The 72,089-nt window shown below is 41.8% G+C and overlaps 1 protein-coding gene across 1 annotated transcript; it reads left to right on the top strand.

The window, feature by feature from the left end:
- Positions 1 to 15,527: 15,527 nt before the first annotated feature.
- Rgs5 (regulator of G protein signaling 5) lies at positions 15,528 to 57,255 on the top strand. Its single transcript, XM_036202817.1, has 5 exons — positions 15,528 to 15,673; positions 36,688 to 36,798; positions 44,417 to 44,478; positions 54,546 to 54,712; positions 56,264 to 57,255. The coding sequence occupies exons 1-5, from the start codon at positions 15,630 to 15,632 to the stop codon at positions 56,423 to 56,425; spliced, it is 546 nt and encodes a 181-aa protein (XP_036058710.1). The 5' UTR covers positions 15,528 to 15,629; the 3' UTR covers positions 56,426 to 57,255.
- The last annotated feature ends 14,834 nt before the right edge of the window (positions 57,256 to 72,089 follow it).

Raw genomic sequence — 72,089 nt, 5'->3', positions numbered from 1 at the left:
TGGCTTTGTTGGAGTAGGTGTGTCACTGTGGAGGCAGGCTTTGAAGTTTCCTATGCTCAAGATACTGTCCAGTGACACAGTCCACTTCCTGTTGCCTTCTGATCAAGCTCTAGCCAGCACCATGCATCTGCCATGATGATAATGGACTGAACCTCTGAAATGGTAAGCAAAACTGTAAGGAAATTAAATGTTTTCCTTATAAGAGTGCAGTCATCATGGAGTCTCTTCACAGCAATAGAAACCCTAACTGAGAAACATGGTATAAGAAAGGAAATGAACTCCCTTCCTCCAGCCTCTTCATACAGCCTTGTACTAATATCATACTTGAGAGTTATACCTCATGACTTAGTTACTTCTTGGAGTCCCACTTGTTCAATTTATAACATTGAATAGTTAGTTTTGACACAAAATTTTAGGGGTCCATTTAGAACATAACCTATATGTTTATGCAAGTATTTAAAATATGATCCCAGGAACTGAGGATGTAGTTCAGTGATAGAGCACTTGCCTTGTACTGGGAAGCCCTGTGTTCAACCCCCAGAACTGCAAATAAATTAAAAAAAAAGATCAGTAAAGCATTACATTAAGTTTTTAATATGGATCAGGTGTAATGGAAATGGGAAAAGAATGAAAAGATGTATCCTTAAACATCTTATCTTCCCTCCTCAGTCTCTAGACAAATGCTTTCATTTTGTCAGTTGCCTCTTTATTGAACTGAAAAGTCTGGAAGCAAATATTATAACTTGTTGACAATATATACTTCTGAGAAGGAGAACTATAAATTGAGCATGTAGATCAATTATAACTTGAATGTAGTTTAAAATTTGTATCGGTGTGAAAGAAACAAACGAAGCAGTATATGAGGGGAAGGTATTGCCTCATTTGTTTTGTGGACTCTTCACTGGCCTCAGGGTAAAACTCTGCAGGAACTAGGGAGGGTAGGGCAATCATCAACCAGTGGCTGGTGACAGGTTCTTGTCACAATCACAGAACACTGCAGATCAGGTTATAAAATGTACTAAATAAGGGTATTATTAATGATAATTAAAGGAGAGGCTTAGTTTGGTTACAAAAATGAATTAAGGCCTGAGAGATACTCAGTGGTTAAGAACGCTGGCTAATCTTATGGACAGCTCAGGTTCAGTTCCCAGCACCCATCAGATGGCTCACAGCCACTTTGTGACTCTGGTTCTAGAGTGTCCAACACTCTCTTCTGGCCTCCATGGGCATCTGCATGCATGTGGTAGATATAAATATACACATACCAAGATTGTAAAACATCAGAAGCAGGGTTGGGGATTTAGCTCAGTGGTAGAGCGCTTGCCTAGCAAGCACAAGGCCCGAGGTTTGATCCTCAGCTCAAAAAAAAAAAAAAAAAAAAAACAAAAAAACCCAAAACCAAAAAACAAACAAACCCCCCCAAAAAACCAAAAACCAAAAAACAAACATCAGAAATGACATTCAAAAAAGAAGAAAAAGAAGGAGGAGGAGGAGGAGGAGGAGGAGGAGGAGGAGGAGGAGGAGGAGGAGGAGGAGGAGAAGAAGAAGAAGGAGAAGGAGAAGGAGAAGGAGAAGGAGAAGGAGAAGGAGAAGGAGAAGAAGAAGGAGAAGGGAGTCAAGATCATGATGGGGAAACCCACAGAGACAGCTGACGGGTCCTAGCTGGAGCTCACTGACTCTAGACTGACAGCTCGGGAACCTGCATGGGACTGAACTAGGCCTGCTGAATGTGGGTGACAGTTGTGTGGCTTGATCTGTTTGTGGGGTACCTGGCAGCAGGACCAGGACTTATCCCAAGTGCATGAACTGACTTTTTGGAGCACATTTCCTGTGGTGGGATACCTTGCTCAGCCTTGATACAATGAGGAGGGGCTAGGCTCTCCTTCAACTTGGTGTGCCAGGCTTTGTTGACTACTATGGGAGGCCTTACTCACTCTGAGGAGTGGATGGGGATAGAGTGGGAGGGAGGTGAGGAGGCAGGAGAAGGGGAGGGAGGGGGAACTGGAGTTGGTATGTAAAATGAAAAAAATTTTAATAAATAAATATATCTAAAAAATAAAATAACAAAAGAAAGAAAAAATAATCTATTTCCAATGAAAGCAAAAAAAAAATACACATACACCTACACATATACATATACCTACACATATACATATACCTACACATATATATACACCTACACATATACATACACATATACATACACCTACACATATACATACACCTACACATATATATACACCTACACATATACATACACCTACACACATATATACACCTACACATATAATACACATATACATACACCTACACACATATATACACCTACACATATAATACACATATACATACACCAACACATATATATACACCTACACATATACATATACATAAACATACACCTACACATATACATAAACATATACATACACCTACACATATACATACACCTACACACACACACATACACACACTCAGGCACACAAATACACATAAAATTAAAAAAATAAATATTTTTTCAAAAAGAAAATGAATTAAAAATGGATCTGAACAGTCTGCAGACAAACTCTCAGCAAATGAAGACTTGGTTCCTCCCACTTCTTCCCTCTCCAGGTTGGCACCTGCTGTCTGTGGTATTCACTTGCATTGTGGCGTGTACACCCTGTGACTTCCTCTAAGACAGACACCTGTTTGGAGAATCTCTCAGTTCCTCCTTCTGTCTCAGTGTTGCCTTTTTTTTTTTTTAACCAGTCCCTCCATTGTCTATGAAGAAATTCAGCTCTTTCAGAAAGTCAGTCTGTCTCTCTCCTTTGCTATTTAAAAACTACCATCTGTCTGTCTGTCTGTCTGTCTATCTATCTATCTATCTATCTATCTATCTATCTATCTATCTATCTATCTATCTATCTTGGTGCGGATGTGCCTACAGGAGTTTACATGCATCTCACACACACAGAAGCCCGTAGAAGCCCGGGGAGGGTGTTCAATCCCCCTGAACTGTAGCTACATGATTGTGAGCCAGCTGGAAGCTAAATGTGGAGTCTTCTACAGGAACAACACGTGTTCTTAGCCACTGCCCCACTTCTCCAAGTCTGTCCTTTATCGTTTTAACTCTACACCTTTTCTGCATGTTTACTATTTTTAAGGCATTCTTAGAAGGCAAAAGTAGACACAAATAGCTCACTTTAATTTTAAAATACTTCAAATCAATTTACTATGAGTAAGTTCTCTTTTCTGAGTGTGATTAAGATACATGGAATTTCTCACTAAATCATTTCTTGTGCTGGACAGTGGAGTTGGCAGCTGTGAGTATAATGCTTCCAGCACATCTCTAGAGAGTTTCCATCTTCCATAACTAAAACTCTCCACTTATTGAGTAGCAAGTGCTCAGTCCTCCTTCCCAGACCCTCACAGCACCTTCCTACTGATACAATAATACATGGCTAGGTCTTGGGATCAAGGAGTGCCCCGTTTCTTCTCTACAATTAATGAACATTGTATTACATTTCACATTTGGGCTTCCAATCTATCTTCTAGTAAATTTGATTTTTGAACTTTGGAAAAACAGAAACCTAATTTTTAGCCCTAACTAAGAGAGAAACCTGCCATCGTTCGGCATTACATCCCTCACTCCGCAGCACACATTCTTACTACCTCAAGGTCCTTTGCCCATCAAAAAGCAAGCCAAACAATTGACAAAGAATCGCCTACATATGCCTCCTATTCAGTGTTAAACTCAGTGGTTGACAGTGGTCTCACGTTGCTGCAAAACAAGCAAACATGGGGTAGTTGACTTGCAATTGTTTATTCAGCTGTGAATGGAAGACCTTGGGAAGTCTGTTTCATTCAAGCAGTATTTATAAACATCTGTGAGCCTGAGAGTGTCCCAGTGTGCCCGGAAATAGAGGGATGAAAGTGACCCTGGTAGAATTCCTTTCTGACATGCACAGTATTGCGTGCATATACTGGAGAGAGAGAGAGAGAGGGAGAGAGGGAGAGAGAGAGAGAGAGAGAGAGAGAGAGAGAGAGAGAGAGGGAGAGAGGGAGAGAGGGAGAGAGAGGGAGAGACGGGGGGGGGGGGAGAGAGAGAGAGAGAGAGAGAGAGAGAGGGAGAGAGAGGGAGAGAGAGGGGGGGAGGGAGAGAGAGAGAGCTAATAGTTGTGACTTTTAAAAAGCCATTCTAATTATGACCCACAGAAAGAAAGAAACTGTACCTGTGAACAAACATCCCCAGAAAGAAACTGCCTTCAAACTGAAGTCCTGTACAGGACTAACTAACTGACAGGGGAATGGTTGAAATGTTGCTGGGCCATTATATATTGGCAAATTATAACTTACCACAGACTATCTTTAGTCTCCTAACTTGCCATTCTTTATCTACCTTTGCATTAGACTTAATATCCTGTGACTAACAGATAAAAATAACTTTTGGAATGTAAAACACAACCCTGGATTCCACCACTCTAGGGCTGAGAATGTTGATAAATAGCATCTAAGCCTATGACAGTGTTCTGTCCATTATTTTCTATGACCCACCTACCCAATGCACCCACTCATGTGTTTGAAAAGTGTCTTGATTTATGGCTTTTTGTTGTTGGTATTCTTCTATTACTATACGAAAACTTCATGAAATTGCAATCTTATTTCTACATGGTATTTGGGGAGATAAAAGTCTATGTTTCCAGGTCACTCATATTTGCCTCTAGAATAAATCATCTCATCTCCCATTTGAGGTGAGAACTGTGTTTTGTGTCAACAGAACCTAGTGACCCTGTGCACACATACATGATGATAATTTAAACACATTTTTTAAAGAAAAAAATGTTTCACTTGCTGTAATATATACAATGCATTTGAGTGTTTGTTTTCTTCATTTAATTTAAAATATTAAATCAGAATACAAACTTTATAAGTGAATAAAACTCTTGGAGAGTGTCAGGCTCAAAGTAAACTCCAGTTCCCCAAACTCCAAAAGGCAGTCTGAATATCCAGAAATGAGCTCAGCCTGGACTACAGGGGGATTTCTGGTGGTTAGATGAAAGCCAGCATTCCTCAGGAACTGGTGAAGCCAGTTCCCCTCTACCAAAAGGAGTCAGTTCCCTCACCTCTGGCAGAAGGGACATAAGGCTACCTATGACACCAGGCTTCTTCACTATCACAGTACCTGTTAGACATTTCAAAATCCATGCTAGAATTCTGGCCCTTTTCACCTTCTCCCCTACCATAAACTCACTCCAGCTCACAGCCTTTCCTTCCCCAGCTGCCCATTCTCCATATAACTCTGCTATTCACACTGTTTCTCTCTCTCTCTCTCTCTCTCTCTCTCTCTCTCTCTCTCTCTCTCCCTCCCTCCTTCCCTCCATCTCTCCCTCCCCCTCTTGCCTTCTTCCCCTCCTTCTCCTTCTCTCTCACTCTCTGCTCTGCTCCTGCTTCTCTTATTGTATTTTCTCTATTCTCTGTCCCCTCTCTCTCAAAGACAGCCCTGGCCATGTTCAGTCTACTTTCTCTCCCTGTTCTGGACGCTTCTGGATGCCTCTAGCTGCTCTCTCACCCAGATCTACAATAAAAATCCTTCTCTGTAGCCACACCATGGAACAGTCATGTCGTCAGTTTATACACAGAGGTTTGAATGAGGAAGAAATTCTTTAATGCAAATAATTTCAAGGGAAAATGGGGTCATGAGAATAAAGCTTAACACTAGATTCAGAGGTTTTCTTGGGGATTGTGAAAGGGTGCTCATTCTCGGATTTTGCTTATGCCTTCTTTAGGCATCTGCATTTACATAGAGTTACACATAAAATTAAGGCATCGACATTTACATATATTTACATATTAATTCATGTACATCTTGACCCTCAAGAACACAGAGCACAGCTAAGGTAAGTTTTGATCTACATACTCCTCGAGTGACAAAAGGCAGGAGAAGGTTGGAGGGGGAGGAAGAACAGGCCCAGTGGAGCATAGACAGGAGAGGGTCTGTAGAGGGTAAATCCAAGGAATCACCTACCCTAGTCGTCAAAGTAACAGCAGCACAGAGTTGGAAGCATTTGGGGGAAATGTCTGGTGGAGAGAATTATCCCTTCTCTTTCCACTTGCATCATGCTGAGTCCCTGTCGAGATTTTGACGTGTTGTTTTCCACACATTTCAAAATGCTTTTAGTTACAAATGAATTCATAAATAGAACCCATATGTGATTTGATTTATGTAGATGGTCGTTTTGTTTCCTCTATCCATGAGCTCCAGAAAAATTTTCCCTGATGTGGTAACTGACCTGTCTGGCAGGAAGGAAGGAATATATTCTAAGGAGACACATGTGTTCCCTTCTTTGGCTACCAGATGGTTGAAATGGACTCCAATAAATTAAAATCTCCCCAGGTATCTATCTGCTGCTGGCAGCGGAAATGGCTGGAGCCCTGGAGCCATCCAGAGCAGGATCTTGTCTCCAGTAGACAGCTTATCAGATGATCTTGCAGTGGACAACTTGACAGGAGAGACTTGGAGCTGAGATAGTCACAGGCAGGGGAACCATACAAGGCCCGAGGATCTAGTTAAGTCTATCTCCTGCTTCCTGTTTAAGCCCTGCTCTCCTATCAGGAGCCCCCTCCTTGTGAGACTTTTATAAAAATGTGTTACTACCTATTCCACCCCACCCTCCTCCGCCTTTTATTTCTTTTTTTTCCCCATTCACTAAAATGAAGGATTTAGATACAAACTGAACTTAAGAAAGAAAAAAGAAAAAAAAAAAAAACAAACAAGAATTCGCCGACACTGAATGTTCCCTCTGGTAGACTTATTTGTAAATGTTAACTCTAAGCTTTTCTTTCTTTCTTTCTTTTTTCAAGGCAGGATTTCTCTGCCTATAGTCCTAGATGTCCTGGAACTCACTATAGACTAGGCTGGCCTCGATCTCACAGAGATCTGCCTGCCTCTACCTCCCAAGTGCTGGGATTCAAGATGTGAGCCACCCCAGCCCAGTTTAAGCTTACTTCTTAATGATTGGGTTCAGAGCTTTTAAATGTTAATTTTGGAGAGTGAGGCTGAGTTTTGATTACAGGGTTTAGGAGACAGAGTTAAAACATAATTTTATTAAATGCTCATAAAATTTCTGCTTTTGGTAGGTAAACTAAACTCTATAATTAAAAGATCAATTTTAGGATTGATCTGTATGTCAGGATAATTTTGGCTTGGTCCATTTCTAATTTGTGTGTGTTTTGTCAGTGTTGACATGGACTAACTATTTGACTTTGAGATAATTGTTGGGAAACTACATGTTATGCTATAAACAATGTAAAATTATACACTTTGATGTCTAAATATGTTGCTGGGGAATCAGCATCCCACTTTCATGGATTCTTAGTCTTGCTGATGTGGGAAATTAGAAAGCAGACTCACAAGGAAGCTTGAGGAGCATATTTTACTTTGAGAGAACAGCAGAGTGGGTAGCCTTAGGAATGGAGGTCTGTGGGGGATTGAGGCTAAATCAAAATGCCCAGTGTCAAGACAGGCATGCTTGGCGTTTGGTGTCTGAAGAAGAGACGGGAAGGGGAGAGGCAGGAAGTTTCCTTTCTGATTTGTGATGAGAAGAGCAGGCGAGCTTGACAGCAAAGATATTTCAAGAGCTGTGCGGAGGGAGGAGGCAGTGTGCAAGGCTGCTCGACCCTTGGAACAGATTGGCGTGTGAGGACCAGGAACTCAGCGGCTCTTCTTTTCGTCAAGAGAAATTGCTTTTACTCAGTGGTCCTTGGGCAAGCTCTGACACTTCCATCCTTCCCTCTCCCATGCGGTATTCTGGATCTTCACAAAGGGCAATGGCAGCACTTCACTTTGTGTGCTTGTTACCTGCGGAAATAACGGGAGAAGGGGTTCACAGGTCCCAGGAAGGACTGGGTCCATCCTCACTCACCTCCAAGCCTGCTCTTGGTTGTCTCCCATCCAGTTTAATCGTTGGGTGTAAGTGTACACTGCAAACATGGCAAAATAAGTAAGAAAAAAAAATGTTGTTCACAAAGGGACGTTGTTAGAGTTCCTACTTTATTTATACTTGATATTCATATATATAGATAGAACATCTTAGTGTGTGTGTATATATATATAATGCTATACAACTGTGGCAGATAAAACATGATGAAAATGATATGACAAAATGATATTTTAATGATAAATGGTAGATTATTAAATGATAAATGGTATGATGAAAATGGTATTTTGTTCAGGTATTTTTTTAAAATACAATGTCTACAATGCATTTATGGGTACAAACATCCATGATAGAATTTTGAACATCAAAAATTTATTTGGGAGCTTGCTTTCTCTTCCCAGCTTTGGGGGGAAAGAACCCTGCTTTCCTCTTTGTGATTCAGAGCGGACCCTCCCCTCTCTGCTTTCACTCTTTGCTCCTGGGGTTCTATTGCCTTGTTGGCCAGGAAACAGGGTCTTCAGTCTGTTACTGCTTGTTCTGTTCTGTGTTTTGTCTTTATCGAAGTCTTAATACTTGTGAATTATAGACTGGACATAATCCTGTCCCTGTTTTGAAGAACAGGCAGAAAAGGCACACTTCCTCACCCCTGCCTTCTGCAGCTGAAGTATTTCTTTAGAGCTGTAGGGACCTTGACTTAGGTCTAGCCAAGATCCCTGGTTTTGATGCTGAAACAAATTTCGGTACTAGGTAGTAAGGCAGGGCTGGGAAGATATTTTTAACATAGATTTACTCTTGTTTAAGATTTTTGGGAAATGTCAGAGAAAAGGAATGTGGTCTTGCTCAAGAGCTTATGCATGCAGGCCTTCAGCCTGAGTCATTGTTATCTTAGCATAACACATCTATATCATACCCAAGGTTATCTTAGCATAAAATATCTATATCATTCCCAAGGTTCAGGAATCATGGCAGGAAGGGGGACAAAAGATTTGCGCAAGCCAGAGGCAGTGGATGACTGTAAGGAACTGTGCTGTTAGGAAAGTGTACACAAGACTTGCAAAAACCAGACAAAATCCTTGTAGGGAGCAAGGAGTTGGGCGGAAAGTCCTATCTCTCACTAAGGAACTAGAGGCAATTTACAGCCGCTGGGCAAGGAGGGCAAACTTTCTTTAAGGATGTGGCCCACATGCATTGACCACACTCCAATGGAAAGCCACATCTCCAAGCTTCCACAGGCAGTGCCAATTGAACTTGGTAGGTCTAAAATAAGAGAGGGCGCAGAGTTGGGTGGGCAGGAAGTGGGGTAGGTTTTCGAGGAGTTTGGGGAAGGTGAGTCTATAATCTAAATACTTCACACAAAATTCTCAAAGACCTAATGTAAATGAGGAAAAAATACATTTGTGAAAAGAACTTTAACTTTCTGTGGGAAGTCTTTACAGTAAATGTTAATTGTTCTGGAGCTCTTGCTTCTCAGTGGCAAGGAGCTTTTGGACTCTGGGATGAAATGATTCTTCCCCTTTCATGTTCTTAATTTCCCTATCCCAAAATTTAAAAATGTAGCCATATTAACTTGTTTTCCAGTCATCCATGAGGATGCTGAGAACCATGACTGTCAGTTGCTTGACTCTTAAACTATGTAATGGGTGGATATGGGTGATCATTTGTAAAACTATCTGTGCTTTGCACAGTTTTTGTCTGTTGGAATACTGGAAAAATACAAGGCAATCCACTTCTGTAAATGACTACCTGTTATCTTCTGACATTTGGAAACTTAGATATTAATAGTTAATGTTGTTGAATCTTCCTGCTTTTGTTTGTTTGTTTGTTTGGTGTCCTGGCTAGTTTTATGTCGATTTAACACAAGCTAGAGTCATCAGAAAGGAGGAAGCCTTATTTGAGAAAATGCCTCCATATGATTGGGCTGGGGCTGTAGGAAAGCCTGTAGGGAGTTTTCTTTCTTTCTTTTTTTCTTTCTTTCTTTCTTTCTTTCTTTCTTTCTTTCTTTCTTTCTTTTTTTTTTATTAAGTAATTTTTTGTTCATTTTATATACCAACCACAGGTCCCCCTCTCATCCCCCCCCCACAAGCCTTTCCCCCACAATCCACCCCCAATCCCCTCTTCCGGAAAAAGTAAGGCCTCCCATGGGGAGTCAGCAAAGCCTGGTACACTCAGTTGAGGCAAGTCCAAGCTCCTCCCTCCTGCATCAAGGCTGTGCAAGGTGTCCCACCATAGGTAATGGGCTCCAAAAAGCCAGCTCATACACCAGAGGTAGATCCTGATCTTACTGCCAGGAACTCCTTAAACAGACCAAGCTATACAACTGTCTTGCTTATGCAGAGGGCCTAGTCCAGTCCCATGGAGGCTCCACAGGTGTTGGTCTAAAGTTCATGAGTTCCCATTAGCTTGGTTTGGTTGTCTCTGTAGATTTCTCCCATCATGACATGCCCCAGAAATCAGATTGGTGAATACCCTAACTGTCATTATAGAGCCCTCATCCAGTAACTGATGGAAGCAGATGCAGACATCCACAGCCAAGCACCAGACAGAGCTCCAGCAGTCCAGTCAAAGAGAGGGAAGAGGGATTCTGTGAGCAAAGGAATTTTCTTAATTAGTAATTGATGGGGGTATGGGCCCAGCCTATTGTGAATGGGGCCACCCCTGGGTGGTCCTGGGTTGTATAAGAAGCATGATGAGTAAGCCATGAAGAGTAAGCCAGTAAGTAGCACCCCTCCATGGCTTCTGCATCAGCTCCTGCCTCCAGTTTCCTGCCGTGTTTGAATCCCTGTCCTGACTTCTATGATGAACAGCAATGTGCACGTGAAAGCCAAATAAACTTTTTCTTTCCCAACTTGCTTTTTGTTATGGTGCTTCATCACATCAATAGTAACCCTGACTAGGGTATTTGGAGAATCTGGTCTGCCTTTAAAACATGGCTAAGAAGAATACAAGAGAAAATTATTAAATATGTAAGATTTATCTATTTAAAAAATATTAATGTTCTCTGCTCTTGTAAGAAAGTTTGTTTCTATCAAAGGCAATTAGTCCAGCAAACTTCTCATTTTCTGAAGCTTCTCCTTTGTACACATTAGCCAGTTATGTCAGATTGTAAATCTGAGTTCCAACAAATGCCTGTATCAGGGATAAGAATGGAAGCCATCTTGGATGGATGTGCTTGTTAGTCTTAGTGTACCCTTTTTACAAATCATTTCCTTGCCAAACTACTTACACTTTATTTTTTGTGTTCCTTAGCATAATACCAACATTATTCTTTGTTTCTAACATTAGTAACATTCTGTAATTCACTTGGAAGGCAAGATGTTTTTATGTTTTGTTAAAATAACTTTTTTACATTTACATTTCAGACTTTTATCTTCTTATGGAATTGTGTTAACAAAGTCAAAATTCGTTTAAATGTTGGTGTCAAAGTCTTTTAGATGACCACTTTGTAAGCAACTATTTCAATTCATTTAATTCCCTATGTATCTGTGACCAGAAGTATGTAGAGCTGTGTATGTAGAACTTTACATGGGGAAAAAATGCAACAGTGGTAAAGGCATGTGCGTTTATTACATGGAAAATGAGCACAAAGTTGCTTGCCACAGGGCTTCCTCACATCTGTGTTCGCCTCAAGGAAAGACAAGGACAGCAGCTGCCGCCAGAGGCAGCCTGAGCAACAGTTGCAGAAGGCTGGAACATGGGCCTAGCTTCTCCTTCACCCTGGGTTAGGCTGAATAACTTGTGCCTGGTGACCATGGATAAATGTGAGGCAATGCCATACATGCATGGCAGTACCCTGGATGAGAAAGAAGTCATGGAGTTTGTGTCTCATGGGTAGCTAGCAAGGAACCTCCTCCTACCCACAAAGTTGTACTTACTGGATCACTTAGTAACAATGGATACAAACAAAGGAATCTTTTCATGCTATACTGGGACTTATTAAGATTATTCTTTAGTTCTAGTAATGAGTGACTCCAGAAACCAACCAGAATCTGCTTAAAACAGGTAATGCTGGATCCTCAGAGGGCCTGGCCACCCTCCCAAGAAAGGTTTCACTACATGTGTGGTATAATGCTGACCTCTTAGAATCTTCAAGACGTTTAGAGTTAAAAAGATGTCTGGGAAAACTGCCATGTAGACGATATGAAAAGCTGGTATAATCCTGCTTGACTAAAGCATTTTGTTAATGTATGAGTTTCACTTGTAGATAATGGTTTTTATAACTAACATGGGTCCTGAACTGGTAAGAGATTGAACGTTTTGGTCATGGATGTTGTAGACTTATTCTACTAAACCAGAGATTCTAGATTTTCCTTTAGAAGTTAAATTAATACATAATGGGCTTCTATCTAGTTATTCTGTATAATGAGGCTAATTGTTACTGCCTTTTTTTTTCTATGTATGGATAGATGCCTCTTGTATTGTGCAAGCCTTGTAAGGTTTGATAGGCAATGGATCTTTCTAAGTCTGTACCCAGTCACTTAATGTTAGAAACACGAGTAAAACTATTTTGTCTAACTTAAAAACCATATTGTGTGACTTGGAATAATGTAATGCCTGTAAGATAGGATCTTGTCACTACGCACCTCCGATAAGAGATAGCCCCCAGAGGCAAGAGCTGATGTATTCATGGATGGCCACAGGACAGCTCAGATATGAGCCAAGACCAAGACAGGCTTTGATATACTATAAGGAACTAACCTTGAGGTGACATTGATAGGTTAGTGAACTAGCCCCAAGCTGTGGGACCTGATAGCACAAAGCTACTGTCCAGTGAGATACACAGAAATTAGAACTTTGGAAATGATCTCTAGGTTGGCACTGCTCTTCTCCTAAGACATGGCTTCTCTAGCCTATGTGATGACACCCATCGGCAAAGGGCTCTGTGTGTTTTAAATGGCCTCTGTGTGTCTGTGACTTCAGTGACCGTTGAACTTCCAGTGCCATTGCTGGACACACACACACACACACACACACACACACACACACCCCTATCAGTGCTAGCTGCTGGCTGGATACTCTCAAGGACCTTCTGCACCATCACCAATGCCATTCTTCGGGCCTGTCATAGCAGAAGGACTTCATGGCAGACATGGATTGAGCCTGAGAGCTTCTGAAACATCCTCACTGAGGCGTTCCCCAATGGAACCTTCAGCAGCATTTTCTGCCCAACCAGCTGCTCCTTGTGTACTTGCTGAGATGTCTGTTTAACTTTTATATTGGCATGATATTATAAGGAATGCTTGTGTGAATAAACCGAGCGTGTTTAAAAGTCCAATCTTGTGTGGACATCCTGATTGATGAGTTCCTCAAAGCCTACAGGCCATGCTCTCTACACTTCATTTTGAATTAGTCCTATTCATGTTGGTTATGTTTTTGTAAGGCTTTATAGCTGTTAGAATTTTACAGAAGTTCTCTGAAGAGAGAGCCCAGAAAACATTTTTAGGGTACTAAGACATTTCCCACAGAACAAAGGGAAAGGCCCCCAGTTACCCCTAATATAAGAGTGACTCCTTCTATACCTCTTAGAGCTTGCTGAAGGGTTTACTGACACTAACCCCTTGAGATCTATCATTCCTCCCACCCAACATAGGATCAAATCAGACCAACCAAGACAAATCTGACCCTGGTTACGATCAGGTTCAAAGGAAACTCCATTTCCCCAAATTCCAAAAAGCAGAAGGGGCAAATGGCTGTCTGTGGTGCCTACTAGCACAGGCTGGCTTCCAGGTTCTCTTGGAGTCACAAATACATGTTTCACATTTCAAAGCCCATGCTAGCATCCTGGCTCTTCTCATCTCCTCCCCTAACATAAACTTCCCCAGTCACAGGTTCTTTCCCAGCAGCCACCCATTCTCCTCATAATCCTACTATTTTTATATATTCTCTCTCTCTTTGTCTTCTCCTCTCAGTCTCTCCCTCTCCCTCTTTCTTCCCATCTCTTCTCCCTGTTCTCCCTGCCCTCCCTCCCTGTGTGTCTCTCTCTCGCTCTCTGCTCTGCTGCTTCTCTCATGGCCAGGGGAAATCTGCTGGCCACATCCAGTCTACTTCTTTCTCTCTCTGCTCTGGACTCCTCCAGATGCCCCTGGCTGTTCTCTGTCTTTCATCTCTACAATGAAAGCCTCCCCCTTAACCGTACTGTAGAACAGTCATTTAATCAGTCTATACAGTTACCAGGGACAGTAGAAAACAAGCCATCAGATGCTTAATCATGTCTTCAGAGACAAGGAGGGAAATCATCAGGATTGAAATGGAGTCACACTGGGCAGAGTAGTGGCTGCTTGTAATCCCACAGTTTGGGAGGTGGAAGCAAGAGGAACAGAAGTTTGAGGCCAGCTTAGGTCTTGTAGCCAGACCCTTTTCCAAACCAACAAGATGGAGCTGCTTCTTCCGGCCTTCCGAAAGACACCAAACCCAAGAGTTATGCAGAAATGGCTCTCGGCACAGGAACCTGAAACCACCCAAGTGTATTCTGACCTTGATTCCTGCTTGCATTCCCTTTGTGATTTTTATTTTCAGCCACAGTCACATTTCACAAGACTGGGGTGCTAAAGAATTGGGGAATGTAACCAACCTATCCGGCAGGAACAGACATTCCAAAGAGACACTTGCCTTCCCCTGTTTGGCTATCAGACTGTTGAAAGAAAGACTCTTAAGCAATTCGACCCCCTCTGGCATTCTCCTGCAGGGAGAGGAAATGGCTGAAGCCCCCGGGGGCATCCAGAACAGGAATTTGTCTTCCGGACAAAGATTTATAGCTTGTGCAATGACCTTGACCTCACAGCAGACTGACTTGCAAGACAGACTTGGCGCTGGACGTTGGTGGGCAGGGAACCACACTGTGCTTGACTGTTTAGTTATGTCAATCTCTTGCTTTGTGTTTACACCCTACCCTCATGTCCAGTAGATGGACTAGGGAGAGTTGCTGAATCTCTTTGTCAGTCTTTCCAGGGACACATGGAACAAATCTTTTTCTGCTTTTCACTATTAATTTGGCTCCCTTAATTGACTCATTGAAGAAAGGAGGCTGAGTGTTACTTGGGACACAGCTTTGACCCCTGAGTCTCGTAACAATGTGCCTAGGCAGCTCACAACAGCCTGGGCAGGCCTGCCTCTGTTCCTCATACCTGCTGTGCCATCAGAGCCTGGGCTGGTTCTTTTAGCTCCACATTCCTAACATCTATCTAAGTGGCCAGCACATGGGATCCTCAGGTACACATTCTCTCCACCACGAAGAGAAGTTTCTTCCACTGTGAGAGAAAGGTGGGTTCAGTGATGAATCGGACCCTTGACAGCCCGGAAGTGGCTCCAGGTACTCTGCTTTTAAAGAGAGCCCACATCACTGTTCTGGCTGACCTGGGACTGCAGACTTCAAGCACTAATGGCCTTATCACAGTTTAGGGTCCCATTTAGCCCTGACTAAACAAACAACAGATTGTGGTGACAGAAGCAGCCAGAAGCCTGCCCCAGCAGCCCCTGCAGCCAGGGAAGCCTCCCAGCCCTCGCCTCAGGCAAATTGCCTCTGTGCTCCAGCCCACAATTTCTCCCGAGCTCGGGATTGGCCCTCCGAGCCACAGAGCTGTGAGAGAGCCTGTATATATTCCTCAGAGGGAAGGCCTGCTCCAGTGTTGAAGTTTCCAGAGACCCGTTCAGCTGTTGAGAAGTTCGAGAAGTCGGCTGAGGATCTAAGCCGCAGGATCTAAGCCGCTTGCCAAAATGTGTAAGGGGCTGGCAGCGCTGCCGCACTCATGCCTGGAAAGGTGAGAACCAAACTTCTTCAGTGTAAGAGGTAAAGGTGTGGTGAGCCTTTCCTCAAGGGAGGATGCCTGGAGGAACCCGTGGGACTTGGCGTTGTCTCATCTGTAGCAGTACAGAGATTTGGAACGATCTGAGCTGGAGATCCAACAGGAGATAATTCATGTGTCATCTAGTACACAGAGAGTCCTTTTCTCCCAGAAGATGCCTATTCTGTAGTGTGTGTGTGTGTGTGTGTGTGTGTGTGTGTATGTGGTGTGTGTGTGTGTGTGTATGTGGTGTGTGTGTGTGTATGTGGTGTGTGTGTGTGTGTGTATGTGGTGTGTGTGTGTGTATGTGGTGTGTGTGTGTGTATGTGGTGTGTGTGTGTGTGTGTGTATGTGGTGTGTGTGTGTGTGTGTATGTGGTGTGTGTGTGTGTGTGTATGTGGTGTGTGTGTGTGTGTGTGTGTGTATGTGGTGTGTGTGTGTGTGTGTGTGTGTGTGTGTGTGTGTGTGTTTAGAAGGTAGCATCGAAGCATAAAATTATTTGGCTTGAATTCTGGATACCCTACTTATTACCTGTGTGGCTTTGAGCAATTCTTTAACCTCTCACTTTCCACAGCAGTCAAGTGGAAGTAGGAAGCATGTCTGTGTCACAGGCTGGTTTTGGGGACAGAGTAAGTGTTCCGTGTGTGTGGAGTGCTCAGAAGAATGTCTGACACAATAGAACCGTGGAAAGAATGACCTTTATTCATGTCTTAGAGATCGGGGCTGCAGGCTCTGCGGACAGTTTGTGGTGAGGTGGAGAGAGCTTCCCATTGTTCCCAGTACCCTAACTTTGTTAGATAGAAGCAGATGGATTTCTGGGCAAAAGAAAAGCCCCTGGGATACAAGGTTTGTTTATTATGTAGCGTTCTCAGACACACGGTTGTCCCCAGATTGTGCTATAGTCTGCAAAGAATCCTACATCTAAAATAAACATCTTACTAGAAACAACATCTTAACCCAGCAGCCCATGTGATCTGGGTGGGTGGAGGAAGGGTTCCGCTCTCTTAGGGAATGGATCTGGTTAGACTTACTTTGACAGTCAATCATTAAAGGAAGTAAAAATGACTCTTGTACAGCCTGCTTCTGTCCCTAAGGGCAGTGGCTATGTTTGTCTGAGACGGTCATATTGTTCAGTGGGCCATCAAGGACTTTTGCCTTTTTAAAACTTCACATTGTCTTTGTGATAGATGGTTTCTATCACGCTAATAAATTCGAAGTGCCATTTTTTTTTTTTAAAGAGAAGACCATACAGCATATTCCCCGGAGTCAAAAGCACAGATGTTTTAAACAGTTGAGATTAGGCAGAACCAGTAGCAGTGGAGTGTGTAGTCGCTGGCCAGTAACTCAGTAGTCCATTATTCATTGGACCAGGGGGAGGAAGGTGGATTCTAGGGCTCAGAACTATTGATTGTTTTGCTTCCTCTCACCTCCTCTATAGAAAGCTCCAGAAATAGGCAGCATGCAGAGAGCTGAGAGGCAGCCCAACTTCTTTGAAGAGCAGCTGGTGCATCTTGCTTCTCTCTTCAGCTGTGAGAATGGCAAGTTGACCGTGCAACTGCATGGATGGATGCCTTTAGCCCACCTGGTATTTGCAGTTGAGCAATCTGACATCATCACACTGGGGAAGAGTTGGCACTACTCCTGTGACAGTCTGCAGGAGTTTGGACATCTTGACATTGTTAGTCATCGTGTCCTGTGCTTTTATGTAAATAACACAGTGTTTACAGAGATACAATGGTGGGATTTTTGCAGTTATGCCTGTTACTGTCATGTGCTCATTATCAACACTAGAATTTATTATATTTACATTTATTATTTATTTACTTTATTTCTAGTTGGGGGTTAGTTAGTGTTGTTCTTGCTGGAAATGTGTATGTTTGAAGCCCACTATGGTGGATAAGCTAGTGCTGTAATTGAGCATTTTGTGAAATTCATAATGTTAAGAATACAGTAAGCTAATAATGTTGGGGGGAGGTCACTGAGAAATTGTGGATTCTTACTGAAAAAACAATCTCATGTATTTCAAGCCTGTACATCTAGATGACAAGCCATACCCTGCTCACAGGACAGTGTCCCCATGTAAGAAGAGAAATGAGGACACACATTACTGAGTGCTGTAGTCTAGTATAGAGGAATAAATACAGAGTACTTTTCTCTGCTTCCCTTGAGGATAGGAAAGAACAAACATTAGTGGTGACATGTTAGGTCACAATGGGAGAAAACACCATGTTTCTAAATACTGATGTAATGAGTGTTTCCTGTAGGGGTGGGGAAAGGGTTGGAAAGAAGAAGGGGAAAAGAAACCCAGCGTTTCTGTGATCTGGGCAGAAAAGGCTTGGTAAGCGAGGAGGGTGGTTTGTTTGAACAGAGCACTTCTTCCCACTCTTTCTCATTTAGTCTGGGTTATGCTGAATCACAGGCTGTCAGATCCCAGAAACTTAGCCGGGAAGGGTCCTTGGAAGGGTGTCTAATCTCATTCCCCTTCTCTAGTTAAAAACTCAGAGTAGAGTGGATGGAGGATTATGAAATAAAGTTTATTTTTGTTCCTCAGGATAGTGTTAATAGCTTGTCTTGCTGGTCAGAGAGAAAAGGATCAAAACTTTAATTAATTCATGCAGGATCAATCATTAGCCACAGGAAGCAGGATGTGAGTGGAGGCCAGGCAATAATGGGTTCCTGTCTCTCTTTTCTTTGAAAGTTTCAGCCAGTTCTCAGATAATGTGGGCTCTGGACTGTATTTTAAAGACCAACTCCAGTTGCAGGGAGATAAAGACAGTGATAGCCTGACTCTCTGGCTGCTCTGACAGTGACTAGGGGGAGGGGGCATGGGCGCACTAGCAGCGACAAGGAGAAGGAAGCTGCAGTGCAGGAAGGATGGCTTTGCAGTCTATCCCTGCCTCTGAATTAGCCCTGGAATGTAACAGGGACACGAAGGACCAGACACCATAGTCGTCCTCTTGATTCCTTCCTGTGAGAGCTGGGAAAGCCCTGGCTCTCTCTGAGCCTCATTTTCTCATCTGAAAGTGAGTGCCCACCTTGTTGAAAAGAAGTAACACAAGGAAGAAACAAAACAAAATTCACAGGGTGACAGGCATCACAGGAAACCCCAATTGAGTAATCCCCCCATCCCCACCCTCCCTCTCCTTTGTATTAGAGGCAGCCCGGAAACCACTGTATTAGTCAGTTCTGTGTCCAAGCCTTCGATAAACATTATTTCATTCATAAATGTTCAACTTCCTGAAGTATTCTTCATTCTCCTTTTTAAAAAAATACAGTGTACTCTGTACAAAACATTAGAAAACACATTAAAAACCATGATTCTTATTCCAAAGTCACCAGTAGAATTCTTTAGCACTGTAACCATCCAGGAAATGTGCAAACATCTCATGATCATTTGGCAGTTGGGGTGTTTGGACTGGGATCCAAAACTTGACACATTTGAGGTCTCTTAGATCTCATAAACAACCCTCCCAGCCCCACTGCTTACCACGATGTCTACAGGTGCAACTTAGGAAGTGCTGCTATCTTCTAAAACGTTTCTGGATGAGAAGCAGGCAGGGGTCCTGAGCTATAGTCCCTCAGCTCAGGGCAGTCCTGAGCCCCTCTAAGAATCGCCTCCCCACAGGAAGACGTGATCGCGCACGCTCCTCTGCACTCCTTCTCGCCCTACCACTTGGCTATTCTGAATTTGGACTTCACATACTACTGTATTTTTTTTTCATTTTAATTTAATTATTTTCTGCACTTAAATCCAGTCATATATTTAAAAGCTGTAGCAGTTATATTTTGCTAAATGTGTACATGTCCATAGAGATATGTGTAAGCTAGAATTTGAAAAAATTACGGGCATTTGTTGACAGTTTATATGTGTGTATTGTGTGTTTTGATCATAGTCACCCTGTTAGCCTCTCTCATCTATTTCCCACTCTCACTGAACCCTGTGTTCTACCCAAGTCTTGTTTCTACTTTCCTGTGACTTGTTTGTTTAGTGTGTGTGTGTGTGTGTGTGTGTGTGTGTGTCCCATGAAGTTTAATTACTATTGATTGCATGAGCACAGATGGAGTTATTTACTGGAAGTTCACCTGTACCTGTACACACACACACACACACACACACACACACACACCTGCATACACACAGATCTACATATATACACACATACACATCTGTACACACACACACACACACACACACACACACACACACACACACATACACACACAGAGAAATAGAGCAAGTGGCAGGGGGACTGGGTCTTTTCTGGAACATCAGTGGGTTTAGTGGAACATTAGTGAGGTTGAAAGCATACATCCTCAACTCAGCTACTCCTCATGCAACCTTGAGGTCTTTCCCTGGCCATAGAGCGCCTAGACCATCCACAGGGGTCCCTGGCAAGGCATTCTACTGCTGCTGTACTCAGGTAAGACCGCTTAACTAGGCACTCTTTCCTTTCAAAAGGAAGTGCTTCAGCGTTTAAAGGATTGTGCCAAATAGCTTTGGAATCCTCCAGACAGTAAGTACTTGAGCAGGGTTACCTCATGAGGAGCAAATGAGACTGAGACAAGTGTCCTATCATCTCCAATTGCCCCTCCAGACACTACTCAAGCGGTACTGAGTTCATCTGGGTGGGTTCTCACTTATATCCCTTAAACTCCATATTCTAGGAAGCCATTGGAACTGTCCCTTTAGAGTTAGTGGAGGAGATGGAGCAGGAAGTAAACTGCTTGTGACAGCACTGAGCACCCGCTCCCCAAGCAATTATTATTAGCAATGGAGTGTGGACAGCTATTTTGGTCAAGCTCTGACTTTAGTTGATTTGTGTGTGTGGAGCACAGCTGTTTCTTGATGAAGCACCCGTCTACAGGATTCAAGAAGTTTGGAAAGAATCAAGATGTTCCATCTAGAAAGTGGCTTCCTGTATTTGGCAGCTGGTTTTAAGTGGTAGCTTACAATGGATATTTGGGTCTGCAGAAGTATGATGCCTAACAACATGCCTTTTGGGGATTGTCTAGTCTGTTAATCTGACTCTTTCTGTGTTACAAATTTCTAGACTCTTATATCTGCTTCTGAACCCCCCACCCCACCCCATGTATAACACAAGTACACAAGCTGAGTGGGTAGATTAAGACACTCATCCTTGTATGGTATTTTTTTTTCACTTTGATAAAAGATGTATCTTTTGTTGCAATCAGGGGTTTACTCAGATTTATACTTAGTAGAAGTGAATGACTATTTGGGTGTGCATGTATGTGTGTGGTGTGGGGTCTGTGTGTGTGCCACAGTGCTCATGTGAGGCTAGAGGATGACTTGAGAGAGTCTGTTATCTCCTTCCATCACATGATTCCTGAAGATGAAGGTCAGTCTTACAGTCATACCATCAGCTGCCTTTACCCACTGAGTAATCCAGCCATCCCCAGGAAATAACTTCTTTGCCAAAGATGATTATAAATTGGTAAGCTGATCTTGGACAAATAGATATTTCTTTATTTCATAATTTTCATTTTACACTTTTCATCACTCCGGCACCACTTGTGTGTGCCACACTAAGAAATGCATATTCCATGGGCAATAATTGGGTGTCTTAGTCAAGAGCTTGTTGCGATAACAGAACTATAAGAGAACTGACAAGCCTGTAAGAGAAGCCTGACAAGCTTCATGGTTCTGTAGGCTGAGCTAAGAGCATAGGGCTAATCTCTTATACTGAGTCACAGCCCAATGGTAGAGCAAATGTCAAGTATGTCCTATGGAAGAGGTAATAGGAGACAGGATTGGAGGTAGCCTCACTGTGTGCAACCTGCACTCTGAGTAACGAATCAGCCCTAGAGAGCCGCATCAATCCTACTAATGACTGAGTCACCCACTCAAGGCCTCATCATCTCTCAACACTGTTATTATGGGTGATAAATTACACTTTACAGTTTGGAAAGGAGAAACCATATTTAATTCGTACTGTGTCCTACAATTGAATGCAATTTTGACACTATCTACCTGGAGTTAAAATCAACTTCCACAGGATAAGGTCTCTATCCCACAAGAGTATCCCTATTTCATCTACCCTGTGAACCCCAGAAACTCAAGTCATTAAGCTTGGCAACAGTTCCCTTTACCTAGTAAGCTGGTCTTGCAAGCCCAGAACTAAAGGGTTATTTTTACCACCACATTTACTATTGAGACCAGTTTTACTAACTAGGATAAAGGCAGTCTCTATCAAGTCCTTGGAAATCAACCGTACTCAACACTTATCATTGTATAGCACTGCTCTCGTGGGGGCAGGGTGGTGGTGGTGGTGGTGGTGGTGGTGGTGAGGTGATCTAGCAAAAGAAAAAAAGGATGTTGATGTAGCATTCTCCCTACCCTCTCTTCTCCACATCCACCATTAGAATCGGGATACATATCAGGGACACTCAGTCCATCTTGTGTTGAATGTGAGTACAGATTGAGAAGGTGCATGAGCTGCCTTCTATGCCTTTATCTCATTCTTCCCTGCTTTAGTAAACCAATGTTTCAATGGCCAGTTTCACTTCTTTCATCCCTCTGCCCATTCTGTGTTGAGCACCATGAGTTGGAGAGTGTTGTCCTTGGCCTTCCAATGGTGTGCCACGTCTTCTACTCCAGTTCTTCTGTGAACTCTGAGCATCATGTCTAAGTCCTGCTGAGAAAAGTCCAGGTCAGACTCAGGGTCCTCCTATTGGTGAAATTATTAAGGCCACTCTATGTAGTTAAAAGAGAAGATAACTGGGAGAAGTGAAAGGCTGAGGCAGGGAGACCTGCCAGCCGCCGCCATGACAAGCGAGATGTAAGGTACTGGTAAGCCACAAGCCATGTGACAACTTATAGATTAGTAGAAATGGGTTAATTTAAGATAGAAGAAGTAGATAACAAAAAGCTTGCCATGATCATACAGTTTATAAGTAATATAAGAGGCTGTGTGTTTGTTTTATAAATGGGCTATGGGACGGCTGGGGCTTGGTGGGACCTGGAGAGAAGTTCTGCAGCTACATCCTCCCTTATCAAGACCTGTCTGTAGCCTTCAAAACCCCAGCTTCAGTCTCATTGTCCAGTTCCATTCCAAGGTTCCCACCAGGAAATCTGCCACAGAGCTATAGACAGTCTCTGCACTTATACATAGTTTTGACTCTGTAGTGTTCCAGTAGAGGCAACCATATCAGTTTCCATAGATCATGCTCAGTTAGCTTTGCTTAGAGATCAGGTTGAATTATCTGTTTTACAATCCCAGGAAGGAGAGACATTTCCCTGTCAGATTCAGTCTCCAAAAATGGAAAAGAAACACAGTTGCCTCACAAAGAGTTCAATTTTGATTATCTAACCAACCATTAATTATCTGTGTTCTTCTTCAAACTGATGTGATCATCACCAGGGTGACTGGGCACCAGGGTGCAAGGGGTTCCTATATGAAGGAGTCCTGGAAACTTATATTCATGATCATTTTTACCCAATGATATTAAAAACACAGCAAAACTTGGGTCGTCAGCAGGGCCTTGGGCCTAGGGACCTTTATTGGCCCTTATCTTGACTTTTGCTTCAAGTAATTGCAATGAGGGTTTCATTGAGCTGCTATCCTATAAATTTCTCTAAACTTGGGTAAACACAAGGGATTTGTTTAGGACCCTCTCATGTTGGGTGATGAGCAGGGCTTTCATCCACCCAGTCCCTTAGGACCGTAGTTATTAACTTTCTTAATGTCTCTTTCATCTGTTCAATCTCAATTTCTTCCTTTAAAGTTCTTAATTCTCTCTCTCTCTCTCTCTCTCTCTCTCTCTCTCTCTCTCTCTCTCTGTGTGTGTGTGTGTGTGTGTGTGTGTGTGTGTGTGTGTGTGTGTATGCATGTGCCCTTGAAGGCCCAAGGCATCAGCTCTCGCTGGATCTGAGAACACCGAGACTGGCTTTTAAACTATCCCTATACGTGCAGTTGACCATACCTAAAAAGCAAAAGGAAGATAATGGATTCATTTCCTATTGCCACTGTAACAAGTGCCACAAGTTTGGTGGCCTGGAGCAATACACATCTATTCTCACACAGTTCTAGAGGCCAGAAGTCTGAAATGGATCCCAAGGGCTGCTTTCTTTCTGGAAGTTGTAAGGGAGATTGATTTCTTTGCCTTTTATAGCGTTAGGAGGTGACCTGCATTCCGTGACTCATGGCTCTACCTACATCTCTAAAGCCAATGATTTTCCAATATCCCTGCTGTCATAGCACCTTAAGACCTTGGTCCTCTTGCCTTCTTTATACAATGACCAATTTCTAATGCGTCCACCTTAACCTTATTGCATCTGCCCCATAAGATATTCACAGGTCCTGCAAGCCACAATGGGACCTCCTTGAAGAGTCATTCTTTATTCTACATGCAGAAGATGTGGGAATGAAACTTATCGTGACTCAGTCTCCCCTTGCATCTGTCTCTATTTCTTCCTGGCTGTTGTCCATCATCTTCAGTGGAAATATCTCAGTTTAAGGCCATGTCTTCTCAAGGGTTTACACAGATGGTTTTTCCACCCAAAAGACGTTGCTCATACCTTCTGTTTTCTATGAGATGCTCATGGGTCCCCTCTGGCAATGCTCTTCCAAGTCCCTAGATCTTTTTTCCTGTCTGTGCTTTGTATCATTCATGACTCACATTTGTAATATATGTCAGATTTACCTCTTTCTAAGCTTGTTCAAGTCCCCAGTCTTGAGAAAAGCTCTCAGCCTGAAGGCTGATGTAATATTTGCCCATGTTGTCAACATCACGGTTCTTGGCTTGTGGCAGCTGAGTGACTACCTGCCTGCTTCCTGGACCCTGTTGCCACAAAAAGCCCAGATCTAAAATTTAGTAACAACTTCAGAGAGTTTTTATTCTCCAGTCTTCAACATGTAAAAGCTATAGTGCAGACTGACTACTTTGAAATTTGTAAGAAGTATTTTTAAGAAAAATGCAAACTTTCATATGAAAGTTTGGGAAGAATCTCTAAAGAGTTAGGACAAGGATAAGTGATTGAGATCTCTGGAGTCCAAAAAAAAAAGAAAGAAAGAAAGAAAGGAAGGAAGGAAGGAAGGAAGGAAGGAAGGAAGGAAGGAAGAAAAAGAAAGGAAAGAAAGAAAGAAAGAAAGAAAGAAAGAAAGAAAGAAAGAAAGAAAGAAAGAAAGAAAGAAAGGGGAAAAAGGAAAAACTCCCTCCCTTCTTCCTGGCATGCAGTCTCTGACAAATCAGGGACCCCCAAACACTGGTCCTTCAGGAGGTTCCTTGGAATGCTCCCCACCCAGGAAGAAGCCAAAGAAGTTCTCCTTCCCTTGAACTCCCAAACAAATATTCTTTGCCTTCCATAGCACTTCTTAGGGGTGGGAGGTGAGACAAGAGTGGTTTCACACCTGTCATCCAATTGCCTTGACCTCTCTTGCTGAGGTCACAGGTATGAACTGCCATGCCCAGGGATCAACACATTGTACCCTATATCCCCAGATTCACCTTTGGTTCAATATTTGGCATCAAATTTTCATAACAGTCATATGACCTAGACATCAACATGTTACTGTTTTACTAATGAATACATGCCAACTCAGAGTCAGAAATTGAATCCCACAAACCTCAGCTCAGCCACAGGTATGCTAACTCCAAAGTGAGGACTTTTAGCACATGTCAAGGCTGAATTCCAATAAGTCACTCATCCTTGTCTCCACATAAAGGGGAAGCTACCAGAAGCCAGAAATGCTTATTAATGTTATAAAGTATTCCCAAAGTATCTATTACAAACCATGACAAACAGCTCTTGTTCCATTAAAGTAAGACAAGCAAATTATTATAGAAATGAATTTACAAAACAATAGATTATTCTTGAAAAGGGAAATCTGAGCAATTATAAGCTTCTGTTTCAACATTTCCTTTTCCAGGAAAAGAGAAAAGATCATTTGAAATCTAATTCCAGCGATAGAAACCATCCTCTGCTGTGCCATTATTTTCTCAACAATCCACTTTTAGTCATTTGGCAAAGAAAAACAGTGGATAAGACCTGATTTCTTAGACAATAATGCGCTATGAGAGGAGACACCGAGTTAGTGAAGTGATGGAACTCATTGGTGTTCAGTAAGATCCTAATCTTGGTGTATTCTCCTTTCCTTCTTTTTCCTTTTCCCCTTCTCTAATACCCTTTATTTATCCTTTTATCTTCTCTTTGGGAGATGCTAAATGAGTTGAAAGTAGGAGCCACATGCAGGAGCAAGGGTTCAGTCTGCAGAGCTTCTCTGTAATTGAACAGAAAAGAATGCTTGGCGGTTGTGGGTACCACCACTGTCCACAGAAGCTCTCGTGGGAACTTTGCTGACCCTTCCACCTTTGGAACTCAAAATTTCCACAAATATCTGTCTTCTTCAACTGGAGGACCATTTCCCATTATTCATTATCTAGCTTCCAAACTGTATTACCAAAAGTCCAGGGTTCCTGCCAGTGCTATTTTGAATAAGATGGGGAAATGAAGGTCAAAGGGAAATGAGCTGTCTCTGGCCTGTCCCTCTCATCCCTACACTGCCTCTTCATTACCCCCACTAACCTACCCTGAATAATAAGTATGTCAGAGATAGGCCATAAAATCTTGGGAAATGTCCCAATTTCCATGAGAATCCTTAAGTAGAGAGTGGACAGAGCTTGGGAAAAACAATGCTATTGTGAAAATACAAAGTAAAGCAACATCCCATGGGGAGAGATGTCACACTGTGGCTGCATTGTGCTGGGTAGCTATCAAAGCTCTAGAAAAAACAGCCTTGATGAGACCAATGCCAAGTCATCCTCCATGCTTTCAGGGTTGCTCATGTTACCAGGTAGAAATTATCTGAAAGAAGCTTACCATAATCAACTGAGCGTGTCCCATCTCCTTCTTCAGTGCATGTCTATCAACACACACAGACCATGGCAGACAACCATTGTTCCAATAAAGTCATACATGTAGATTAGTACAGAAGGAATGCATGGATCCTATATATACAATGCATAGGGGCAGCCATAGTAATAACACACATGCTTATCAAATATTTACTTGGCACCAAAATGCTGCTGTGGACACCTCAGTGGGATGAGTTTATCATCCTCACCATGGATCTCAATCAGCATTTTGTTATGCAAAGTGAGTTGAGATATTTAGTGACATGGGAAGGGACCCTGATGGATGGCAGAAGGTAGACGACACAGCCATGTGCTGTGACTCCACTTTCATTTTCCCACTCCATCCTAACAGCTAAAGCAACTGGATAGGCTGAAGTGGTAACAGACTTTGGGAGAATGAATGAAATCACTGGTGGGTGGTAGAGGAGAGATGGTGGTGGGGGGTGTTTGCAAGCTATCCATGAGGTCCTTGGCATGCAAGAAATTGTGGGGGATAGTGGGAGACAAGATTGGTAACAAGAGACATGGAAAGTTAGAAAGCGATGATGTTTTCAGTTTGGGATAGACCAAGCAGGGCATGGGCAGGGATGGCATGGGAAGGGGAGGATAAGGCTAGTGAGGCAGATGTCACAGCAGTTCCTTTCTTTAGAACTGGTAAAGTTAAATGTGGAACAGGAAGGACACATTGAAAGAATTTTCTGGAAAAAAGGAACAACACGTGTGACCAATCAGCTATTGGAATAAGGAAGATAGTCCATAAGAGTCAGGAGGTACAGGTTATGAGAATGAGGTGTTTGTACTTACAGATGAAATGGGGCATTGGGAAGGTGCAGAAGATATGGTAAATGATGGTACCACACACCTATCATGAAGATTTTGGGTCCTTGCTTTTCTGGTTTATGTGCCAAAGATATCAAAAGTTACAACTGTAAAATCGAACTATAATTAGGGGGTTAGCAGTCTTGTTAGGAGTGTTATCACCTGTTTTCTTTCCTCCTCCCTGCCCCTCCCTCCTCTCTCTTTTGATCGTAGCAGAGAACTCAGATCTCACTCAAGATCACACAGCAGAGTGAGTGTTGGCAGGAGGGTTGAGTCAAAGGCACACTGTCACTCGTCACTATGTGTCCCCCTTTTCTGCCTCTGGCTCTTGGTTCTGAGACTAGATATGTTCCTTCCTCAGCACAGGATTTTCTGCAATAGCAGTAGAGATGATAAACTCTGGGATTTATGGTGCGCCATGGTAAATGTGCCAGGCACCGAGAGAAATGCCTCACATACAGTAATTCATTTCACCACTACAAACGCTGCTTAGAAGGTAGGCACCATTGTTCTTGTTGGAGATGAGAAAACAAGCCAACAGGGTTCAGAAAGTACCCAAAGCCACATGTGTAGCAAAGTGAGCTGAGAAGTCTGAGGCTGCCATGTCTGCACTCGGTTACTATGCTATCCTGTTGTTTCCTTCAAGGAAAAGGAGCTTTTGGTGTGTGTGTGGGGTGGGGGTGGGGGTGGGAGTTGAGCTTTCTGGACAGGCTCTCAACGCTCTGCTTGGCTTCTATCAAGGAACAGCCCTTTCAACATGTAGACGGTTGCTTTTGGTCCTATAATCTGAGATGGGATTCTCATCAGTTACAGGCAGACGTGTCTTTTCTGCCAAGGGCAGGGCAGAGATTAAACAGGGTTTGGTGTATTATTTGTGAGTGTAAAACAGACTGGAGGTCTGGAAAGCATCTTATGATGTCACTGGGATGGATCCAGGTGGTCACAGGACACAGTTATCCAAAGCAGCTGGCTGTTACTCTTGCCTTGATGGCTTTTCTTGGTAATGGAAACTTCTCCACATTTATTGTTCACCATTTCCATGGTTTCACCACAGTTATGGTTCATAAATTCTCCTACACGCCTCCTGTTTGAATTTGAGGAATCTCTCTCTCTCCTTTGCAGGAGCATTTTTCTCCTCATAAAAAGCTGGCCTTTTTTTCATCATTTTAAATGGACACTGTTATTTTTAAGTTTCATGTTTGGAGCTCCAGGGTCTCTCTGGCAGTCAGTCCATGGTCTGCTGGTTGGGTGTAGCTTTCATCTTAGGTTGAGCTGCAAGCTCTCCTGCTTTGGATTCAGAATCACTATGGACACCGTTCCATCCATCCTCCACCTCTGCAGTCTTCCTTTGCCCTGGTATGTGTGACAATGGGCGGAGATGTGCAGCTACAGTAGTGTGAGACTGACTAGCTCTCGAGCCTTAAATGGCAGAAGTTTTGTCCCCTGACAAGGGGAATCTCTCTCTCTCTAACTCTCTCCTCTCTATTTTTTCTTTCTTTCTGTGTCTCAAACATTGTCACTCCTGGGAAGAAGCTATAGTGTCTCCTCGATGACTTATGGAGAAGAGACACTGAAGGAGAATACTAACACTGGGTGGCATGGATGTTAATAAGTAGACATGGTGATGATGAAGATGGTGATGACCGTGGTAGCAATGGTAATAATAATAGTAGCTGGCATGTACAGCATCCTGTTTATGACCGGGCCAACCTTTACTGTTATTATCTCTTACACTCCTCACAGAAACTTCCTACACCATCTCCCAATTTATCCTCATTTTACACATCATGCGTTTGAGGCCCAGGCATACACAGCTGTGTAAGTTCACTCAGACAGTAAGTGGTTATTGGAAAACAAGATGATCTATTCAAGACCAATTCTAGGTTATTTTCAGTAGGTAACCAACTATAGTAATGGTTGGTTGCGGGTGGCTGTTTCTCAATAGCTTTGCTATCAGTTTATGAAAGTAAGACCACTGTACCCACAATGAAACCAAACTGAACACATACTTTCTGAGCAAACACTTAACAAGCTGATGAAAGTGTTTGTATAATTTAATCCACAATATCAACAAAGTTCAAGTTGTTTGTGTTCTTCTTGCACCTTGTATGAAAGATTCACTAACCCACAATAGGATCAGAGATTTGAGATGCTGATGTCCTCATGGTTGATAATAGACAATGAAAAACCTCAGAGTCAACAAATAGATCTGGGGCTAAGCAGGGATCAAGCCCCAGGGTCCATCTCTAGGAGTGAAGACTTAGTTCCATCTTTCCAAACTTGGTTTAACATGGACAGGGGGTCCACAAGAGGCTTTCTAGTCCAAATCTGAGCCTCACTCCTGTGACTGGAGTATTTGTAGCACACATTCTGCTAACAGTGATCTTGATCAGCTCAGCAGGAACAGTTATAGATGGTCCCACAGGAGCTGAACTTTCTACAAAGCTTGCTGATCACCACTGAGAAGTGAATATCTGATCTACACCCATCTCACAGTGTAGCAACTGTAAGCAGCTAAAAGTGCAATGAGCTAACAGGTCTCATCATTTCTAGCTCTTTTGATTTTGCCTTTTCTTCCACAGGAGATTTCCAAACAAGTCGTAGTGTGTGGCATGGGGCATGCACACAGCAGAGATACTGTTTGTTAGTCTGTTAAGTAAACAAATGAGTAGAAAAAGAAACTTCATACGGCCCTGTTTTTTAATTGGCACTCTGATCTTATGAAGAAGTTAGCTTATTTAAATAAGTGTCCTGTGGACTACGTATGTGTGTGTATGTATATATGTGTGTACACGTGTGTTTGTATATGTACATTTGCATGGAGGCCGGAGGACAACCTTGACTGTCATCCCTCAGAGGTTTAATTAATTAATTTTATTTTATTTTTTGAGACGGGGCCTCTCACTGGCCTGTAATTCACAAAGTAGGCTAGGCCAACTGGCCAATGAGTACTTAAGGACCTACTTGTCTCCCACCAACTGGAACTGGGATTATAAGTATATGCCACAGTTTCTGGCATTTTTTTACAACCTAGTTTCTGGATTCCTCGGGCTTGCAAACTGAATACTTGATCTCCTGAGGCCCTCCCTAGTGTTTTGTTGCATTTGCCTGTGAGGGCATCTTCATGACAACAGTTTGGGTATAGCTGAGGTAAAAGCTTGCACACAAAAATGGCAATAGTTGTTATTAAGTCTGACAGGAAATGGTGGAACCTAACAAGAGCTTTAAGGATGTAAGAGATAAATGCGTTTTCTATAAATATGCCATATTTGACAGCTGCCGTTGTCAATTCCATTTTTTTACAACCATCTTATAGTTCAGAATGTCGTATAATGTAGTTAATCACATGAGCCGTGGGAAACAGCTGTCAATTCTGAAGCCACATCTCAGTTCCTTAACAATGATGGCACTGTCTATTTCTCCCCATCTTTCTTCACCTTCCTACCACTGACATAACTGAGCGATATTTTGTGCAAAACTAATTCTAGGGTCTTTTGCCTAAGGTACCAACTATAACTTATGTAAATCAGGTAAGAAGTTAGGTATATATTTTAATGTATCACACTGCATTAAGTGGCTAAAACAAAAGCAGTGGGTGGTTTCTTTTTAGCCAGATGGAAGTAGTAGATGCCAGAGTCATGAAGTTTTTCTACATCTAAATGGTTCGGCCTTGCCTTCTCCCAAGGCTTGAGAGTCGATCATGATTTTAATCAGTCAGGTTCAGAAGAACTCGGGGGGGGGGGGCTATGGGGGCGTTGAAGATGGTAAATAAACAGCATTGGTGTGTGTGTGTGTGTGTGTGTGTGTGTGTGTGTGTGTGTGTGCGTGCGCGCGCGCGCCATGTATATTTATTGTTTTTTAGTAATCAAGAAGCATATAGTCTTTGCACCTTCATCGAAAGAAGCCTGCAGGGTTTTCTTAGCCAGATCCAGGGGTCTTTCTATGGCCATTGTAGAGCATGCCTCTTCCTGGCCAGCAGGGGGCATCTGCAACACAGATTTGGGTTGCATTGAGTTTCACCATCCACTACTAGATCAAGTCTTTCGGAAAAGCTGTTTTGAAAATGCTGCTCTACGCATCCCAAGCTTCCTACAGAGTGTCTTTCTTCATGGATGTACTTGGAATGTGTCTAGAATCTAGGATTAAACCTGCTTGTGATTGCCAGATGTGTTACAAGCACAGGACCCTCCAAGGCTCCTCTGCCTCTGTAACATCGTAAGATGTACTCTTGCATTATTTTCAGGTTCCTCTTCTCATTAAAATATACCCTATGTAAGTGGTGTGAATAACTGAATGGATGCTCCGCTTAAGCCCTGCTTGCCTCTTTTCTTCCCCCTTTCCATTTTCGTTTCTTGTTTTCATCTTTAGTGCTGGCATCTACTCGGGCCCTTGCCTGTGCTAGGTAAGCACTTACCACACTTCCTCCTCAGCCTCTTACCTCTCTGTCTCCAGTTACGTTAAAGGTAGAAACTGAACTCGGTCATTTTATGGTTCTTGCAGTCATCTAGTGGCTTTTCATCTCTCCGGTCAACCAAATTAGTCCACTGACATTTTCGAAGATCATAGGGAGTTGTGGGTTGGGCAGCTGAAGATGGTAGCTAATAAACATCGGAGGATGTGTGTGCATTTCCATGAGCAGTTATTGCTTTTTTCTTAGGAAACAAGCACATAGACTTTTCACATTGTGTCCCATCAATATTTTTTAAATGATGGGGAAAACATCTACAGTCTAGTTTGCACGGTGTACAATTTTGCCTTTAGGGTAGTTCCAAACATCATCAGGGCCAGAAACACCATCTCCATCCTTGAAATATCTAGAATCCTAGCCTCTCTCCAGGCTCTCAATCAAATTTTCTTGAATAGAGTTCTATTTCTAAGGAGGTCATGTGTCTTCTGTTTGTATTGAGTCCTGATGCTGCTCTTGCACATGCATGCATTGGAAGGTCGGAACTTGCAACCCGTGCACCTGCTAGGAGGAAGGACTAAGGTGGTCCATGGCCTGTGGAATCCCAATGCCCTGGCCAGCATACCCACATGGGGGCAGATTTAGCTCTGCACAAGGCTTCTACTATTCAGACCCTTACAGCTTGAAGCTACTGGTGTGACTCATCTCCAGAGCTATCTTCCTCCCAGCCTTTAATTAAACTCTCAGCCAAGCATTTCCAATTGATTTGATTTCAAAACAAGTTGGGTTTTTTTTTTCTCCCTTGTAACACAAAAGGATAACAGGGGAGGAAGACCAGAAGAGATACACATCATTTGTTGTTAATCAGCATTAATATAATTTAGCCAGAGAAAAATGCCTAGTGTGCAGCCCAAGAAAGCTAGAGACTGTGGCTGACATGGTAAACAAATTAGAAAGTTGTCCTCTCCAGATAGAGATGCTTTTGAAATCCAATTAATGTCAGATACATTCAAGTTTATCTCTAAAGGGGAAACGAATTTGGCGAGTTTGAGCTTATTTGTTTTTCCTGTTGGTTTGTGCTCTTCCCACACTTGTGTGAGGCTCTGACGGGAAGGCAATCCAGGGTGAGGCCATCTTCTAGGAACTCTTGAGCAGTATAGTAATTCCGTGTTTTCTTTGTTTGTTTGCTTGCTTGATTTGTTTTGTTTTTAAGATTCCAAGTATTCAGAGTGGCTGGAACTTTATCATTTGCCAACTTTTAATGATCACTGCTTGATGAGCATAAATGCAATAGTATTCATTATTTTCTACATGGCTGCAGATGAATAATTAGGTCAGTTGACTTGCCGCTAACTTTTCAATCTCCTCTCCTTAAGCCTATAAACTAAGCCAGGAATGAAGTGCTTCCCAAATAGTGCTTTCCAAAGCACTCTGTTCCTCCTCGCTTGCATTCCTGAGGCAAACAAGAGGAAAAGAGTACCTGGTGTTCCGGTAGTTGTCACTTCTGAGAATGTGTGTGTGTGTGTGTGTGTGTGTGTGTGTGTGTGTGTGTGTGTGTAGTGAGTATCATATATCTCAGGGTAGCTATGTAGCCAAGGGTAACCCTAAACTTCTCATGCACCTGCCTTTGCTTCCTAAGTGGTGAGATTATAGGCCTTTGTCACCATGTCCAATTTATGTGGTTCTGAGGGTCAAACCCTGGGCTTCTCACATGGTAGGTAAACATTCAACCAACTGAGATTCATCCCTAGCCTCACAAGGTGATTTTTTAAAAAATAGGTGATACTATAAACAGCACTTCATTTCTAGATCATTCCATTCACACAAAAAGCCAAACCCACCTAACCAGTGATACAGATAAAATATTTCTGGGATTTGGGAAGCATGGCAGTCCCTTGTGATCCTTCCATTGGGAAGAGGGAGACAAGATGGCAGTCTCATTGAATACAGCATTCTGATCTCTATGTCATATTACAAGAGCAAGCAATCCTTTCCCACGGCCTTCTCTCTGCCCTGTGAGATCAGTCAGAACGTTAGCAGATTTATGAGAAAAACAAAAGGTCTCTCTCATTTGGGTGACAACTGGCCATTCTCCAACTCTACTTCTGCTTCCTCTGAGAAGTCCTCTGGACTCACCCAAATAGGAATTGTGATTTCCTGTGCAGGGTCTGCTTCCTTCTGGAAAGCCCAGTGTAAGACCTTAATAGACTATAGGCACCGGGAAAGCAAAGACCAAGGCTTATGGTTGTTCATATGTTTATTATGTGCTACCTGGTAGCAACATAATGAACTTGTAATTAGTAAGTCGTACATGAATGAATGAATATTTTAAAAATGTCCAACTCCTTTGTTCTAACCATCCTCTAATGCATGACTACTACTTGTGCATGGGAGATTATAAACCAGTATCTTTCTGCCTTTTACAAAAGCAAATGGCTCAGATAATGCAAAGGAAAAAAAAAGAAAAGGACAATGAAATAGAAGTGGAGAAGGTAGGGAGGAAGAGGAGGAAACCTAAATTTGAAAGGACCAACAAATCAATGAAAACCCCCAAACATGAGAGCTCATCACTAGGGTTTATGTAAGTGTTGGTGGATGTGATGTTGTGTCAAGGTCGATGCTGGTAGCAGTTCTCCTTATGTGCACAAAGGAAGAGCCCTGTGGAGGCCAAGAGGCAAATGATTCTCTTCATAGTGTAGTGTGCCTGAGAGAAGATACAACTTTTATCTCTGACCGCAAATGTCACATATTGACCAGCAGAGGGCAGTCACAAGTGCTGCATACATTTCTCAATCACCTCCCAATAATGATTGTATTCCAGATTATATAATATGGATAGTCTTACTTCCAGAGTTAAAATACTCGAGGAAGCTTTCGTGATTTAAAAAATAACCTATGCAATTTTTTGACCTTTCTATTTGGTGCTTATAGGTAGGAAACATGGGTTAAACCTGGTTGAAAATGATTAATGCAGTTAACGCTAACTTTACAGAAGTAGAATTGTATTCCAAATGCTGTACTTAGTGACTCACGTTATAGCACATTTGATCATCACAAAAGTCTGAGAATTTACCATTTCATCAGTCCCAATTTCCAAGCCAGGAAAACTTAACATCAGATAATTTAAGCGACTTGTAGAGCCTGGAATCAAGGGAGACTTAGCTTACTCAGTGTGTTATGTAACAGCCCCCCTCCATCAGAACATTCCCAATTTCTACATCAATGCTTTGTTCTGCTGAGCTCTACTTAATGTTACAGAGTGCTAGAGCTGGGTTTGCTCACAGAGAAGCTTCTAGAGAAAGAACTGAAGCAAATATATATATATATATAAAGATAACACAGAGTTAACTATATCTAAGTCAGCTTCAACATCATATTTTGAGCTAAAAGGAAATTCAATATAGTAATTGGATTTTTGTGGTGTTTGAAAGTTACAAGGCCAGGTTTTCTTCACTTTGACTTTAATATACATAATTGTTAATCTTGGCCATGAATTTTACAACTCTATGCATAAATTAAGAAATATGTTTGCACTATCAAAATCGTATCTGGTTACAATGTGAACCCATCATAACTCTTTAAGGCTTTGCTTATGATGGGCACTGACTTGGAGACAAATGTTAACAGATTGGTAAGAAGCAAAATCAAGATAATTTTAGTTCATGATGACAAATACTATTGAATATTTGCTAGGTTGCCAAGCAACTGTGCCAGGCACAAAGATTAAAAGGCATTTAAGATCCAACTCCTACCTTTAAAGCATTCTTCTATACAGCTTGGAAAACAGGCAGAAATCAATAACCATAATGCAGTATGATAACCCAATAAACTCTGTGTTAAAAGTGCACATGGAGTACCACAGTGACAAAGGAAGGTTGATCTTGGGTGTTCTGGGAATTCACATTTGAGGTGAGGGTTTTAGGGCTGACAAGATGGCTCAGCTGGTAAATATACTTTCAACACAAGCCTGATAACCTGAGTTCTATCCCTAGAAAACACAACAAGCTTGATGCTGTGGATCACATCTGTAATCCTGGCACTCCTATGATGAGATGGGAGGTGGAAATATCCTAGAATATTAAGATTGGAGTACTCATAGTAGCAGATATGAAAGACCTTGCCTAAACAAAGTGGCAGGCGAGAATTAACTCCCAAAAGTTTTCTTCCAACCTCCACAGATGTGTCTTGGCAATGTGAACACACACACACACACACACACACACACACACACACACACACACACTCACCATGTAGATACATTTTATATATATATATATATATATATATATGTGTGTGTGTGTGTGTGTGTGTGTGTGTGTGTGTGTGTGAGAGAGAGAGAGAGAGAGAGAGAGAGAGAGAGAGAGAGAGAGAGAAAGAGAAAGAGAGAGCATATAATTTTCATAGTCTATTTAAAGTATAGAATCATGAAGATGATTTTCTTCCAAGATTGGTTTGGAAACTATGTGAAAGTCATCACATCCCATCCTCTGATGGAACATGATCCAGATTCTGACCATATCTGCTGAAGTTAAAGGACAATATAATCTGTAGTCAATCTACTGGAAATCGCTGTCCTCTATGAAGGCTGTTGCAAGGAGGACACCACAGCAGCTACAGTGAGAAAGTGAGAAGGAGCTCTAGAACAATGGAGTGAACATACAAACAGACCAATTAAGGTTGGGATGAGATACTGCGTATTAATTGGTGTCTTCTAAGCACAATTTTTGGAGCTCTGGTGTCCTATTTTCTACCTTGATGTTCTTCTTGTTGCAATCGGAATGAAAGAAACAAATGAGGTTCTTTCCAGTTTCCTTTCTCTGATGCAGAGAGAAATCACTGTCTTAGATTTGTGTGCCCATGTGTCAATCTTGTTTCCTGACATCTGTCCTTCCAGGGCCAAGGAGATCAAGATCAAGTTGGGAATTCTCCTGCAGAAGCCAGACTCTGCAGTTGACCTTGTCATTCCATATAATGAAAAGCCGGAGAAGCCAGCCAAGACCCACAAGTGAGTCATGAACATGGATTCCTCACATTTTCCTCCAGACAATTTAGCACTGTCATTCATCTGTAGAACTACCCTTTCAATTACTGAAGACCATTCCAATCCTCAGAGAGTCAGTTGATAAACAGTATATTTTTAACACTTCTGTGTACATAGATCATAACATTAAATTCTTGCAAAATTAAAAGAAATAGAGCCTTGCCTCATCTTTTGGGAAGATGAACTGTACTTTATAAAATGGCACCAGCCACTCAGTTATTGAATGTAAGGTCAAAACATCTGATAATTTATTGGCTTGGGTCAAGTAACCCTGATCCAATTAATTATGAGCCCTGCACACTCACCAGGAAGTAATAGCCAAGGCCTTTTACTTGGGAGAGAAATGGGAGCAAGATCATGCTGATAAAAAGGCTGACAATTTGGACTTGATAGTTTCTTCTTGAATGTACAATGTTCCCTTCAAGGACCAATAGAAGAGAAGAACCACAATTTCAGGGAGGGATGGCGACTCCCCTAGGTGATCTCATTTAATGCACACCAAGCGTAGTTTTCCCAATTCATAAAAAAACATATTCCTGATGGGGATTTGACAGTCCTCAGTCTCTCAACTTCAGCTGTGTACATTATCCCCACTCGACTATTCCATCGGTGTGGGCATGGCAAGAAAGTATGATTCCAAGAGTCAAGAAGCTATGCCCATGAATCTACCTACTTTTTGTTTGTTTGTTTGTTTTTTGTTTTTGAGACAAGGTTTCATTTTTGGTGCCTATCCTGGATCTTGCTCTGTAGACCAGGCTGGCCTTGAACTCACAGAGATCTGCCTGCCTCTGCCTCCAGAGTGCTGGGATTAAAGGTGTGCACCACCACCGCTCATTTGAATCTACTTACTTTAACTCAGTAACACCACCCATACTATCACCACTGTCCATCATCTTCCATTAGCTCCCTAGACCCTTACTGTCTAGACAGATGCACTTAATCTTCCCTTTATAGCAGAGGTACCTGTGGAAATGAAGGAAGTTAAGCCAGAAAGCCAAGGATGCCAACTCCTTCATTCTGCTACCTAAAAGCTTCAAGATCACAGATGTGTGGGAAAAGTACAGGAGTCCCTTTTAACTTTGAGTTCTCCTTTTTAATTTAATATTTGTATAAATTGGCCAGCCCATCCTTTGTCCAAATGACCTTCAACTTAATATAGTTGATTAGCTGGTAGATACAGAACTGGGTTATTCTGTTTAAAGTCATTTTCCATCATCCTAAGTGGATATTTCCATTTTCCTCCTTTTATAACTTCAAAGTGTTCACAAACCGGAAGTGAGGCATAATTGAATTTTCTATGGTTAAAAAGGAGAAGCTAATTCAATGTGAAGCAGCAGGCTGCCTGTCCTAGTAGACAGCAAAAGCCACAGTGCATAGCCAGCAGGTCAAAAGGTCTATTTTGAAGCAAACAATGTGGTAATTATTGATCTGTTGGGATTAACATTTCAAACGTAGCTCTCTATTTCCTGCTTTGATTCTCTTCTCCAGAATGCCATACAGACACTTGAACTACTCAGCTCTTAGGGATTCAAGAGAGAAATGGTTGGAAAAAACTCGGGGCTGAAATTTTTTGGCTTATTTACTCTCCTTGTCTTCTATTCCCTCCCGCCTTCTAAAAATATAATTTGGTGTTGAGAAGAACAACCCTTCCCATCCCCGGGGGATGCTGCACGTGACTGCTGTTTTCCACCGGGAAATTGAACAAGTGCTCCTTGCAAACACGCATGCTCCATTCTACCTCTTCATATTGGGTGGATTTCTGTGCTTTTAGCCTTCAGGGAATGACCTTGCTCTTCATGAGCTCAGCCAAACTCATTTCTTCACTTACACATTTCTCTGTATTTTTTTTTTAACCCATATTTTCTGAGTAGAAAATAAATCTTTTGATTGAAGGTATATATATTTTAGCTTCTCTCATCTCCTTTGGGCAATTGCTTTGAGGAAGTACTTTCTATTTTTTTTTAATATATTTTAACTTCTCATCTGAGTTAAAAAAAATTGAAGCCCTGGGAAGCAAGAAAATAAGAAAAAACCCCTAGAAAATAAGTTGTCTGTAGTCTTATACCAAATCCCAGCTTCTCTTATCAGTTTGGTACTCAAAAATTGGTCCTGGGTCTTCTTCCATTAGGAGAAAACAATTATTTCATGCTGGAAACAAAATTCCCTCCCTCATCCTTTTGGCGCTGATGCCTTTCTCTTTGCTTTCATTGGTTAATGCTGCAGACTTTCATCTCCTCTGTAAATCACATCCTTGCTTAAGGTATTGTTCCTAACGCTGGGTGTCTGACTAATCTTCAGAGTGGACCTGCTTTGTCATAGCTTCCTCTTTATCAGAACTTTCTTCCCTAACTCATGGTCCTGTGTTCTCCCTCTCCCTTTCCTACTCTGCCCACCTGATGCATTCCCAAAGGCTGCTGAAGGTCCTCAGAATGAATAATAACAAAAATGTGTAATCCACATATGTTGAGTTTGTAATAGCATTATGGTTTGTAATATGCTGAGTTACAAAATGTCAGGGGCAGATACTCTTTCAAGTAGGTTTTTATAACCTAAATGTCCCTCTTTGACGTCTGCTATCAATTTTTAACTGAATGTATTGATCTTATTGTGTCTACCACTTTAAAACCCCAGAATGGCCTCCATAAATAACTAGTCCTAACCCTGGCTGATGACAAACAGTCACAGCATGTTATCCTGTGCATTCCTATACCCACTTCACTGCAGAGTGATCCTTGAAAGGAAATATGTACAATTTTATGGATATAAGGAAAAGACATTTCAAAAGTATGTAACCTATTCATGGTGCCAAGAGTCCCATTGGCCACAGGGTAAGGACCAAATAAATGGGCATGGACTTGAGCCTGCCTGTGCTGCGTAGGACAGGAAAGAAGAACAGAGCAGACTCTTATAAATGTCACCAATGAACTCAAGGTTTGTTTTCTTTGTCAAAAGTGAGAACATGGAAAACATGATCAAGGATAATGGAGTATATACCAGACAATCACCAACTAAACCAAGACCAAAAGGAAACCAAACCTACAAAATCCAGCCATTGGTGCTGCTAAGTTAAATTCTTCCCCAAGGCCAGTATTGCCAAAAGGTGTAGCAATGGCTCATTGCTCTGTTCATTCAAATCTAAATAGTGAGTCATCTGAGGCTTTCCACAAGGCTGACTCCGGGTAAACTGAGCCAGACTTCGGTTACCTATCAATTTGGCACCTACTTATTAAAAGATGTCCTACACAGTATATTTTGCTCATGACCTATCAAGTCCATAAATGGCCAATAAATGGAAACTATAGATGAATTACTTGCCATGTTTTGATGTCCATATGCAGGCTCCAAATTGAACACATGTCTTTGGTCTTTACAGCCAGCCTCACTTATTACTTCAGACTGATGCTGTGGGCATAGAAAAGAATAGGAAAATTCTCTAGGAAAAATACACGACCTTTGCTGGGGTTGTATGTACTATTAGCATATGAAAAATATCCAACAAGTGAAAATTAGTGAAGAGTGGAAAGAGCTGTTGTTTCCAAACCAGTGTGGTCACTTCCTGAATCAGGTAGTATTTGCGCTGGGCATTCTAAAACACACAGTTGATCACTCCTATAAATGTTTATTTTGTCTTTCATCTGAGCCAGCTTCCTCCCTGTCACTCACACCCACACAGGGAGAGAGACTCTGTGCTCACCCTCTGTGGTCAGCAATGACCTTGCCAACCAGGATGCTCATTGGCCGTTTGGATCTGCATCTATCTTGTTTCCAAAGAAGTCACACTTAATGAGGGCTGGCAAATTCTGAGAATCAGGACAGGATGAACCTGTTACCTCCTAGACTGCTAATCAGAACACTGGGCTACATGCCGTAGGGGGATCTGTCCTGCTCAACTACGCCCTTAAATCAATTTGGACTAATTTTACCCCCAAGCAGGCTCGGCACATGTCCCTTTCAGGAATTTAATCTTAGCCGTGATGTGCTGCTGATATTGACCATTACTTGACATTATAATGAAACCATTTGGGGCAAATTGCATTTGGTAACATGTTTAAGGCCAGGGCACCTGCTCATGCCATTGTTTCTTCCTGTGTGCCTTTATGCTGACCAAAGAACAAGGGCAGGAAAAGCTATTTCATTTTATGACAATATTTTTAAAATCAGGGGGCTCAGGGAGTGAACCAGGCCTACTCTTTGCTCTGAGTTAGTGTCTATTGTTCCATCGGATAATAGGCTCTCGATTCTGAATACATCTGGACTTGATTGTGTGCTATGTGTAAAGTATTGAACACATTGTGAACTTGTACATACAAAATTTTATATATATATACACACACACACATATATATAGTTCCTATACATAATAGATATAAAAAATTCCTACATATAATATAGGTTACAACTGTTAGTTATTATGGCGCTCTTACCCGCGAGGAACACGTCCCGAACACGACAAGACCACAGAAGAGTTTTTATTAAAGAGAACAGAAATGTGACAGGCCTGTGTGAAACACACGTGGGTGAGGAGACAAGGGGGGCTCATGCAAGATGGCACCGGCTTTATAAAGGTTGGGCCGCGCATGCGTACAGGAACTCGTGTGGGTATTCCATGCATGTGCATATATTACATGGCTGTGCTTGCTTTACGCAACCACAGAAAGCCACAGAGTCCCAGTCCCTTGAGATGTCTGACCCGGAGATGGCTATTTTGAACCGGAAATAGTTAGGCGGTCCGCTGGGCAAGCCCAACCGTGTGGACATGTAATTTTCTATCATTCCCGACTCATGTTTTTTTTTAAAAAAAGAAAAAAAAATGTGGATAGATGGGTATGGGAAACCATTTCTCTCAAAGACTGCTTCAGGCTGAATGGTGGACGTCGATTGGTTCTTGGGGGGAGATGGGGAAGCTGTCTCCTGAAGTCCTGGGATGAAGTCCTGCAGCTGTGTCCATCCTTCATGGTGTAGCTGGTCCTGGGATGAAGTTCTGTCATGCCTTGTCCTGCAGCTGTCCATCCTTTATGGTGTGGCTGGGAACCTTCTGTCTGACAGTACACTGGTGACATAAAAGCTTAGAGAAAAAGACTCATTATTATTTTATTTTTGGAGTTGACACTTATCTGAGTTAGATCTGTCCTGTCCAGATGGAGACATGTTAAAAAGGTGGCTGTGATGTTTTAGTACTCTGCTTGATTTTTTACCTGAGACAAGCCTTATTTAAGGCAGTTTATTTAAGGCACCTGTTTGTTTTGTTAGTGTAGCATTTGGGATACACAGGTGATCAGTTGCTGAGTATTGATAGGAAATCACAACGTGTCCACACGGTTGGGCTTTCCCGGCGGACCGCCTAGTTATTAAAATAGCCATTTTCAGGTCAGAACATCTCAAGTGACTAGGACTCCGTGGCTTTACATGGTTGTGTAAAGCGCACGTGCGGCCATGTAATCTACGCACATGTGTGGAGCAGCCACATGCGGTCCTCACATATGCGCGGCTCACTCTTTAAAAAGCCGGTGCCATTTTGCACAGGTCTCTCTTCTCTTCTCTCCTCTTCCTCTTTTCTCTCCTCTCCTCTCCTCACTCACGTGTGTGCTTCACACAGGCCTGTCACATCTCTTCCTATCCTATATTAATAAAAACTCTTCTGTGGATTTGTCGTGTTCGGGACGTGTTCCTCATGGGGTAAGAGCGCCGCCTGAATAACAACCACAAGGTGTATATATCAAAAGTGCTTGGTATAAAGCAACATAGAATAGCCAAAGGGAGTTATTGGCCATAGCTGCGGCTACCATTGAAATGAATGAAAAAGATATGGGTGAATTCTTGTAATCCATGTTCCATTTCTCTTCTCTCTGCTCCTTTATAGTAGCCAAGGGGAAGGGGAAGAGAGATGGTAGTCCCCTTGTTAGAAATACATTTGTGGGGGTTGGGGATTTAGCTCAGTGGTAGAGCACTTGCCTAGCAAGCGCAAGGCCCTGGGTTCGGTCCTCAGCTCTGGCAAAAAAAAAAAAAAAAAAAAAAAAAAGAAAGAAAGAAATACATTTGTGAGAAAATTTTATACTTTTGGCCTGACATTTTTGTGTCCAACTAGGAAAACAGAACCTATTTAAGTTTATTTCACAAGATTTATTATCCCTGGCTTTTCATTTGTTTGTTTGGCTTTCAAAGAGAGAAGACATACATTTGAAAAAATAAAATAAAATCAGGACTTAATAGACCCATGTCCTACAAAGAGAGGTTGGTTGGGCAATGGTCACAACAACACTGGAGCTTAAAGACCTACTCCCTGGATTCCTCACAGAGATCAAATGAGGGTGCATATGCCAGAAAAATAAAAAGATAAATTGAGGCAGGGCGGTGGTGGCGCACGCCTTTAATCCCAGCACTCGGGAGGCAGAGGCAGGCGGATCTTTGTGAGTTCGAGGCCAGCCTGGTCTATGGAGCGAGCTCCAGGAAAGACGCAAAGCTACATAGAGAAACCCTGTCTCGAAAACCAAAAAAAACAAACAAACAACAACAACAACAAGAAAGATAAACTGAAAATTGTCTTGGTGACATCACTTGTGAATGATTTAAATGCCCAAAGATATTATTTCATAAAAACTAGAAACATGAATGTTCCTGATTTGTCTTGAACAGTTACTAAACAATCTAAGACCTCAGGAAAAAATACTTCATCAACCTCATTTCATAATAAATGTATTGCCAGTCTGATTTAATCGGATGCTAAAAACATAATGTAGTGATTCAAGGGTTCAAGCCCTTTGATCACAGGAAGATAAAGTCAGCTATTTTTCCCTCAGACGACGGCAGCTCATCTTTGCACATCCTGAGGAGAGAAGAGAATTGGTGGTTACGACAAAGCACAGCTGTGGGGATCCTGTGGATGGAATGTTAAAGTCACAGTAGTCAAGGGATAAATTAGATCTTGGTGGATAACCTTCTTTTGAGTCAATGTCTCCAATACTTATGCTCAGCACTCTGACTTAGGAGGTACTAATGCTTTTCTTCTGAAAAAAATCTTCCAAAATGTATCACCCTATATTAATTAGAAGGAAAAATAAATAAGTGTAGATTTTATTTTTTTAATTATGCTTCCAGTGTGGGGCAAAAATCAAGCTGTCTTCCATTAGTCTTCATGAGATGACTTTGGCATTGGGGTGTAGAACCAAATACTATGTGTCAAATAAGTTGGTGGATAATGTGTGGCATTGTGTAACATAGATTAGTTTACCTTCTGTGAAGGGACAATGGATTTTATTAACCCATTTTTAAAATAACAATTATCTCTGGGCTCACTCCTCTATGGAATATATAAGACTATTAGACATGGCCACAGGGCAAATAGACTCTACTTCCAAAAAAGACCTGTCTGGTCAGATTGTTTGGAAAGCAATAAAAATGCACGGTCAATACCAGATGGCCAACAACAGCTCATCTGGCTCAACTGGGAGAAAATAATCCTTCTGCCCCTGTCCAGAGTGTTGTATCATTCCCACCTAAGAAAACCAAACTCGAGTCATTGTCATGCATGTGGTTAACTTCCTTCTTACACCCTCTCCCTTCTCTGTACTTCTCATTGATCTAGGCCCTCGCTGGACGAGGCCCTGCAGTGGCGCCATTCCCTGGACACGCTTCTCCACAACAACTGTAAGTTCACCTGGTTCTCACGAGGATCAGATGGGGGACAGACACAAAGCACCTTCATTCTCCTCATGTCCTTCTCCAGTTTATGGTCTGAACAAGCGAAGGGCATCTTGAGACTGGAGTTGTCCAGTTGGCTAGAAGGGCAAGTCACTGTAAGAGCATGTGAGGACAGATGTTTGGGGCTCCCTTAATGCCTGTCCTTGTTTGCTTGTATAAGCCACATCACATTCCTTACTGGTTAAGATTGGGTCTCATGAAGTCCAGGCTGACTCTCAAACTCACTATGTGTCTGAGGGTGACCTCGAACTCCTGATCTTCCTCCCTCTACCTTGAAATTACTGAGATTGCATATAGGCATCACCCTCCCTGCTTCTGTATGCTTCTTCATGTTCTCCTAAGTGAGCCAGATAAACCACCTCCCCTGCTTTGCCTCATAGATTGAGAAAGACAAGATTTAGTGTCAAAAATGTCTTTGAACAAGCCATGAACATCTGAACTCAGCCTGCTATCAACTGCTCTTGTGACCTAATAAGATTGCTGTCTCTACCCTTGGCCGACTCTCTCCACACCGTGCTTCCTCTTTTGTTAGCCTACGTTTTAGAGCTTCATTTGAGATGCAACAAAGATGCACATTCTTTTCTGGCTGAAACTGATACATTATTTACCTTTCCCCTATGCCACAGTCCTTACCAGTTCCCAAGGCTTACAGTCTCAAGTTCAAATTTCCAATGTTCCAGATATACCATAATAACCACGTGGCTGGTCATCAGGCACATCCAACTATTCTCTGTTTATGTGAAATTTCTACATGTAAACCAAATCGACAGAAATACCTTGTTCTCAGATCTTTTATCTACTGAAGTTCTCTTTCCTGAAGAGGTAACCCCAGTGACAAATGCCTAGTCTTCTTGGCCATTTAGAAAGAATCAGTCACTCTAAAGTTCCAAAGCCATTCATCAGCACATCTTTCATGGTGCTTAGCACTTGTTGTCTGTTTTGTTGTTTTCATTTTGGGACAGGTCAAAAGCCTGTTGACAGTCAGGATCTAGTCTTTTTGTTCTGGGCAATTTCAAAAGACAAAGTGCATAGTCTGGGGTGGGGGAGATAAATATCTGTTGGCCGATTCATTCTAAATTTGTGACCAACTTACAATATCCAACTTCTGCATTATAAGAATGGACTAGGAAATTTTGTTAGATACTTAGGGAAAAAAACACAAGGATTTAAAGAATATTTCTTGTTGGAGCCATCATGAATAACAAAGGCAGAGTAGATGACAATGACTGTATGGTCGAGTTTATATAAATATCTTGAAAACAAATTTTTATTTTATGTGTGTTTTGCCTACATGTACTTATATACCTGAAATTTATGCCTGGTGCTAGTACAGGCTAGAAGAGGGTGTCAGATCCCCTGGAACTGGAGTTACAAAATGGGTATAAGTTGCCTTGTATGTGCAGGGAACCAAACTCAGGTCTTCTGCAAGAGTAGTAAGTGTTCTTCACTACTGAACCATTTTTCCTAGACGTTACATAATAATTTTCAATTTGTTTATGATAGAGTAACTTCTGCTTACAAGTAAGAAACCTGGCACTCTGGTTTTTGGAGTAGAGACCCAAAGTCTCTGACTTGAAAGATTTGATTCACATTCATTTCTGATTCTCTTTTTAGCCTTTTCTTTCTTTCTTCCTTCCTTCCTTCCTTCCTTCCTTCCTTCTTCCTTCCTTCCTTTCTTTCTTTCTTCCTTCCTCCCTTCCTCCCTCCCTCCCTCCCTCTCTCTCTCTTTCTATCTATCTATCTCTCACTCTCTCTTTCTTTCTTTTTCTTGCCTTATGTTAAAGAAGGTACCATACCCTGACACATACAAAGTGTTCAGTGAATATTTTTACGAATGAATGAGCAAGTTAATTGAGTTTGTTTGTTGTAACTAGAAATTCCATGAATGTAGAACAGCCATATAGAACAAAAATATTTGTATTGATTTATTGGTTTGTCTTACTCTAGTAATTTGGGGGCCAGTAGCATTTTGACATGGTGAACTGGTAAATTATGAAGGTTAAGTAGCCTAGATAGGGGTATTTGCTGCTGTTATAAAGAAACAAGAGTTAGCAGAACCACGCTTTCAGAATTCTTAGGAGAGAAGATACATATCAATGTGTCCATACACATTCTTTTCACTCACACTAATTCTTAGGTCCACACACACATATATTTTGATTTTAAGAGTGCAGGGAACTATTAGAATAAAAAAGCTAAGGGTGTGAGCTAAGCCAGAAGTAAGTAATGTTAACACCTTAACACCATTGTGGGAGCCAAAGTCTTTCCAATTGCAAACAGATGATTATCCTAGTGTGAGCTTGAGGTATGAGTATTTCACAGTAATATTTTCTACTTCTCAAAGGAGAAATTGTGCTTGTATCTATGCATTTGCTCATACATATGTATAATTTCCTCAAAGCAGTAAGTGAAAAAGCATTCAGTAGCTAGTTTAGCCAATGCTTTCCTTAAAAGTGATATCTATCCATTCAAAAGCTCCATCAATTAAAGTGCTTAAGGTATGGGTGTGAAAGATCCAACAGAAATGAAGAAACTGTGCCTTTAAGGGGGGGATGAAACTATGAGTAAGACAGGCTATCTATTATTACTGTCTGCCCCTCACTTCCCCATTATATTTCTATCATTGCCTCTCCTCTCTGATTCTCTCTGTGACTCTTCTTTCTCTATGTGGTTCTTACTGTTACATCTCTGCTCTATTTATCTCCAGTCATTCCTAAGGAGGAAGCATTGAAGGACAGGTATGCCCAGACAGTTCTATGTCAGCATCCAGAAGCTTCAGCATCACCAGCCTAGAGAAGCAGTATGTGGCCTGTTACCTGCATATCTGCCATTATGCTTCGTGGATAACTATAAATCCAGCTATGGCTGTTAAACATCTCTTACAACATACTCTCATTTGAATCTGTTGAAACTAATAATCTCTTATCAGAAATAACTGATATTAGCTGTGATTGATGCAAAAAGATTAAGAAAGACAGATCCATTCAAAAATGTACTACTCTAGACATAAGGATCCCTTTCTGCATGCTTGACTTGAGAAATTTAAACCATTTAAAGTTGAGCATGGTGGCTCATATCTGTAATTCAAACTCTTGGGAGTCAGAGACAGAGGATTGCTGTGAGTTTAAGGATAACTTGGGATACATGGTGAGTTCTGGACCCATCTGAACTACAGAATACAACGTTGTCTAAAAAACAAAACAACAATGACAACCCCCCCCCCCATACATTAACACTGAAGGGTAGGAGTATCATTTCTGCTCATTCATAAAGAACATTTTGAATTCTTTGTGTTATATAGGCCATTGCCTCTCCAAGTTGATAGTTACAAAAGCCTTCATTAAATCAAAATTTTATGTAGTAGAAATAAACCCTAGACAGTTCAACAGTTTCTCATTAGCAATGACCTATTTACTCAAATTCATTTTAAAATTATTTTATGTATTAGTAAAGTGTGTGTGTGTGTGTGTGTGTGTGTGTGTGTGTGTGTGCGCGCGCGCGCATGCACATGTGTGGGGAGATCAGAGGGCACCTTACAGGTGTTGATTCGCTCTCTTCACTGAAGTTTCTGGAATGGAACTCACCAGGTTTGCACATCCAATGCTTTTGCCATCTGAGCCTTCTCACTGGCTCTAAAAATGATTTTTAATCATTCAGGGTCTTTGACTTTGTCCTTAAAATACATCGCATTCTTATAAGTTTTGCCTTCAGTTCTAAAACAAGAGCCATCTGGTTTCATTTGTTAGGTCCATAGGGCACACAAGTATGTTGATCTTTAAAAACAAAAATAGATTGCACATGGGAGCTTATATAATTCCACTCTAGCACCATCAAAGACACTGATTCTCCCACACGAGCATTTTTAAGAGCCAAAAGGGATAAAGCCAGTCTGTGGCAGCAGTTTTTATTTGGGTTCTCATTTCCCAAGTGTTGTTAAAGGTCAGAGCATTTCCTCAGACAATCCCCCCCGCCCCCGTGGGCTGGACTGTTCCTCAACGCACAGAAGGGCTGGCTCCAGGCTCATCCTTTAGTTCCCATCTTCACAGACTGCCTTGGCTTCTTTTTCTTTGCTTTCCGGTTTTCTTCCCTCTACATCCTGGTCCATCATTCTCATCATCTCACTGATGGACAGCCATGATTTTTACTCAGGACAATGATAATAATGAAAGTGATATGAGAGATATTTTTTGCTCATGTATACCTTGTTCATATATGTATCTATACATTATAAGAAATTTGCATATATTGGTCTATTTAGTGATTGTAATAATCTTGGGACTTAAGTACAACAATCATTTCTATTTTTCAGAAAAAGAATCCATTACTCAGAGAGCTGGGTAGCTTGCCTTTGACATACAATGCTATGACAGCAACAAACTTGGGCTTTTAGTTTTCTTATAAGCTCATGTTCTTTGGTTCTGTGGGTTGGAGGGATATGCTGATTTCATAGTTTATTGAGATCCACTACGAAGTAATTGGTGCATATATGTATTTGAGGAGGGAGATGGAAAAGGGGAAGTGAAAATAAGGAAAACTCAAATAATTTACAGCCTAACGGAAAAGATGGCCGAACAAGCAGGCATTCCCAACTGGGATGGGAAAAAAAAGAAGAAAGCTATGTCTCCTCTTCATTGACAAAAATCCTCAAGAGTGAGCAGGTGGCATTAGGAAAAAGATGGTGTCACAGATGAGGCAACATTTGGATTGGGTGTATAATGGTGACAAATAGCAATTTTTAATTTGGTATAAATTTTAATTTATACCAAATTAAAAATTCATCAAGAAAGCCAGTGTGGATTGAACTTCATGAAAATTATGCTTGGCACCATATAAAAGCTATGCGTGAATTATTTTGTCTTTTTCCACAGCCCTGTCATGCAGGTTTCTTTTACATTTCAGTTTAATTTGCATTTAACATATAAAATGACAGAGGCTCTGGCAGGCAAAATGACTTATCCATGTCACTGTATAATAAAGTATGTCAAGATTCACCACTAAGCAATCTTGGGTCTAAATCCTGAGCTTTGAACCAATAAATCATGCCATGGTTTTTAATAAGTTGCTAGTGCCATTTCAGTGTTCTCCACCAATCCCTCTCCACAGAAGTCTTTGTAATAATCTCATTTTCAAAGTTTTTAACAATCTGACTTAGGTTCTCTAGTTCATTTAATGCTCCTTCTATCCTCAGAGAGGTTTTACAGGTGGGTCCCCTGCTTCTGTTATAGAAGACTGTTACTTTGCTTTGCCTAATGTCAAAAGTTGCTACCACTCATTAGTGCCAGCTCTGAGATTATAATGCATGGGTACCATATGATGTATGGGTACCATACCCACAGAATGCTTATAGCCAGTCATCAGATGGGCTTCATCAGAGTACTGGATAGTGGGATGGATGCCTGGGTACGTTGAGGGGTAATTTGAAGCTCTCGGCTGGCTCCTACAGGCCCCATAGTGCTTTCTTGGGGTTGTGTGCTGGACTTCTGTGGTGTGGAGTCCCCAGCTAAAAGAAGTGGGGTAAGAAAGATATGTGTGCCTCGTAGAACAGGGATATTTGGCCTGGAATCTTTTCAACTCTTACTCAAAAAGGACACACACAGGGGTGATGGGAATTCAACAGGAAAAGTCTCTGAGGAGAGGACCAATAGAAAACCAGAGGCCAATTGTGGAAAGTTGACTAGAGGTGACCGTGGAGGAGTCTACTTAGAGAATTCACAGAGTGCTCCAGAGCTAGATGGGAGAAAGAGCAGCTTTAAATGGCCCCTGGACCAGTAGGGCATAAAGCTGTTTTATATGTTTCGGTTTAAGGTGCATACATTGACAAAAAGCCTTGAAATGGTATTGTGGAATTCACCAGAGCATTGAAACCAGTATTCAGGACATAGGTCTCTGCAATGAAAAGCTAGTTCACAAGTTCATTTCCTGCTGTGAACTGAATGCTAAGACTACTGAGGAGCCCTGACAGTAGTCTTCAGGTCTGAAATAACAATGTTTGGAAGGACTGATCTTCATCGCAAATTTTTACAAAGTGGAATGGGTGACTCAGGGTGTCTGATAATGTATAAGGCTGAGAGCCAGTGGGGCTGAGGGCCAGTGGGGCTGTGGGCCTGTGGGGCTGTGGGGCTGAGGGTCAGTGGGGCTATGGGCCTGTGGGGCTGTGAGGGTCAGTGGGGCTGTGGGCCTGTGAGGCTGTGGGGCTGTGGGCCTGTGGGGCTGAGGGTCAGTGGGGCTATGGGCCTGTGGGGCTGTGAGGGTCAGTGGGGCTGTGGGCCTGTGAGGCTGTGGGGCTGTGGGGCTGAGGGCTAGAGGGGCTATGGGCCTGTGGGGCTGTGGGCCTGTGAGGCTATGGGGCTGTGGGCCAGTGGGGCTGTGGGCCTGTGGGGCTGTGGGACTATGGGGATGTGGAGCTGAGAGTTTTCCACAAGCATATTCCATGGAAATACTTTCTCCTCTGCAGTCTGAAATCTGGTTGTATGGATGCTTATATGACCTCATTTCCTGGTAGCTAAAAAGTGACTGGAGAGTTTTCCCATTGCAAAAGAGATCATCCAACACATCTATTTGAAAAACAAGGAGAAGTTTAGCAATGACAAGGATAAAACTGGTCTTATTTCTTTCTTAATTTTTAAGTGCAACAGCCATTTCTATTTTTCGAAAAAGAATCCATTTTTCAGAGAGTTGGGTAGCTTGCCTATGACATACAATGTTATAACAGCAACAAAATTAGGGCTTTACTTTTCTTTAAAGTTCATGTTCTTTGGTCCTGTGGTCTGCAGGAATATGCTGATTTCATAGTTCATGTTGAACTCCAAATATCACTAAATTATGATTAGTAACACCGTAGAAACTACAGTGGGGACAGGAAGAAGAAACATGCCTAGAGAAAACTGTTGAAGACACATGAAGGGCTGTTCCTGCCTACTCATGTTCAGTTGTTTCTAGTATTGGTCGATGGTAGTGTCCTAGAAGTGTTTCTAGTAGTGGTCGATGATAGTGTCCTAGAAGTGTTTCTAGTATTGGTCGATGGTAGTGTCCTAGAAGTGTTTCTAGTAGTGGTCGATGGTAGTGTCCTAGAAGTGTTTCTAGTAGTGGTCGATGGTAGTGTCCTAGAAGTGTTTCTAGTAGTGGTCGATGGTAGTGTCCTAGAAGTGTTTCTAGTAGTGGTCGATGGTAGTGTCCTAGAAGTGTTTCTAGTAGTGGTCGATGGTAGTGTCCTAGAAGTGTTTCTAGTAGTGGTCGATGGTAGTGTCCTAGAAGTGTTTCTAGTAGTGGTCGATGGTAGTGTCCTAGAAGTGTTTCTAGTAGTGGTCGATGGTAGTGTCCTAGAAGTGTTTCTAGTAGTGGTCGATGGTAGTGTCCTAGAAGTGTTTCTAGTAGTGGTCGATGGTAGTGTCCTAGAAGTGTTTCTAGTAGTGGTCGATGGTAGTGTCCTAGAAGTGTTTCTAGTAGTGGTCGATGGTAGTGTCCTAGAAGTGTTTCTAGTAGTGGTCGATGGTAGTGTCCTAGAAGTGTTTCTAGTAGTGGTCGATGGTAGTGTCCTAGAAGTGTTTCTAGTATTGGTCGATGATAGTGTCCTAGAAGTGTTTCTAGTAGTGGTCGATGGTAGTGTCCTAGAAGTGTTTCTAGTAGTGGTCGATGGTAGTGTCCTAGAAGTGCAGAGGAAGGATTAAATTGCCAAGTGTCTTCCTTGGGTCCTGAAATCAATACTGAGCCTAATCCCAATTCATTTTCAACCTGGCCATTCTCTTCCATCTGAATTGAGTGTGGCTGCAGGGAAGACCAGGAGCAGCATGGGAGGAGTAAAATTGCCCTGGGAAGGTAGCTCAGTGGTCAAGTGCTGCCTTGTGTAAGGTAGAGGACCAGAGTTTGGCCCCTAGAATCCATGTCACTGAGTACGAAGTGGGAGTGATGACCCGGCTGTAATTGCAAGCTCGGAAGGCAGAGGCAGGGGATCCCTGGAGAAAGCTGCCCAGTGAGACTAGACTTACCAGCAAGCTCTGGGTTTGACTGAGTTCCAGTCTCAAAGAATGAGGTGGAAGGGCAGTGAAGATTCCCAACATCAACCGGGGCCTCCACATGGGTGCAACACATGTGCACCAGCATCCAAGCACAACGTATGTACCAACACACATATACACATGAACACACACACACACACACACACACACACACACACACACACACACATGAAAAAAAATGGCCCTGTATCTCTGGTCTTATCATCACATATATTTTGTCCAATTCATACAACAGATAATGACCAATAAATGAAAATTTACAGTCTATAGACGAGAGAGCAACAGGTGTTCAAGAAAAAGAGAAATGGGTTGAAATTGGGTCAAAAAATTAATATAGAACGAGTTACCTATACAGAAATAATGAAATGTAGACATGCCCTGTCAAGGCAAGTAAGGAGAAGCCTGTCCCCTGAAGTTGATGGCAGTCATTTCTGACTTCTGGCTTGGAAGGCAGATGGCATACCAAGGCCATGCTGCCAAGACTGGGACCTTGGAATAGCCTGTGGAAACTAGAATTGTTTCCTCTCCTTATTTAAAAACCTCCAATTTCCTCCATAATAGTATGATTCACTTCTTAGATATACAGTCGTTAGGATGTTGGTTTAAATAGTTTCATGTATATATGTGTATATGCACACATTCTCATTTCTTAGTCAGAGAAAAAAACAGCATACATTTAGATTTATTTTTCTTTATTTTTCACCTCCAATACCTTGTTAAATCCTCTTCATGAGCTCTCTCCATCTACTATTTGGGAGGTTAGTACTAAAGGAAACAGGAAAGGGTAGGGCCCAGGAATCAGCATATGTACACAAATAGCATCTACAACTGTTTACAGACTCACAGTTGTTCTATTACATTTGATAACAACTACCTGTTCGTGACAACTTCATTCAGATACCGATTTGAATATTGCTAATTCACCTTCTTTCAGTCTGAACTGAACTTAGGCACCTTGTGTGACCTTGTAGCTACTCTTCAAAGGTTTTCATTATATAGATGTTCAATGAGTCTCCTCTTTTTTTTTTTTTTTTTACTTTCTCCTTTCCTTGGAATCTCTAAACTCGGCTAGGGAACCAAGCTTATTACATTTATCAATGTGGTATATTGCACTCACTCAGAATTCATCAGTAAAAAGAGGAAACAAGAGAATAGTTTTTGGCACCCAATCATTATAGACATTACTCATTTTGACAAAATAAAGTTTTAAGTATGTTCTTTGGGGCTAGGAATATAGTTTTGTGGTAGAGTGCTTACGTAGTATGCATGGGGCTCTTAATTCAGTTTTCACTAAAAATACAAGTTTCCTTTGGAATTGATGTGTGTCCTGGATGTCATTAGTATTGACTGAGAATCCTCGGTGTCACAACCATTTGTCACCTGACTGTACACTGCATTTACTTGTGTAAAAGATGGTGAGGTAAAGTCCTCCGTCCAATGTCTGACTGCATGAGGAGCAGAGCTGTTCTCTGTTGCCTCTGCACCCCTTGAATGAAGAGATAAAGGCAGATGAGGATGGACTAAAATTCCGTTCATGAGACAGCACAATCAAGTTTTTCTGGATCATCTCTAGCATCTGTGTTCTAGCCTTATGTTTTTCTCTCAGTTCAAGTAGACGAGAGAGCAGGAAGCTCTTAATGGAAAGTTCCTGTTCCAAGAAACAGAATCACACAGCTTCTGTTAAGTGCCTTAGGATAATAGACAAATGTGTGAGATTACAGAATCAGATAGCTTAGTTTTAAGTACCAGCCTTGCACTTACTTGCTGGACAGTTTAGAGCAGTCACTTGACTTCTATGACCTCATTTACAAAATAGAACACTTAGGGTTCCTGCTCTTTGGGTGTATAGTAAGAATTAAATGAGTTTCCATTTGCAAGATTTTTTTTTTTAACATCAATGGCAGAATGTACTGGAAGTAGAATTGTTTCTTTTTTAGCTAGATATAGAGTTTGTCAAATCAGTTAATGAAATCTCCCTATTGACTTTTTACTTCCTAGATGGACTTGCCACCTTCAAAAGTTTCCTGAGGTCTGAATTCAGTGAGGAAAACCTTGAGTTCTGGGTTGCCTGTGAGGAGTACAAAAAGATCAAGTCCCCAGTCAAAATGGCGGAGAAGGCAAAGCAAATTTATGAAGAATTCATCCAGACTGAGGCCCCTAAAGAGGTTGGTACTACTGGGTAGGTGGCCAAATCAGCACATTCCCAGGTGCACCTTCATGAGCTGTAGGCACAACATTTGGAGCTAAAGGCTATCTGTACTTGTGATTAGACTACCTAGTAAGCACCTACTGAATACAATGGCAGTGTAACTGGGTCAAGTGCATTTGACTTAAATGCTGTACAAAACACTGTGCAGCCAATGGCTACTGGAGTCTCTCTTCAGTACCATGCAACCAACCTTAATTAAGAAAGTAACCAATGTAAGATTTGGGATGAAATGTGAGGTCTAGTTCCTTCCCTTTGAAATGTAAGAATGTCAACAACTGTTTTGTAAAGTTATGAGAATTAAATTAAACAAACAGTAGATGTGAGGGAAAAACCCACATGAATGTGCCAACTAATTGATGCCAGTGAGTCCCTTGTCTAGCCTTTGACATTTGTTGAGGCAACGGGACTTCCACTCATGGGAACCAAAACGATACAAAGTAATAGTGAGAAAGGTATTTAAAGCCAATATACCACTAATTGACTGCCAAAGAGCAGATATGTTCAGGTTTCAAGAAAGCTTTGGGGAAGTCTGCTCTTATCTTTGCCATCTTCAATGAAACCAAACTGAAAAGCTTGATGAAAAATCCAGGATGGCCACAGTCAGACCTGTCTATCTAGTCAGGTCCCGTATCCCACATGGTTTTCTTGAATCCAATGTGGACATTGAATTGTCATCAAGGTTTGATGTCAAGCACACAGGTGACTGAGTGAGCCTTTTGAGTAGTCAGTGATCTATTACAGATGATTTGTAAGAGGAAAGATTCTCTCATCTCTCTTCTTTTGCATATGTGATAAATCTTATAGAAGCAATGTGAGATATTTATTCCTTTGGCTATGTAGTGTCCTTAGCTCATCTTTTCAAGAGACAGATGAGGGTATGAAGATGTAGCTCAGTTGGTAGAGCACTTTGTTAGCATGCAGCAGGTCTTGGTTCAATCCCTTGGCACAGACTAACCACTCAGTAGATAAAGCACTGGCTCTTTGCTGTGTTTCTTATATGGTTAAAACTGCTGCATACTGGTTTGTTTTCAGGAAGACCGGTTCTAAAGTGATGCCAAGGGTCCCAGGCCATGAACTGTTCTTCACTATCATCAGAAGGCAGGAAACCTAATGCGTAGAAAGTCTCTATAAAATCAAACATTAGTTCACTTGCATTCAAATTTGTTTGATTAAAAGCACTTATCAGACAGATGGCTGTGAGCCACTTAACTTGGATATAATCTTAGGTGGCTGTAGGATGCAATAGTGTAGACATAGATTGGCTACTGGTGGAGGACACCTGATAGTTGTCTAATGCCAGTTGGCTCTGAACCTGAGTCATGTGATCACTGCAGGCAGCATCAGTTGCTTCACTCCATTGCTTCTGAAACAGCAGTGGTCTTTTTTACTTTGCATGGCATGCCTTCTATTCTGCATCTAGATGGTGAAAATTCTGCCCCTCTGGCTGGTACCCTCATCAAATCCTGAAGCCTAAGCTGACTCAGTGACCCTGTTTCCTGGCCCACAGGTGAACATCGATCATTTCACTAAAGACATCACCATGAAGAACCTGGTGGAACCTTCCCCGAGCAGTTTTGACCTAGCCCAGAAAAGAATCCATGCCCTGATGGAGAAGGATTCGCTGCCCCGTTTTGTGCGCTCTGAGTTTTATAAAGAGTTGATCAAGTAGTAATCTGATCAATTATCAGATTTTTCAGGCTTCAGAAATCACCCTGTGAGTTGACTCACATCCTCTGTAGTAACATAGCATCCCCCAAGCACCTGCACATTTTCCCATAGCAGCTTTACTCCAAGATACCCAAACAAAGGCAAACCCTACACTGTGTTGCTAACTCTCCTGTTCATGTTGGTTGGAGTGTGGGTCTGTTGGCCTTCACTTCTACTTCTTCTTTCTAACTGCTTTGTAATGAAGGTCTATCTTCCAAGTTTCTGTCAGCCTAAGTCACAGAAAAAACAAAATTCTGCTTAACATAAAGCTGTCTGTGAAAAGAATAGGTGATAGATTGTTCTTTTAACTGGGCTGAAAAGAGAAGAAAATGCAAGGGTCCCCTTTCAAGGGGTTTTGACTGGTCTTGTTGATTGTTTTAATTAGCATCCTCTAATGATTTCTGAATTCGGTTATTAAAAGGCATGAAGCTGTTTATAAGGCAGCCACCATTTGGTTTTTAAGCAAGTACATTGTTTAACATACTGATCTTTCCCTCCTAGAGTACCTTTGTGTTAGCTAGACATTATAAAGAAGAGACACAATAAATAATATGCTTTATAAAATCAGTCTGAACAGAATACATTTAAATTTAGCCCTTCCACCTCCAAATCATGAGGAAAAAAGGCAGCCTTTGACTCTCTGAATTAGAAATGCTAAATACCCAAGAATCTGATTGAGCCATTTCTTGAATAATGAAAAAATTTTTTTTACTTCAAATATTGTATTTGTATTAGTTGAAATATCCAAATGTCTGAAAATACCCAAAGAATAAACTAGATATTATACACTCACCCAGATTTCTCCTGTTTTGGAGACTTCAATTAATTACAAACTGTGTGAGTGGCTAGGCTTGCCAATGGAGGGTGAGGTGGGTGGGAAGGATGCCTCAAGGGCAGTGCTATGAGGCTACAAAAGAATGCAAGAAGGCATGCTTCTGCAGTCAATGGCAGCATTATATATCCATATATCTGCCCTATCTCTATGTAATTTTAAATTTAAAGCAATATGTACACATATATATTCTTCTAACATATAAGGCAATAAATGGGAGGTAAGTATTCTAGCTCCAAAGGAGAAGCCAAATGTATTAAAATTGGCCTAGAAACTTCTTGGAGGAAAAAACTCTCTGTGTTAGTATAGTTTCTATGGTAACAAGAAGAAAATACATTCTTTTAAATCTGAGAATTTAGAAAATGGGATGACCTTTGGAGGAAAAGAATGTGTAGTACTTATTTAGCATTCCTTCCCTCTCCTCCCCCTGCTCTCCAGTTTCCCTTGAGCAAACTGCCTGAGAAAGTATGAAACTTAGTGTGTGAGCCCACAGTGCTGGTGTCTCGCTCTTCTGGAGAGCACAGCCATGGCTAAAAGTGGGTCTGGGATGTAGGACAGTGTTGGGACTAAATTGTGGTTAATGGACAGGAGGACTCGCTTCTTGTTCTTGAAGAAAGCCTATGATTAGCCTCAGGACTGACTCATAATTTGGGCTTCTGTCTGAGTTTGATTAGTTCTGGGTTGAGGGTCAGATTGATATTTTTAAAAAATCAGCAAAAAGAGACCATCAATCCAAGAGTAACTGAGGAGGCTGTGTCTCACATGTGCCCATTAGAACAGGGTTGTTCATGTGCACACACACACACACACACACACACACACACACACACACACACACACTTCTATATAGAGGACGCCTTTTGAAAGGCAGGATCAAATGTATGGTAATATTTTATTCTCCTTTCTCATACTCCAAACACCAAGCCCCTTTACTGTATAAATTGAACTTTAAGCAAATTTTCATTTCAAATGCAGGAGGTGAACTAACTTAGTGAAAAAGTTTTTCTTTTATCCCATTTATGGGCTTCACTTGACTGATGCGTTCCCTCTATAAAATACATCTCAAAAAGAAGAATTTGATTATTTTCTGAAGAGCAGTAGTTATCCATTAACAAATTAACTAATAAACTAATAAGGACTCCTTTCTAGGGACTTGCCACACTGTGCCGTCATACAAGTGATGGTTTAAGGATGATTTAAGTGGCTAGTTAATTTGGAGGAATGACTTCCACTCCTGATGCTGTACGCTCTCATAGGCATTTCCTTCACTTCCTGGGAATTCAGCAGATTTGGAAGATAGTAGGACACAAGGAGAAGGGGGATAAGGCAGAAAAAGGAAATAGCAAAGAAGTGAGCATCCAGTCCTGTGAAATTAGTCCACTGGCTAGGAAGCACAAAGAAACAGCCCCATGTAAAAGATGACCAGACTGCATTTTACCGTCATCCTGTGGGTTTGCAGAGAGGCATTTTTGGGTTCACAATGAGGCAAGACAAGGAAGTTCACCTTAAGATCCTACAGGAAATTAACTAGAGAAAAGGACAACTATGGAGGGCTATTTTTCCATTAAACTTGTGGGTGCCAGAAAGCAGAGATAGAGGGGTCAGTGTGGAGCATCCAAGCATCCAAACCTCAGAGCTAGGGAACTCTAGGCAGGTTTGGGATATAAAGTCTTGGTGTATAGGCTCTCCAGCATTGAGTCTTTCTCTATCCTTCATGCTTTCCAGCATCCATTTAATGTTCTCTGAGTACAAAGCCCTATGGTGAACAATTTAAAAGCTACTTCTTGTGTTAAACACACTTTCCTGAAGTAAGTCAGTGACCGAGGAGAGCAGTTGATAACCAAAGAAAGTTTTCTGTAGCCTCAGTACAGCATCATGGAACTGAGAAGGTTGACTTTCCCCACTGAGGAGACACCTGGGACTCTAAATGAAAGCTTATTGCAGAGAATGATTAATAGAACACACATTCAGAATCCTTGGAGTTTTGCCCTTAATTAACCATTTAATAACAACCATAGGCATCAAGTAGAGAAGCTATGTAATCATCTTACTCAAATCCAGTTTAACGTGCTTCTTACCTAGTCCCCTGTTTGACGGGACTTTTTCCTCCTCACCCACTCCCGCTTCTCTCCACCCTCTCTGAAACACTGTCTCACTGTCCTTAGGTAATAACAAATATGTTAAGAGCACTTAAGTTTCTGCCTAGGAAGAGGTACAGGCACAAACACAGACAAAATAAAGGGAAATGCTGAGAACTATGCCACAGAAGGCCGGTAATTTGGATAATGTTTGACAAATATTCGGTCATGAAGCCATCAGCATACGAGGGAACTACAGTTTAGCTTTTTTGATTCTACAACTTGGGAAGTCATTTTTTTTTTTTAGAGTAGAATGGAATAGAAATGAGAGGTTTATTAAGTCCTGTGCCAGCACTTTCCTCATAAGTTTAAATTCTAGACCACTTATGTTTGTTTTCTGATTATTGTACCCAATACTTTGTGTAATATGAAACTCACTCTTACTGATAATAAAATAAATATTAACCTATAACAAAAGTCACATGTTATATTAAATATATCTATGTAATAGTTTCACACATTCTCTTGACTACCAAACATTCTTTCAGGAAGATTTTTTTTCCCTAGGAAAAGATCATCTCTTCCTCACACTGCTCACAACAGTTGAAGCCTTGATCCATAGAAGGGATCCTCATCAACAAGATTCAGTCCCCAAATAGGTTGCTAAACAATACTCAAAAAAGAACACAAAAAATACAAAGTATCAAATCTTCTAGTGACCACTTCTCCTTAGGTGGGGTAGCAATCACCTGTCGATCCTGCTGCTGTCCCTGTGAGAAGCAGGTTGAGCATGTGGTAGTGTAGTATAGTTCAGATCCTGTATTATTCAATGCACATAGTAATTCTTTTCTTTCTACATATTGGTGAAACCGCATAAATCCCTGAGTCACTGCAAACAGTTCGAATGCCATGGTTTTGAATTTAATACTGAGATAGTTTAAATGAGGTGTTAAGGTCACACCTAGTGGAATCAGGACTGGATAGAAAGGCAGAGCTTGTATGGAAAATGAAAAAGGAAATGAGGGGATAAATAAGATCAGATTTACCAAGGAGACGCAAAGATGAGAATTTGGGAAAGAGAAAGAGGGAGAGAGACCTAAAAGCAATTGAGGTGAGTTGTCATTTCCAACCCCCATAAGGTCTGACTGTATTTAATGTAGATGTAATGCCCCCAATTCATTTCAATACCATCTATGCCTTTCATGACTTTATTTATTTTGGATGAGTTCTCAGAGTTTCCAATAAGAAGTATTATTAATAACGACCACAGATGACATTGTCAGTGTCACTGTGGAGGCAGTGGCAGAGCAGTTTGGAGATCTGCTCTGCTCTCAGATCTCTGACTGGTCATCAGAGGAACTAGATGGAATCTCTTGAGATCTGGGATTATTGGCTTTAACTTAACCAAACAGGCCAAATGGGTCAATGTCTGAGTGAAACCCAACTCTACTGTGTGTCAGGTAAGCCAAAGTCAGGCAAGGCAGGATCTCTGAGCTAGAAAATCTCATAGGCATTTTTAATTATAAATTTACATTTTCTGAATTATTGGTGTCTAAGTTACTTTACTGTTACTGTGGTAGACACCTTGAGTAGAAGCAGTTTAAGGCAGGGAGAGTTTATTTTAGCTTATGGTTTCAGAGAGATGAGAGTTCATGATTGCCAAGCAGAGGCATGGTGGCTGCAACAGGAAGCTGAGAGCTCAAATCTTGAACCACGAGCTCAAGAAGGAGGTAATAAACTACAAGCAGGGCAATGCTATGACCTCCCAAAGTCCACCCTGGGGACATACTTCTTCTAATAAAGGATCTCCTGAAACTCCATCACCTGGGGACCGTGTGTTCAAATGTCTGAGACTATAGGTCACATTTCTCATTCAAACCACCACAATTGGTGTCTTTCCATTTTCCAAATACAGCACTTTTCCCCATGGATTCTCTTTTCATGGCCTCTGGGTACAGTTTATGTTTGAATGAGTCTCATCAGGTCAGTTCTTGGTCTTTTCAAATAATCCACTTTTGAGTCAAATCTTAGCCTTTTAAAATGATCTGACTTGTTAAAATAATAAAAGACATGGAAGATAATTTTATTAGAAGGCAAGCTTATGAGTCCTTGCTCCATGTTTGGCAGACAGATTTCCCAGCAGGCAGCCAGGTCTCTGTCATTGAGACCACATTTCCAGGTTGTCTTCACCATGGGGTATCAAGCAGACTGGCATGATGACAGCCACACTTGGAGAAATGGTGCCTCGTGCAACTGCAAGAACTGAGACATGTGAGAAGCAGACATCTGCCTTGAATTATGCCATTTAATGCTCAAAACCTACTTGCTTCCAAGCACAATTCTTGGAAAATATAAAAGACACTTAGAAAGGTATTAGAGCACAAACAGGGGTTTAATGAATAGGGTTGAGTAGAGATTGATGCTCCTTTATTTCCTTTAACTGAACATTTATTTGCACTTCCTAATTTAGCAACTAAAACCACAACCTATTCAGGTTTCTCTAGCAGTCAACTGACAATGAGCAGGTGGAGGTGATAAAAGATTTTTAAAACTCCAGGTTCAGAAAAATCCGGTCACTTTCAGGATGGAGAGCCCCTTCTCTTCTCTCTGCAAAGGTTCTCTTCAGCTAGAGACCAGAAGCTGGGGACATAAAGGTCTGGCATGGACCTCTCCTGTTCAGTCAAATCCCCCTGGTGACCAGTTATGCACAGTGGTCACACACAAGGAGACATCCCAACCATCTTGATGATTCACCCTGTCTCCAGTTCATCAATGAGGAACTTGGGCTCTGTAGATGTTTAGTGATTTGTCTACAGTTACATCATGCATAATGTCAGTGATCTTCTAGATAACCCAACTGCAAATTTATGTTATGCCATATTGACATATATATATATATAAAATATTACATTATATTATGTCATATATTATAATATATATATTTATATATATAATAATATATGTTCTCAAAGTTGATATCACAGAACAAGATGGTTCAGTAAAATGCTGGTGAGACAGTTTTCCCAGTTCTACAGCCACTAGCATTAACAAGCCACTGTTCTGTGTATAAAACACCCTGCTTCAAAGTTGTCAACCATTTGTGCTTTACTATAAACTGCTCTAATTGGATTATGCACATTGCTTATGTTTTAAAATCTTCCCATGCCATGCAGATGGCTCAGTGGGCAAACACACAGCACAAGCCTGATGACCTGAGCTCAATCCCCAACCTCCATAATCCTCCCAGAACCTCTGCCACCCCCCACAAAAAAAAGACAGGAAGGGACGAACTGTAACCTCAGCACTCTTGTGGAGAGATGGGGCTTGGAGACAGGAGAATGCACTAGAAGCTTGCAGGCTGACTGGACTGGGATACACAACACAGCAGAAACAAGGAAAGAGACTTTACCTCAGCAAGATGGAAGGAAAAAACCAACTTCTGAAAGGTTGACCTCTGACCTTGACACACATGCTATGATGAAGGTGCCGCCTTCCCCCCAATACACAAATTAATAAATATTTTAAAACATCTTCCTCAAGACAGCCATAGGATTAGGGTACTCTGAGGGGAGGGCTGCTTTGATTGAGGGGTAAAATGTTCTGACCAACGCTGTATTTTGACCATTGGTAATCCATACATGCTGTACATGGCCCCATTTTCTGACAGTACCAGTTGAAAAACATAAATTTGAGAACAGAGCAGCAATCTTTTAGACTGTTACTCTAGTCATTACTGCCTTTTACTTCCTTCACTGCCTGGAGATGAAGAACTGGATCCATTCTCACTCTGTTGTTCCATGTGTTGCTCTCTAGCTGCCCTTTGCAATTCACTGTCCATCACCCAGAGTTCTCCATTAGGTATAAATTCTCATAGGAAGAACAACACAAAATCCAGCAGGTTTTTTTTTTTTTTTTGAGACAAAGGAGAAGACAATTGAGAGCATCAGGTCAGATTGTTCTGAACTTTGGATGGCTTCCCATGCTCTGTAGCTTCCCTTAGATATCAGTCCCAAAAGACAAACGGTCTCGCAGAGTGGAGCAAGCAGATCCACAGGGGCAGCTTCACTATCCTTTATCTGAACAACACCTCATATGACCATTCATATAAAACTCACTCAGGGGCTGGGGGTATAGCTCAGTGGGTAGAGTGCATCTCTGAAATGCACAAAGCTCTGGGCTCAATCCCCAGCACAACATATATCGGGCTTGGTGGTACATGCCTGGAATCCCAGGGGTAGAGACAGGAAGATTAGAAGTCCAAGACCATCCTCAGATAAATAGCAAATCTAAGTCCAGCCTGGACTATTTGAGACTCTGTCTCAAGAAGAGAAAAGTAAAAAAAAAAAACAAAAAAAAAAACAAAAAAAAAAAAAACTCATCAGGCCTTGTTAAAAGCAAAATACAAATTCACTTCAAAAATTGCTAAGTATTGACTGCCTGGCGTTTTGGATGATTTAAATCAATATACAGTGGTATTGCAGACAGTCTCACATGGATTCCCTAGAAATCTAGGTTATTCTAACTAAAACTTTGACTGCTATCACTCCAGTGAATAGCATCCTAAGTCTTCAGCTGTCCCACAGCTTACTCTAAGCTGGCACGTCAACATGCTACTTAAAGCTCCTAAAGCTCCCACCATGCCAGTCTCTCCCCTGTTCAAGGCCTTTTATTATTATCTTCCTCTACTTCATCCAAATAACACGCAGACATTTTGGGGAGAATTTAGCAAACAAATGTCACCTTTTCCAAAGATGCTGCCTTAATCCCCTCCAGATCATATCTAGGGACAATGGATGATATCCCTCCAGGACAGTTAGGAGATCCTCTTGGAAGAATGCCAGCAAAATGAAGGTTTTAATTTACAAAAAAAAGGCATTCAGAAAAATAGGCAGATGCCATCTCCTCCTAAATCCCTAGGACGACGGAAAAATGAAGAAAATTAAGAACAGTAGTCCTCCCACACACTGGCATCTATGGTGATAAACACCAGGTCAGAGAAGAGCAGCAAAGGCTGGTACCAAGGCAGACAGGAGCCTGTGGGAACATCAATAACCACAGAATCCTCTGGGTCCAGCCCCTAATCTGTTTCCTTCAAGGTGTCTACATTGCTCTCCCTGGGTTCTGACACTGGCACCTTTTCTAAATAAGTAGGTCAGGCATCTATCACGTTCTTCGTTTCCATGCATCTCCAGACAATTTTCTAAGCAGGAACTGGAAAGGGAGAAAAGTAAATGGATTGTCTAGATTCTTGTTTCTGGCAGTAACTACTGCGTGACTTTTCATTCTGATACCAGTTCTGCCTCACAGAAGGGGGTAAACACAGAGAGAAGGCTAATCTCACTAATTTGAAGCCCTCCTTGCTTCCTCCAAAAAGGTTTAGGGCACTGGGGATTTGTTTCTTCCCAGAGTACTCTTTCAGAATGATGAACTGTAAGTAAAGGAAGTAAAGACATCTACATTTTTAGCTTGTATGAAGGGGTCTTTTATTTTATTAATCAGCACTCAGTAATGCATCTGCAAATGAGGATCAAGGTAGTTGAAATCCACATGAAAGCCTTTATTTAGATCCTAACCCCTCAAACCATGCAACAGACTGAAAGGCCACCTCAAAGATCCAGCAGGCAGGGATTGATAAGAAACTAAATCTGCAGCTCTTTGAACTGTAAGCGCAGGCATCAGAAGGTGACCTTAGGGCTGGGAGAATGGCTTTCTAGTCACAACCGTCATCTCCCTCTGGTTGACTCAGTCTCCTGTCGCTTAGACTCACACAATCTGACTTACAACTGCATTCTTCCTCTCCAGAGCCATAGACAAATAATTCCTGAGCTGAATCATTTCACTCTTCTGCCAAAAGGGTATTCTGTAGCCCAGAGAAGTGACCCAAAGTAAACGAAATTAGTTAGGTCTACAAAAGGTTTGTACCCTGTGAAATAGAGCTACCCTCTGAGCTCCTCAAGTAGGCCAGTTTGCTTCTCTCATTCCCCGTGCTCATTTCCTTTCATTCACTGTGATAAAATACTGTGACCAAAAGCAACCAAGGGGAAGAAAGGGTTTATTTGGCTTATACTTCTGTGTCATGGTCCATTTTTGAGGGAAATCAGGGCAGGAGCTCAAGCAGTTCTTGAGGCAGAAACCACACAGTAGCATTGCTTGTCAGCTCACCCATAGACTCAAGCTTAGGTCCTTTCTTCTGGAGCCAAGGACCACCTCCATAGGACATGGTACAGCCTACAATGTGCTGGGCCCTGCTATATCACCTCACAATCAAGACAACTTCCCACAGACGTGCCTGTGAGCCAACCTGACCTGGGCAGCTCCTCAGTTTTTTGTTTGTTTTTGTTTTCATTTTTCTTTATTAAGAAATTTTATACTCACTTCAGTGCTATCCACAGACACCCCCTCCTCCCACCCCCAGCCCTCTTTCCCAAGCCACCCTGCATCCCAACATCTCACAAATTGAGGTCTCCCATGGGGAGTCAGCAGAGCCCAGAACAATTGATGAGAGAGAGGAGAGATACTGCAGGCAAGAGACGTCTTAGGTGACTCTAGGCTGTGTCAAGATGACAGTTAAAGCTAACTAAGGCACCATCTTTCTGGTATGAATCATTAAGGCACAGTCAGAGAAAGAGGTGTATCAGTTATTATCAGGAGAGAGAGCAAATACTACGGGTCATCATTCCCATCTCATGACTAGTTCCTAAGTGCAAGCTACAATAAGCCTGGAGCTGTGTTGCCTTTATTATGTCCCAAGAACATAATCTCAACAGCTCACACAGAACTACAAGCAGGTAACTGGTCTACCAGATGTCTGCTGGAGATGCCTTGACTCTTCAGCTACAACTCTCCTAAGATTCCATCGTAACTACTGCCATGCGGTTTTCCCTGACTTTATCTCACTTGGTCACCGTTGTAACTTGGTGAAGTGAGTGAGTAGCATTCAAAATGCTTACTTTACATATAAGATAGTCTGAAGCTTAGATATTTGAAGATTTTTGCAAAGCCGCATTGTTAATCCCAGCAGAAGTAACAGAGGCCAAACACGGAGGGCACAGGGGAATGGAGGATGGGCCCTGTGGCCAGCATGCTCTTTCTGTGTCTGTCTCAGTCTCTCTTTCCCTCTCTATTTTTCCCTACTTCTCTCATTTCTCTTTTTGAGGCAGACTCTTGCTATATACTCAAGCTGTTCTCCAACTGGCAGTGCCTCAATTCTACTTCCTAAGTGCTGGGATTACATGCTCCTTTCCAGGCACCAACGCTCATTTTCTTATGTCAGCTTCTATGTGGTGCTGTTAATAAATTCAATATTTTCAGCATTGGGCTCCTTATACAGACTGGCAGCTCCTGAATGATGTCTGACTGTTATCTATGCATTGATGACCCATAGTGGACATGGGTATGAGTATACAATAGATACAATTTTTTTCTTTAAAAGTTTTTCTCATTTAGGAGACCACCAAGATAGCTCCATGGGGAAAGGCATTTGACACTAAACCTGACAATCTGTGTCTTGTCCCTGGAATCCATGTGGTGGAAGGAGAGATCGAACTCCTGAAAATTGTCCTCTGACCTTCACAGGTGTACTTTAGCACATCCACCACCATTAAAGAAATGTAATGAAAATTTTTAAATAATGAAAACATTTCTTACTGGAGCTGGGGAGATAGCTCAATGGGTGTCAGATGCCCTGGAGCTGTAGACTCGAACTCAGGTCCTTTGCAAGGGCAGCAAGTGCTCTGAGCTGCCAGCCATCTCTCCTGACTCTACAATGTGAACTGTGTAAGGATCTTCACTCCATTTTTCTCATGAGGAACTAAGAGGCAAAGAAAGTCAGCAGGCCCCCGGCCCCCAGCTGGAGAAGAACCCCAAGCACATGGTGTTCTCTCACTCTTCCGTTTATTTTTATTTCTCCTGCTTTAAAACTTCATAACAGGCCATTTCACAATGTAGGAAGGTTTTCTTAGGTATTCAGTGGCATTGAGCTCCATGTTCAGAGTGCCTCTCCTGCTTTCTCCACCAGGACCAGCACTCTTGGTCAGTAAACTACTCCTCTGCAGAAGACCATGCTCACCCATCCCTATGGAGAGTCACCTACAGGACTCCAAGGAACTCATTTGTTCTCCTAGCATAAGGAAGTAAGGGCTGTGCTGAGAGCCCCAGGTGTTACAGAGATTTTTCCATGAGAGCTGCCATGTCAAATACACTCTCATTATCCTCCTAAGTGCACTGGTCAGACTCCTTGTTTCTCCCAGCTACATTCTGACTTTGCCCAGACACCATGTTTGCATAACTGGATTAACAGTAATCAATCAGCAGCTGTAGGAAAACACATTCCTAAGCTCTGGAAGACAAATAGCCCAACTTTCTGGATCATGAGCGATCACTGGAACAAGTCACATGGAGCCAAAAAAAAAAAAAAAACTTTTAGGGAATGACAGTCTAGAAGAATAAACACAATGATCCCAAGTTGATTCTAAGTCTTGGAGGAGCAAGGCCCAAGGTTCTAGGCTTTTCTGCATTTTAAAACTTTGCCCTAAACTCAGCTTTTTGCAGTTAGCCCATATGTATACATGAACTGGGTTGTCACTGTGTAGCAGGCTCCATGCTAGCTTGGGATACAGCCATGAAGAAATCCCAGTCTCTGCCCCCTGGGGACTTTGGAGTTTGTGGAGAAGATCTGTGTACGGATGGAGTGGCAAGCTAAGGAGATAATGATATGCTGAAACTCACTGTCTGGACATCCTAGAGAAGGGAACCACCAGGTGACCTCTCTTGTGTGGTCAGCCCCATGAGTGAATTTCAATGCGTTTCCAACATCACATCGTCACTACTGTTCACTTCTCACTTATAGAGTTAGACAGGTGCTACAGTACAGATGGCCACACCCGCTCTCCTCACACCCAGGGTTAGTCCTTCACACTGGGTACAGGACCTCTCTCTTTCCTTCCCAACCCATTCTTTAAAGACACAACCATGAGGCCACTTATATATGGAGAAATTCAGACCACAGCTCCTCCAAAGATTTTACTCCGTGTAGTTTCTCTGAAGTAACACTATTAACAAGAATAAAATTGTTTTTATACTATATGCTAGGTATTTTACCTAGTTTTGCTGCCTATTATCACATTAGTTTCAAGAAACAAATCTGAGGTAGTATTATCATTCCTTTTTGAAACTGTAAAAGAGGTTTAATAACTTTCCAAGGCCACAGGGTTTCTCTAACTGTCTCTAGACTGTGAACCCCCCTATGTCTTATTTGATAGTATCCCCCAAAGAAACGAGTCAAAACTGCAACTGGGGTAAATTAGATGCTTAAGGCGTAGTTGTTTAGTGAGTCAGTCGAAGGAAGCTTGACACCAGTGCCACTTGACTGATCTTGTAAGATAGGGAAAGTGGACATGATTTTCCCCATTCAACTTGAAGAAATTTGGAATCGTAAATAATCTCTCTATGCAAATTCCATAAGCAGCAAGGAGCTGGAATGATTCCTAGTCTAAGGCTTGTTCACTAGCAGGCCCTGCCCTGTCAAAGTCAAAGCAGCAGGTCTCTGCTGCCCATCCCTTGACCTGTCACACAACCTAATCCAGGAGTTGGTCCTTGTTATCCATGCCAACAGTCAAACTGAATTCCACAACCGCACCACTGCGGTCTCCCACCCACAGCACACTGAATGTTGTATTCATCAGCCATCAATGCTCTACAGTCACTCCTTGCTCTCAATGACAGGCATTCTCAAAACAACTCTGGAAGGATACAAAGGATTTTTCTGGTTCAGGCATCTGAACAAAACACCTTTGGGCTTGCTCTGAGCTCCTGACATTAAGTCACTACTAAGACAAGTTAGGTTCCCTTGAAAAGAAGTTAGCATATCGTTTACCAGATTCTGCTCAATTGTTATTTTTTGTTATAATCATGTAGGTATGTAGGGGGAGGGGGTGAAAATCTACTCATAATTGCCAATTTGCAACTTTGACAACTGGCATTGTTTACTGTTGTGGAATATTTGTTTAACTATGCAAAAATATGCTGCATTTGTTTAATTATGTCAAGATGTACTGCTGTTTCACCTTGTCTGCTTAAGGCATCTGATTAAAAAGCTGAACAGTGAGGGAGGAGGTATAGGCAGAACTTCCAGGCAGGGAGAGAAAGTAGGAGGAGGAAATTGGGTTCAGGAGGAAAGAAAAGGAGATGAAAGGGAGATGCCAGGAGCCAGACAGAAAGACAGACAGGGAGGAAGCAAGAAAGTAGGACATAGTGAATGAAAGGCAAAAAACCCTGAGGCAAATTGTAGATGAATAGAAACAGGTTAAATTAAATTAAAAGAGCTAGTGGAGCATGCCTAAGCTAAGGCCTAGCATTTATAATTGATAATAAGTCTCTGTGTCATTATTTGAGAGCTTGTTGGTGAACCAAAGGAATTCCAACTAGAGTTTACTAACTTTATCTCTTATTTGTTTAAAATTATTCTTGAGATCCAAAGCAATTTTACTAGACAATTTAATTTCATTATTAAAAAAAATACCTGGAGAAAACAAAAGTATTTTATTGTTCAGGAGTAAAGCTGTGACAGTCATTCTCAGAAACTAGCATATTGTCTAGCAGATTCTGTTAAGCTGTTATTTTTAATTATAATGAGGTAGGATATGTGGAGGGAATGGGAGTTCCTTGCTGTTGTTGGTGGTAAATAGACGTAAAGTGAAGAGTGAGAGCAAATGCTCCCTCCACATGTGCTGAAGACCGTGAGGCAGACTGAAGGCCTTCCTTCCCTCTGTGCTTAATGTCGTGTGTGTCCTGTCTCAGACACGGCAAGTCAAAAAGACAGATGACAGACAGACAGACAGACAGACAGACAGACACACACACACACACACACACACACTCACACATATGAAAACAAATTTTCTCTCTCTACTTTCAAAAGTAAAACCAGAACACTTCCGTGGCCTGGTGTGGTGATTTTTCCGCATATTACCATGAGTTCTCCGGGAGACACCAGATTGACATAGGCTATGACATCAAACCCCAGAGACTGAAGGTTCAGTCCCACTACCATCCCCACCCCAGGCACTTTTATGAGCCGTCATCATCTGCGCCATCAGTGAGCTTGCTTTAAGTGAAGTTCCTTCCACACCCTCCTTGGGGTTGGCTCATTTGATGTCTGAGCTCAGTGAGCTCAGGAGAGCACATTTACTGATTTATGATAGAGGAGACTACAAAGAATCCAAAGATCATCCAGATAAGAGGGAGGGATGAGGTAAGATACAGGGTGGGACACAGAGCTGCCGCATCCTGGTCAAGTTCAGACCTCAGCACCTCCACATGTTCAGTGAGTTCACACTTCTGTAATTTTATGAACTTAAATACAAATGGATTAGACTCACTAGTGAAAAACAAAGTGATAGTCAACACACTCATGCTGAAGAATGTGACCCAAAGATGTGCTATGCATCTGATATCCATTTTGCAAAAGGCAGTCATTAGAGAAGTATAGAGTCAACTCAAGCAGAAAAGACACCACTCAATTAAGAACCTCCCCAATGGGGGGCGGGAGGAGGGAGGACAGGAGAATCTGTGGTTGGTGTATAAAATGAATAGAAAATCTCTTAATAAAAAAAAAATTATTTAAAAAAACCCTGACCACCCATGCTCATATAAGTAACCTCAATTAAACACACACAAAAAGACAAGGAAGTAAGAGGGGAGCTTGCTGGGAAGAAGGGGTTCATTCGGAAAGGAGGAGTAAGACAGGGTAATGAATAGAAAGATCAAAATATATTGTATACATGTATGAAATTTTCACGGAGTAAATTTAATGTTTTAGAAGCAATTGCAAAGAAAATAAGAATTTCACGATATGCAATGGAAATTGGCTAAACAGTCTCCATAAGCCTCTAGTAGTCATGTCTGAAGCAGGAGCTTGACATCCACAGAGAAGACATTTGGGGAAGAAAGGCAGATGTAAAGTAAGAGAGAAAAGAACAAGCTAGCACCCCAGCTGGAGGCCAGGGGCAGGACTGAAACAGGTGTCAGTTCTTGTGGTCTTTGTCTGTGATGGGAGAGTTGGAAGAGAGAGGAAGGTGGAGCAACCACAGGTCCAGACGCCACCTCAAGCCAAAGGGATGAAATCAGCAAATGATGCGTGGGCTGTAAGAAACAGTGCATGCTCGATGTTCTTGCTCTTACCTCTCACAAGTATCTGTCTTGTGATCCATTCTAACTGGTGACCTACTAGGAGAGGAATTTGGAGAAGTGAAGTTTACCTTGGTCAAGCTGACACATTATAAAGCCACTTTGATATATAGTCACTCCATAAGAAACTTCTGAGTGGCTTTCAAAAATACTTCTACTATTATGTCATTGGTAGGATATGCAAGAATAAGTTACCCCAAATTCTTACCAAGAATCACTGTGACTTTTTGTTTTTGTTTTTTGTTTGTTTGTTTCGAGACAGGGTTTTTCTGTGTAGTTTTTTGGTGCCTGTCCTGGATCTCAATCTGTAGACCAGGCTGGCCTCAAACTCACAGAGATCTGCCTGGCTCTGCCTTTTAAGTGCTGGGATTAAAGGCATGTACCACCACTGCCTGGCCCACTGTGGCTTTTACATTTCACTCATTTGAATACGTGTGTTGTGGTTTTGATTGTGATTTAGCAGATTGCTGATAATGATGAACTCATTTAGTGTGTGTGTGTGTTTGCATCTTTATATAAGTGTACCTTGG

This window comes from Onychomys torridus, chromosome 11 (genome assembly GCF_903995425.1).
Source record: "Onychomys torridus chromosome 11, mOncTor1.1, whole genome shotgun sequence".
In the NCBI taxonomy this organism is placed as follows: domain Eukaryota; kingdom Metazoa; phylum Chordata; class Mammalia; order Rodentia; family Cricetidae; genus Onychomys; species Onychomys torridus.
Note: the sequence above shows the minus strand (reverse complement) of the source record. Positions and strands in the feature narration are given on the sequence as shown.

Excerpts from the sequence above, each read along its gene's own strand:
- Rgs5 (XM_036202817.1), top strand. The coding sequence starts at position 15,630 with ATGTGTAAGGGGCTGGCAGCGCTGCCGCACTCATGCCTGGAAAG. Across the intron at positions 44,479-54,545 it reads CACGCTTCTCCACAACAACT|ATGGACTTGCCACCTTCAAA; the intron begins GTAAGTTCACCT and ends TTTACTTCCTAG. Across the intron at positions 54,713-56,263 it reads AGACTGAGGCCCCTAAAGAG|GTGAACATCGATCATTTCAC; the intron begins GTTGGTACTACT and ends CCTGGCCCACAG.